The sequence below is a fragment of the Vombatus ursinus genome, unplaced genomic scaffold, assembly GCF_900497805.2.
Source record: "Vombatus ursinus unplaced genomic scaffold, bare-nosed wombat genome assembly UNPS02014812.1, whole genome shotgun sequence".
Lineage (NCBI taxonomy): Eukaryota > Metazoa > Chordata > Mammalia > Diprotodontia > Vombatidae > Vombatus > Vombatus ursinus.
Genome location: NW_020954590.1, coordinates 57,428,324 through 57,500,412, shown reverse-complemented (window position 1 = coordinate 57,500,412; position 72,089 = coordinate 57,428,324).

Below are 72,089 nucleotides of genomic sequence, written 5' to 3'. Positions count from 1 at the left end.
AGAACCCAATGCAGAGCCTGACACATAGTAGGTGCCATAGAAAAACATTGTTATTTGTCCTTTGTTCTTGAAGAGGACCATGACATCATGAAGGTGAGGCCATGGCTTGCAAGTGAATTGGATTTAAGTGAGGGAGGGCTACGCAAAGTGCCAGCCTTACTTTCTTCTCTAGAGTCATCTGGGTCCAGTGGCAAGATATAGATCAGAGTGACTGGAGGAAATGGCCTCCCCCAATAGAGGAATAGAGGAACAAGGAGACCTGCATCTTGCACAATCCACTGTTGCCAGGAGTTGTTCAGACAGTGAGGCAAATGGGGAGTATTTGCTCAGGAGTACCCTAAAGTGTCTGTGCTTTGGGGGTGGGGGGTTGTCTAATGGGTCACTTTGCCTTATGTTTCTGTACAAGTTAGTCTTTTGTGATTTATGGCTTTTTTGTGGTGGATAAAATAAAGGCTATGTAGTAGCTGATACCCATGCTATAGATTAGGTACTGAAGTGAGTGTGGCGACCCTTTGGCCGACTTTGGGGGCAACCTGCCTATAAGCTATACTTGTTTAGCATTCTTTAGGAGATTTTCCTGGATGAATTCCAGGTGCAGACAAAGAGCCAAAGAAACTAAAACACTTGGAGTCAGTTCTCCAAAATCATACCTAGTGTGCGCAACCCTATTTTGTTGTGGGTAGGGGAGTGCCTAAGCAATGAGTCACATATAAAAAGGTACAGAAGTAGCAGATGCAAAATTGTATACAGGGAACAACTAGTCTAGTTTGGTTGGGACAGAGGAGCATATGAAAGGAAATAATATGTAATTAGTTTGGGAGCCAGATCACAAAGGCTTTAAATGACAAGTAGAGAAGTTGGTATTTTAATCTTAACAGCAATAGGGAGCCACTTGAAACTTCTTGAGCAGGATAGTGACATGGTCAAACCTGTACTTTAGGAATGTCAATTAGGAGCTGTGTAGAAGAGGGATTAGAATGGGGATATGGTATCTTGTTCAATGGTTTAAAGGCAGGACTACTACGACGACTAATAACTAGCAATTATAAAGCACCTTAAGATTTTAAAAGTGCCTTACATAGATGATCTCATTTGATCCTCATAATAATCCTGTGAGGTAGGTGTCATTAGTATATCCCCATTTTACAGATGAGGAAATTGAGGCTGAAATAGGCTAAGTGATTTGACCAGGATCCCACAGCTAATGTGTTTGAGGCTGGATGTGAGCTTAGGTTTTCCTGATCCCGGATCCAACATATTACCCACTGTGCCACTAGCTGCTTTACTAGGCTCTGGATGCATGACCTATGCTTTATTTCATCCAGAAAATTTCGAACAAGGATTGAACTCAAGTATGAGCAGCTTATTTACCATCTATAACTGTAGCCTAAATTTAGCAAATCCTTGATGAAATTAAGATGGGATTTTGTTTCCTTCTCTCCTTTATTCTTGAAAGTCTCTGCAACACACTATACTTTATGTTATTATGGTTTTAAGGAGAAAAGCATTTCTTAATGCATTTCTGACAATTGTGTTAACTTCAACACAAGCATTTCACCCTGCCAAGGAACTCCTTTCTCTTGCTGATTCTCCTGCAATGCAGAGGCTGCTAGTGCAGGGAGTATCTTTTGAAAAGCTGGTATGCTGGCACTGCCCTTGTCTGATTTTGTGTTCACTTGTCTTCATTTATTTCCACTTATTGATTCTATAGCCCTTGACAACACAGCAAAGACATTAGAAGCATGAGGCAAACACAATTATATCAAGGTTCACAGAAATTGTACAAAAGCCCGAAGTCTAATGTTTTGAATCCTAGATAGCCCTCAACAAGATCCCCTCTAATTATTGACAACAAGCAAAGCCTAGAATGGGGATATATATAGTCTCAAAAGGCTGGCTAATGAAGAGCCCATGTAGAAGTGGTATTTCTCATAAATGGTGAGGCACTCCAATATTCCTCTCACTGACCACACAGTCTCCTTAGTCAATGGTACCCTTTAGAAATGTTTGTAATATATGTTAAATTTTCATGTTTACACCAACATTTCAGTAGTAAAAGATTGTTTTTCATGCTGTTGAAACTGCTTTGCACTGTCCCACACTTCTCATAGGTTCTATGTCCAAATTTAGCATAAGATTACAAATCCCAGACAAGAGTAACAAAGGTATGATGATCTCTGGAAGATCTGTAAAATTGAACCAAATTGAGTTATGATTTTTCAAAGCCCCTATTCTTTCTTTTCCATCTGGGCTTTCTTTTTCTTTTCTTCTTGCTTTATGTCTTCTGCCTCTGTCTCCTTTTGTCTGTTTCTCATGTGTTGATATTCTGACCCATGGCAGATTTCACTGAAATAATGAATATTTGACTTCCTGCTTTACTTTCTCTATCTTTTTTTTGTCTTAATTAAGTGTCATTTGTTGCTTCTGAATGTTTCGCTTTTGAGTAAATTATTTTAGAGTGCAAAAGAATTGTTAGACTGTCCAGAGTTTTCTATTTGCCACCGAGTCACCTGTATTTAATTTCAGAAGTTCCTTCCTCCTCAGGCCCATTACACATTCAATTTTGTCCACATTTCTTATTTCATTTTGTTTCATCTGTATTTCCTGTGTTTATTACCAAGTTTTCCAATGCATGGACTATCTGGCATTAATGGTTGTTTGGAGAAATATACATTAAATTCATCTGTTGTGCTGTCTTAGGAGCAAAGAATCGTATTGAATTGAATTCCAAAATCACATAGTCCTGAATAATTTCCTCTTATTCTCTCTTTTTTTCCCTATCTGTGACAAGGATTCCTGATAAGTAAAGAGGAGTAACCCAGACCTTGATGGGAACAGAAATTATTTACTCTAGTAAACCTGTCTCTATTGTTAATCACTGCTTTGCAGCATTAAGTGATATACATACTGTTCCACTTGCAACTGTCCCCAGGTATTCTCACAGATGCCCACCCTAAGCCCTGGGCATAAGAAATAAATGAACCCAATTCCCAGCTACACTTAGTACAGCCTTTCAATATTTGCACTAAGCAAAGGTCTAGGGGACCTAGACTTGAAAGGAAGTAGTTATTAAAGGGGGTGCAGTTCTCGGAAAATAGATTAACTTTTCTTTACCTCCTGAGAGCAAATCTCTGTGTAAATAGGGTGGTTGTTGACAGACTACCTCAGAGTTAAAATCCTCTGTGTATATGCCTACGGCCTGTTGCTGACCACACAGACACAGAGACATATGTGGAAGTGTAAGACAACAGTGTTTCTCTTTACCATTCCTTTGTGTAGGAGACAGAAAGAATTTGGGGTTTGAAATATTGGAAGGGCCTTAGACTCAGGGAGCTCTTGGTGGTCTGTTAAAAGGGCATCTTCTAAACTGCCTTGACTGGGTTCAGTTTAGCAATAATACCTTAAGGAGGGAGCCACAAAGAATTTCTAACTAAATCAGAGTGAGGTTTCTGACACAGAGTAGAAAGTCAAGATTTAAAAATAGGTAAATCTGAAAGTGCTACGTAGTCAGAGGTTATTCTGTGTTCCAAAGAACTTTGTGCTTGTGACGAGAAAACTTTTAAAGGTAAACTTTCATTTTAGCTAAGGTTACGACAATAGACCAAACTCTTATTTTTGAGATGAAAAGCCATGAAGTCAGATTACTGGGTTTGTGATGGCCTCTGCTTTTCTAAGCCAACAAGTCAAGTCAACAAGCTTTTATTTATTTATTTTTTTAGGCAATTGGGGTTAGGTGACTTGCCCAGGGTCACACAGTTCTGTCAAGTGTCTGAGGCCAGATTTGAATTCAGGTTCTTCTGACTTCGGGGCTGGTTCTCTATCCACTGTGCCACCTAGCTGCCCCAGCAGCAAGCTTTTATTAAGTGCCTACTACGTACCAGGCTCTGTGCTAAGCACTAGAGCAGGAGTGGGGAATCTGTGGCCTCTGGGCCACATGTGGCCCTCTAGGTCCTCAAGTGCAGTTCTTTGACTAAATCCAAACTTCACAGAACAGATTTATTATGTGAGCCATAACGTGGCCTGGAGGCCACTGGTTCCCCACCCCTGCACTACAGATACAAAGAAAAGCAAGAAACAATTCCTGCTCTCAAGTAGCTCACAATCTAATGGGGAGACAACATGTGAACACTATGTGCAAATAAGGTGTGTAAAGGATGAATAGGAGATAATCTTGGTGGGAAGGCACTAACGTTAAAGGGGATCTGGAAAGGCTTCCTGCTGAAGGTGGGATTTTAGCTAAAACATGAAGAAAGTCAGGGAAGCCAGGAAATGAAGATGAGGAAGGAGAGGATTCCAGGCATTCCGGGACAGTCAGTTAAAAAGCCTGGAGTCAAGAGGTGGAGTGTTTTGTCTGAGGAACAGCAGGAAGGCCAGGATCCCTGGATTACAGAGCACTTGCAACATGTGTGAGAAGGCTGGAAAGGGCCAGGTAATGAATGGCTTTGAATACCAAGTACAATTTTTTATTTAATCCCAGAGGTTATAGGAAACCACTGGAGTTTATTGAGTCGAGGGTAAATTGTGAAACCTGCTTTTTAGGGAGATCAATCTGACAGCTTAATGAAGACTGGATTAGGGTAGGGAGAAGTTTGTGGCAGGGAGCCAGACCAATAAGTTATGCAATAGTCCAGACGTGAGGTGATGAGGACTTGTACCAGGGTGGTGGGAGTATTAGAGGATAATGAGGATAAAATTGAGAGGACTTGGCAACAGACTGGGATATGAGGTGGGGGATGGTAGTGAGAGAAAGTGAGGAGTCCAGGATGACATTTGGATTGTGAGCCCAGATGACAGGGAGGATGTTGGTACTCTCCACAGTAATAGGGAAAGGGGAAGTTTATTTGAGAAAGATAATGGGTTCATTTTTGGACATGTAGAATTGGAAATCAGGAGAGAGATTTGAGCTGGATAAATAGATCTGAGAATTATCTGCATAGAGATGATAATTGAATCCATGGGAACTGGTGAGATCAACAAGCACAATAGTGTACGGAGAAAAGACAGCTTAAGATAGAACCTAGGGAGTCACTCATATTTATCAGGTGTGGTGGAATTTTTTGGGGCACCCAAGAGAGTTATCACTCGCTAATCTTGAGGTTGTGCTCAGAAAATAGCAATAAGGGGTGAGTTGTTATTTATTCTGGTGGGGCAAATTGCAAAATGGATCACAATCTACTTGAAGTCTGACACAAGCCTCCGTGTATACAAACTTTTAGGGCAGCATTCATGAGGTAAACCTTATTCAGAGTAACATTGTATGAAACAAAGAAAAGGAAGGTGACTGTTCAGTGACTATAAAATACAGATGGTTATACAAAAAGAATAATATATTTGTCGGAGAACAAGGTATATTTTTAGCTATAAAAGATAGGGAAGCTAAGTGGTAAAGTGGATGGAGTGCTAGGCCTGGAGTCAGGAAGACTTATCTTCCTGAGTTCAAATCTGGCCTCAGACACTTACTAGCTGTGTGACCCTGGGTAAATCACTTAACCCTGTTTGCCTCAGTTTCCTCATCTGAATAATGAACCGGAGAAGGAAATGGCAAACCACTCTAGTATCTTTGTCAAGAAAACCCCAAAATGAGGTCATGAAGAATTGTGATGGGGTGCTAATGGTGGACCCCTAAAAGGCCCTGAACTCTCCCACAAATTTCAGGAACCCAGCCCCTGAACCCAGATCCCTGGCATTCGCCTGAGGCACCCAGCTTGTCCCAGTCAATAATCCTTTTAACTGCCCTTTCATTGTGGCCCTCATTATCTGCACCTGGCCCACCCCAGGCTACTTGCCACTCCTAGATCAAATCCAGATCTTCCCACAGTCTTTCTGTATAAAAGTACCAATTTTATCTTCATCAAACGCATAGATTTTAAAAATCTGGTCCACTTGTATTGGCATCACAAATATGGCAGACTCACTAGGAATCTTGCCCACCCCAGCTGGTGTCTTAATAAACTTGCTACTTGGACTGAAAGAAGGCATGAGTTGTTGAATTCTTTTGAGGCAGACTGCTGCCCTGTACTCTTGCATTTCAGGGTTCCCAACACCCCTAGACCGCAACAGTTGGACACAACTGAAAACAACTGAATAACAAATAAAAGATAGATATGGGTTTGTCATCTGAGTCTCACAAATCTGGTCTTACAAATCAAAGAAATCCGCCCATTGGGCCAGACAGAGAGAAGAACTTTCCCAGGACTCTGGAATCCTCTGCCTTCAGCAGCTAAGTCTTTTGGTACTGATAAGAGACACTGAAGGTACTGCAGCTGTATCTATAAGCTTACTTACGAAAAAATAACTGAAGTCAGTTTGCCTTGAAACAGTGCTGTTTCTAAAGAGGAGAATTGGTGAGAGGCTTTGTGCTATACAAACATGAAAGAAATGCATGATGCAATACCAAGATGTTTTGGTAAGGGATATTAAGCGAAAGGAATTGAAAGGGTACTCACTGGAAACTATTTACCTCAGGATCCTTACTGAAGCCAATCCCTGGGATTCATCAGGAGGGTGAAGGGCTTTGTCCACTACTTTCACACAGGCATGGCCTGGATGATGAGCCAGTAAAGGAAACCGAGAAGGAACAGTCAGACAGGTAGGAGGAGAACCAGCAGAGAGATTTCAGGAAAACTTAGAGAAATGAGTATCAAAGGGGAGAGGGTGATTAAGAGTGTTAAAGACTACAGAGTACAAGGATGAGAATTGAGAAAAGATCATTAGATTTGTCAATTGAGAGATCATTATTAATTTTGGAGAGAGCTGTTTGAGTAGAATGATGAGGCTGGAAGCCTTAATGAGTTAAGAGGAAAGTGAGAAGAAAGGAAGTGGATGTCCGTCTCAAGGGATTGAGCTGTAAAATGGGAAAAAAATAGGAGTGAGGGAGGAGATGGTTGTGGAAGTGATATGATATGAGGAAGAAGGGATAAGCAATATCTCTTGGCAAATAGCCTTGATTAATTCAGGGAAATACAAGAAAAGATTCTCAGCTTAGAAGGGCAGGAGAGGGGGAGCCATGACTTGTTTGGGGAAGGATGAACTAAAAGAGCCATAACTGAAAATCCCTGAGATTTCTGCTAAAAGGAGGGCTGAGCATATTTTCGTGATGTATGAAAAGTCTGAGAGACATAATTTCTGGATAATTAATCACTTTATTAATTATGTCTAGTGAATAATTAATAAAAGGATGGTCATTAAGCTTTCTCTTGTAAACAAGAGATGAATTATGGAGGCCTCTCAACACTTATATGCTCTTGGAAGAGTGGGTGTTACTGACAGGTGGAAATCAACTCTGATTGGTTAACAATTATTGAGAGAATTAATATTATGATGAGAAGTGGATCTATTCTAATGAGCCGCTGGGGGACATGACTTTGATTACAGTGACTCTTACTCCTCTCCAGCCAGACTACCCCCAACCTTGGGCAATCTAGACAAAGGGATACCCCCACCCAAGCTCCTCTGAGTAGAACACAATGGGCCAGAATTAGATTCAATACTCTTTTTAAGGTTTTCTAATTGGGTGGGGTAAGAATTCCACCTAGATAAGATGGTCTAGTTGGGGTAAATTTTAGGGAAAGGTCAGAAATCTCTTTGAAAGACTGAACTTTGAATGAAGAAACAGGAAGGAAAAAACCTGGATCCCTCTGATTTTAACTGGTTATTAATATGAGAGATATAATCATTTTTCTTATTCTTATTCTTATTATTTTATTATTCTTCTTTAAAAAAGAAATTTATGGAATAAAATAAGTATTTCCATGACATAGTACAACAACAAAAAAAGATGATTGCACGTGAAACTGCAAAACTGCTATGTATAATTTCTTTCAAATATACAACAAAATTATCATGTAAATTTCTTTTTTTTTCCTTCCCTCAACTTCCCCACCCCATGGCTGCCATTAGACACAAATAGGTATATGTATATAAATACACACACACACACACACACACACACACACACACACACACACAGAGTAGTATTCTATCACAATAATATACTACAACTTGTTCATCCATTCCCCAATTAAGGGGCATCCTTAAAATTTCCACTTCTTTGCCAGAGAGAGCTACTATAAACATTTTAGAACATACAGTTCTTTTCCTTTTTCCCTAATGATCTTTGGAAATAGACCAAGAAATGACATTGCTGGGTCAAATGGTATAGGTAATTTAGTAACTCTTTGGGCATAATTCCAGATTGCTCTCTCAAATGGTTGGATCAATTCACAATTCCATCAACAATGAATTAGTATCCCTGTTTTTCCACATCCCCTCCAACATCTGCCACTTTTCTTTTCTATCATTTTAGCCAATCTGGTAGGTGTAAAATGATATCTCAAGGTAGTTTTAATTTGCATTTTTCTAATCAATAATGATTTAGAGAACTTTTTCATATGACTATTAATTGTTTTGATTTCTTCATTGGAAAACTGCCTTTTTATATCCTTTGACCATTTATCAATTGGGGAATGACTCATACTCATAAATTTGACAAAGTTTTTTTAATTTATTTTTGATATAAACCCTTTATCTGAGAAACTGTCTATTAAAATTTCTTCCTTCTGATCTTGGTTACATTTGTTTTTTTGTTTTTTTTTTTGTTTTGTACAAAACCTTTTTAATTTAATGTAATTGAAATTATCCATTTTATACCTAACTTTGCTCTCTCTTGTTTATTCAAAGATTATTCACTTATCCATAAGTCTGATAAGTAATATGTTCCATATTCTTCTAATTTTCTTATCAAAGCTCTCTTTATATCTATGTCATGTATCCATTTTGACCTTATCTTGGTAAATGGTGTAAGATATTGGTCTATGCCCAGTTTCTGCCATACTGCTTTGCAATTTTTCCAATAATTTTTATCAAATAATGAATTCTTATCCCCAAACTTTGTCTTTATATTTGCCAAATACAAGGTTATTATGTTTATTTGCTGCTGGAAATTGTATATCTGCTCTATTCCATTGACCTACCTTTCTATTAGCCAGTACCGGATAGTTTTGATAATTACTGCCTTATAATATAGTTTAAGATCTGATATTGCTAAACTCCTTCCTTGACATTTTTTCCCACTATTTCCTTTGATATTCTTGACTTTGTTTTTCCAGATGAATTTTATTGTTTTTTTCTAATTCAGTAAAAAAAAAATTGGGGTAATTTAAGTGGGATAGCATTGAGTATATAAATTAGTTTGGGTAAAATTGTCTTCATATGAGGAAGAGGTGGCACCTCAGCTGAGGACTCCAGTTGAAGCCAGAAGCTGGAAACAGAGAAAAATTAACTAACTTTGTGGCCAGTGGAATTTCGCCTAATAGTAACAAGCACCAACCATGGAACCAGTGAAGCACTATCCAGCAGTGATTACAGGACACTAGTATAAAGCAACACCTAGCAGAAACTGATGGCTCCGGCTACTGTGTTTCCCAGAGGCAGCCCATTACATACACCCAGCAGAGACTATACTCAATGGGTGACCAGTAGGCAGCAGGTCTTGTGGCAGCAATTTGATGACATGAAGGAATGACAAAAAAAAGTATTAAGTGCTTACCCTGTGCAAAATCCTGAGGAAACAAATAGAAAAGCAGGTCAATGCATGCACCTAAGGAGCTCACATTCTAATGAGGAAGACAAATAAAGGAGGTTTCAGCTTTGAGTCTCAGGGAATTGACCTGTGGACCTCCCTAATATGAATCCTAGGTACTATTCTGGTGTTGCTTTTTCTGATTTTTTTTTCCAGATTGTAGCTTTTTTCTCAGGGAAAGCCCGAGAACTTCTGTGTCTAGTTCCTTTGTTTCCTGGAAAAAAGACTTATTTATGCAACAAAAAGAAAGAAAGCACTTATACCAGAGCCTACAGAAAGTAAAAACAAAACAAAACAAAAAATGCAACAAAACTCACCCTATAATTTTTCCAACTTATGATCTACCCTATGTGACTTGGTATTACTAGGTGGTAGATTTTGACCCCTGGACTTAAAAAAGACCACATGACTCGCAGTTTCAGCACAGACAGATAGAGGTTCACAATAATAGCTAATTTGTTCTTTGCCTTTTTGATCCTCAGATCATCATACCCTTCTAGTTCTTGGTTCCTAGGTGGCATAGTGGAAAGTCAGGAAAACCTGAGTTCAAATTTCATCTGCAACACTTACTAGTCATTGGACTTTGGGCAAGTCACTTAACCCCTGTAAGCCTCAGTTTTCTCATCTGTAAAATGAGGATCATCATCATTATCATAATAATATCTACCTCTCAGGGTTGTTTCAGGAAAAATGACTGAGATATTTGTAAAGTGCTTTGTAAATCTTAAAGTGCTATATAAATGTTAGCTATAACTACTATTATTACTAAGTTCAAATTTTATGTTGGGACAAAGTAAGTCACTGGTAAGTCATTGAACAGTTAAAAAAAGCAAGTTTACTTAGCCCTAGTATAGCAAGGATAATCAACAAAATTAGTATATAGACATAGCCTCTCCTCCACCCCCCCAACCTCATCCAAGTGAAAACACATTTTCAGCAGGACAGGATGTGATGACTCTTGTAGTCTTCAGACATACCACCACATTGAAGGGTCCAGGACTCCTAACTAAGTGATGAAGAAGCCAGTACTGCCAGACCCTACCAGGAAGTCACAGAAAGGTAGGAGATGGGTCTTGGGGACAGTAGTATTGCTTTTTAGAAAAACTAAACCATATTGGGGATAGTGAGGAGGAGGAGGCATGAGCCCAACCCATGTTGAGGAGGGGAGAGGGTAGGGTGGAAAACATGGTATATATTAGTTCAATAATACCTGATATGCTGATCTTTCTCCCTACATTTGTGCCTGGTTGCTTATCTGCTAGTTCAGCATTCCATTCTGGTGCTGGCTGCTTCCCATTAGGGGCTGTGTGGCTACAGCATAATCTTGGTTATGGTGTACATGTACCAAATGATGCATAGGAATTTTTTAAAAAAAGAGTTACTCAGAAATGTGAATCTTATGGTACACTTAATATTTTCTTAATAGCTATATTTTGATACTAAAAGTGAGGAAACAGAATAATCTCAGCCTCCACTGAACACATCCACACACTTACATGACTTTAGACTACAGAAGCAAGGCACCTCCCTCCTGGTGGCAGGGTGCATAAATATCAGGTTGTGTTGTCTCTCCCTATCCCCCTCATCCTCATCAACCCCCTTTAAAGGTTGAATCCGCAAATCTAAAGTTATGATGTGAGAGCAAATGTCAAAGAAAAACTATTATTCCTCATGTCACAGTCATTTTGGGTTGAAGGTCTGGAATTCAAAGGTGACATCTTACATTTCCTATACAAAGATAAGGTTAAAGTTTGGGTTTTGCACCTCCAGAATGTGCAATTTCTGTTCTGTCAGACCTTAGTCAAAAGTCAGGCTTGTCAAAGATGATTCAATAGCTTTTTGCATTTCAACTGTTGTTTTTATCTTTGAAAATTTCTAACTGTTAAATAGTTGTGATATTTTAAAAAAAGCATTAATATGAAAGAAAAACAGGACTTATATTGAGCTGATCTTAAAGTGCTTTCCATTACTAATTTTCCTCATAAATTCCTTTCTTATTGGACAAAAGGAAAGGTGATTTAGGAAATGCCACTATAGCATGGGTAAGTTGGGAGGGATGGATCTCAGAAGACATCTGTGATAATTGGGCAAAGCTGCCATGACTTTGTTTTTCAAATATCTAGTGGCTTAACTTGATAGATCATGATCTTATTTTCCTGTTGCAGTCACCTCTGAACCTGAGGCAGAGGGAAGTCCCAAAGTAAGTATTCTGGGCTGGGCCTGATTCAGACTAATTTCCTGTTAGTATATGATTGATATTGGAACAAAGTGAAACATTCATTGATCATTCAACACTTAACAAAAGGAGATTTACCTAGTTACATATAGCAGAATATAAAACAAAGATAGGCATTAGGATACCTTGAGTTGACTTAGCTGAGTGAAGCTTTCCTGCTTGGGTTCCCATCATGGTACACCAACAAAGCCTTGGAAGGTCCTTGTGGCTGTTTTGCACTCTGTTGGTGCTGAAGTAACATCAGTAGTCTGACCCTCCAGTCCCCTGAATCAGTCAAGTCTTGAGGAATCTTTCAATACCTTTTAAGGAAAAACTAGCTTAGATTGCGTGGGTGGAGGGGTTACTAAATTTATCCTACTACAGTAAATGCAAGGGCCAGTGAGGAAGAATTATCTATGATTGTAACCTTATCTGAAAGTTCATGATACTTTCTAATTCTTCCATAAATGCACATAGAGGTAGAGAAGACACTTTTCTATGCCCTGAGGAGATATCTGCTAAAAGTCATTAAAAACAAGCAAGCACATCTTTATCACCATGACTGATGAAAGGTAGGTCCTGCTTTGATATAATGACTTAAACCCCAGGCTACTAATATTTAAACAGACTATGGTTGATGAATACAATGGAGAATTCCTGTGCTGTAAGAAACATGGAAATTCTTATGTTAATCGATGCAAAGTGAAGTAAGCAGAACCAGGAGAATAATTTACATATAATGACTTCAATGATATAAAAGGAAATTTACATTGTATCAATACATACTGTTGAAACTGAATGTCGTGAAATTATAACGACCAAGTTATGTCCCAAAAAAGACGTCTGTGAAGACACTCCCTCTGCTTTTTTCAAAGAGGTGGGAAAATCATGGGTGTGCAACACTTTATAATTTTCCCTTTTTTATTATGTTAATTTTGCTCAAGCATTGTTGTCCTCCCTTTCCCATCCCCCTTAACATTACTTATTATAAGGGGTGGCTCTATGGGAGATGGTAGGAAAAGGAATATAGTGGGAAGTATAGGTGATGTAAATATATATATGTATGTATATTTAATTTGTTTTAAAACTATATATATGTAATTTATTTAAAAATGTATATATGTAATTTATTTAAAAATGTATATATATGTAATTTATTTAAAAATGTAGATATATGTAATTTATTTTAAAATGTATATATATATATATATATATATATACACTTAGTTGTTTTGAGAAATGATCACTCCTAGAATATGTTTTCTGTGTCTTAGTACATGGCCAAATTCACTTGAAATTAAATGTCCCATTGTATAGACTTATGGGTGGAAGACAAGAAAGACAATAATAACAGCTAACATTTATATATTACTTATTATGTGCCAGTGAATAAACTGTAGTTTACCTGCCTGTATTCATCTTGCTGACTTATTTGAGCAGTAGCTAGGAAGAACTCTGAAAATTCCAGCAGCACTTCCCTTTCATTTTTGAATTCCTAGGAACAATCACTATGCATGCTGCTTCCACATGTACTTCTCAACACCTTGCAATCAAAATCTGACACCATCCCTTGCCTAAAACTGCTTTCCCCAACATGCCCAACAATCTCAACTAAAAATCAACGGCCTTTTTCTTTCCTCTTCATATTCTTTGACTTCTCCAATGTTTTTATGTTGTTGACTAGTCCCTTCTGTTGATATATTCTTCTCTACCTTTATATCTTACCTGTCAAAAAAAAATGTTCATTTTTCAGTCTTATTGGTTCATCATCTACCTCCTGTTAGATAATCAGAGGTCTTCTCCAAAGTTACTTGCTTCTTTCTATATACTTTCCTTAATTATCTTATTCTACCAATATAGATTCAATTATCTCTAAATAGGTGATTCTAAATTTACTTACAAGGCCTTAATGTCTCTCCTGAATTTTAATTCTGCACCAAAAATTGTCAGCTAAACATCTCTAGTAGGCTGTCCTATCAACAATTCAAATGAAGTATATCCCTAATAAAAAAATCAACTTTTCCCCAGAACTCACTTTTCCCAGATTTCCCAATTTATTCACTCAAGTGTATGACACACACCATCAGTAAGTGATGAACATGTGTGTGTGAGACATCCACAGATGAAACACACGTACACATATAGCACACACATGCAATGCATATATGTATTATATATGTATATAGACACAGATTTATACCTATATAGGTATATATGTGCATAAATGTATAGACACACACAAATGTTCTCTCCAGAGATTAACAAAGGAGATGAGAGAGAAGACGTGCTTTTTACAAAGCAGTTTTACCGTGAGCAAGTATAGCACATAGAGTGGAAAAGGTCCTCATTGAACAAAGAAGGATGCTTAAATTATCACAAAGAGAGGAATGTATCCTTGTTAGTACAGGCATTTACACTAGATCAAAGAAAACAATATCTTGTTTATTAGTTAGTCAGTAAATTACCACTTGTTTACAATGTATGGGGTGTTCAAGGAGGACCAGTACCTCTGGTGAGAGAGTTTGCTGAGCCCTTTCAGGGCTGCTCATCCAGCTTTGCTGTTCACCTGTCACCTAACTCACCTGTGGCTCCAAGAAGCTGTAGCATGTGCAGTGGTGACAATCTGGTTAAAACCATCTTGGCAGATGGGCTAAACAAGGTTGAGGTATCGACAAGCCTCAAACCTATTGGTGAGTTAGGGGAATGCTTACCTTAGCACGTAAAGACTTCTCCTGGCAGATTGTGCAGACAAGAACAATTTTGTTCTATGTCTGAACCTGATAAGCATAGAAGGTGCCAAGGTCATCCACTGAATTTGGGATCTTCACCAATTTTCTTGACTTTTATCTTGCCATTGGACTCCAGTGACTCTGGAAGAGAGAATGAGGCTGACAACTCTGCCAAATCTGTCTCACTTAAGTCAAATTTAATGTAAGTCAAGACATTACCTACATCCACTACTTCCTCCACCTTGGACTCCAACATTATGGATGTCATCAGTCTTCTTCGAAAACAAAGGACAAACAGCAACAACACTATGTGCCAGGCATTGTGCTAAGTGTTTTACAATTATTATCTCATTTGATCCTCACAGCAACCCTGGGAGGTAGATGCTACTATTATTCTGAGACAAAGACACTTAGGCAAACAGAAGTTACCCTGGCCCAGGGTAACACAGCTGGTAAGTGTCCAAGGCCAGATTTGGTCTCAGGTCTTCGTGACTTCAGAACTAGTGCTCTATCCCCTGTACCACTTACCTGCCTTACAGATCCTCGAGTCCAACCTGCTCATTTTCTAGATGAGGAAACTGAGGCCCCGAAATGGAAATGAAATGTTGCCTAAATCTCACAGTCAGTAAGTTGCAGAATCAGGATTAGAACCCAAATTATACAGTGCTGTGGAAGGAGACAAAGGACCTGGGTTCAAATCCGCCTCTGTATTTACTGTTTGTGTGACTTTGGGCAAATGATTTAATCTCTATAGCCCTCAGTTTCTTTTGTAATAAAAATTATCCATTTTGCATTTCGTAATGTTCTCTGTCTCTTGTTTGGTCATAAATTCTTCTGTTCTCCATAAATCTGATAGGTAAACTAGTCCTTGCTCTCCCAGTTTGCTTACAGTATCAGCCTTTATATCTAAATCCTGGACCCATTTTAACTTTATTTTGGCATATGGTGTAAGATTTTGGTCTATGCCTAGTTTCCGCCATACTCTTTTCCAGTTTTCTCAGCAGTTTTTGTCATATAGTGAGTTCTTATCACAGAAACTGGGGTCTTTGGGTTTATCAAACAGTAGATTACTATAGTCACTGACTACTGTGTCTTGCATACTAACCTATTCCTCTGATCCACCATTCTATTTCTTCTTCTTCTTCATCTTCTCCTTTTTTTTTTGTTTTTTGTTTTTTTTTGTTTTATGGTGAGGCGATCAGGGTTAAGTGACTCGCCCAGGGTTACACAGCTAGTAAGTGTCAAGTGTCTGAAGCTGGATTTGAACTTGTGTCCTCCTGACTTCAAGGGCAGAACTCTATCCACTGTGCTTCTTAATTGCCCCCACCACTTTATTTCTTAGCCAGTGCCTAGTAGTTTTGATTATTACTGCTTTATAATACATTTTTAAGATCTGGTATGGCTAGGTCACCTTTCCTAACATTTCTTTTCATTAGTTCCCTTGATATTCTGGACCTTTTGTTTTTTCAAATGAATCTTGTTATGATTTTTTCTAGCTCTATAAAATAATTTTTTGGTAATTTGATTGGTATGGCACTGAATAAGTAAATTAGCTTAAGTAGAATTGTCATTTTTATTATATTAGCTCAGCTTACCCCTGAGCAACTGATGTTTTCCCAATTATTTAGATGTGACTTTATTTGTATGAAAAGTGTTTTGTAATTGTGTTCATATAGTTTCTGGGTTTGTTTCAGCAGGCAGACTCCTAAATATTTTATAATGTCTACTGTAATGGAATGGAATGGAATTTCTCTTTCTATCTCTTGCTGTTGGGCTTTGTTGGTAATATATATAGAAATGCCAATAATTTATGTGGGTTTATTTTATAACCTGCAACTTTGCTAAAGTTGTTTATTATTTCAAGTAGTTTTTTACTTGATTCTCTAGGATTCTCTAAGTATATCATCATATCATCTGCAAAGAGTGATAGCTTTGTTTCTTCTTTTCCTATTCTAATGCCTTCAATTTCTTTTTCTTCTCTTATTGATAAATCTGACATTTCCAGTACCATATTGAACAACAGTAGTGATAATGGACATCCTTGTTTCAGCCCTGATCTTATTGGAAATGCTTCTAGCTTGTCCTCATTACATATGATGCTTGCTGAAGGTTTTAGGTACTTATTTTAAGGAAGACTCCATTTATTCCTATGCTCTCTACTGTTTTTATTAGGAATGGGTGTTGTGTTTTGTCAAATGCTTTTTCTGCATCTATTGAGATGATCACGTGGTTTCTGTTAGTTTTGTTGTTGATATGATCAATTTTGTTGATAATTTTCCTAATATTGAACCAACCCTGCATTTCTGGTATAAATCCTCCCTGGTCATAGTGTATTATTATCCTGATACGTTGCTGTAATCTATGTGCTAATATTTTATTTAAAAATTTCGCATCTATATTTGTTAGGGAAATTGGTCTACAATTTTTTTTCTCTGTTTTGACTCTTCCTGGTTTAGGTATCAGTACCATATTTGTATCATAAAAAGAATTTGGTAGGACTCCTTCTTTGACTACTTTCCCAAATAGTCTATATAGTATTGGAATTAATTGTTTTTTAAATGTTTGATTGAATTCGCTTGTAAAACCATCTGACCCTAGAGTTTTTTTTCTTAGGGAGTTCATAGATGGCTTGTTCAATTTCTTTCTCAGAGATGGGGTTATTTAAAGTATTTTACTTTCTCTTCTGTTAATCTGGGCAATTTATATTTTTGTAAATATGTATCCATTTCACTAAGATTGTCAAATTTATTGGCATACAGTTGTTCAAAATAGTTCCTAATTATTGTTTTAATTTCCTCTTCTTTGGTGGTGCATTCATTCTTTTCATTTTTGATACTGGTAATTTGGTTTTCTTCTTTCTTTTTTTAAATTAAATTAACCAAAAGTTTATTTATTTTATTGGTTTTTTCATAAAACCAGCTCTTAGTTTTATTTAATAGTTTTCTTAATTTCAATTTTCTTAATTTTTCCTTTGGTTTTCAGTGTTTCTAATTTGGTATTTAATTGAGGATTTTTAATTTATTCTTTTTCTAGTTATTTTAGTTGCATGCCCAATTCATTGATCTCCTCTTTACCTATTTTATTCACATAAGCATTTAGAGATATAAAACTTCCCCTAAGAACTGCTTTGGCTGCATCCCATAAGTTTTGGTATGTTGTCTCATTATTGTCATTCTCTTGAATGAAGTTATTAATTGTTTGTATCATTTGTTGTTTGACCCGTTCATTCTTTAAGTTTGGATTATTTAGTTTCCAATTAATTTTTAGTCTACCTTTCCGTGGCCCTTTATTACATATAATTTTTATAGCATCATGATCTGAAAAGGATGCATTTAATATTTCTGCCTTTCTGCATTGGATTGTGAGGTTTGTATGCCCTAGTACATGGTCAATTTTTGTGTAAGTGCCATATACCACTGAGAAAAAAATTTCTTTCTATCTCCATTCAGTTTTCTCCAGAGGTCTACCATATCTAACTTTTCTAAAATTCTATCTCTCTTTCTTCTTTATTTTGTGGTTAGATTTATCTAGTTCAGAGAGGGGGAGGTTGAGGTCTCTCACTATTGTAGTTTTGCTGTCTACTTCTTCCTGTAACTCCCTGAACTTCTCTTCTAAGAATTTGGATGCTATACCACTTTAGTGGTATAGTTTAGTAATGATATTACTTCATTGTTGATGGTGCTTTTTAGCAGGATGTAGTTTGCTTCCTTATCTCTTTTGATAAGATCTATTTTTGCTTTTGCTTTATCTGAGATCAGGATTGCTACCTCCTGCTTTTTTTTAACTTCAGCTGAAGGATAATGTACTCTGCTCTGCTCCAGCCTTTTACCTTTACCCTGTGTGTGTCCCTTTGTTGCAAATGTGTTTCCTGTAAATAGCATATTGTAGGATTATGGTTTTTAATCCATTCTGCTATCTGTTTCTGTTTTATGGGAGAGTTCATCCCATTCATATTCACAGTTGTATTTACTCTCTGTGTCTTTCTCTCCATCCTATTTCCCCCTGTTTATGCTTTTCTTTCTCCTTTCTCCCTTTCCCTCTTCAGTAGTGTTTTGCTTTTGACCATGGCCTTCCTCCATCTGCCCTCTTTTCTATTAGCCCTATCCCTTTTCTTCCCCTTTACACTTGCTACTTCTTCCCTCCCTTCTATTGCCTCTCTCTTTTCTTTCCCCTTTACCCTCCTACAGCCTATAGTGCAAGTTAGATTTCTTTACCTAACTGATCATGTTATTCTCTCCCTGAGCCAAATTGGATGAGAGTAAAGTTCAAGCAATGCTCATGCCCCTCCCTTCGTTCCCTCTAATGAAAGAGATTTTTGTGCCTTTTTCTGTAATGCAATTTACTCTTGTCTGCCTCCTCCTTTCCTTTTCTCCCAGTACAATCCCTTAATTACATCCACTTAATCCATTTACTTAGATCCATTTAACCCACTTAATTAGATTTTTTTTTATCATTACATCAAAGTCAACTTATACCCATCCTCTCTATTTATGTATACCCCTTTTAAATGGTATAATAACAATACAGTTACAAGTGTCATCTTTGCTTGTAGGGATATAAACAGTTTGCCCTTATTAATAACATGTTGTTGTTTTTTTTCTGTCTTGTTTACCTTTTTATGTCTCTCTTGTGTCTTGTATTTGAAGATCAAATTTTCTGTTGAGCTCTGGTCTTTTTATCAGGAAAGTTTAGAAGTCCCTTATTTCATTGAATGTCCATCTCCTCCCTTGAAAGATCATGCTCATTTTCACTAGGTAGTTGATCCTTCATTGTAATCCAAGTTCCTTTACCTTGTGGAATATCGTATTCCACGCCCTATGATCTTTTAATGTAGAAACTGCAAGGTCCTGTGTAATCCTGACTGTGGTTCCATGATATTTAAATTGTTTCTTTCTGGCTGCTTGCAGTATTTTCTCTTTGACCTGGTAATTTTGGAATTTGGCTACTATATTCTTTGGCGTTTTCAATTTGGGATCTCTTTCAGGAAGTGATCAGTGGATTCTTTCCATGGCTATTTTACCCTCTGGTTCTAGGACCTCAGGGCAGTTTTCCTTGATGATTTCCTGAAAGATACTGTCCAGGCTCTTTTTTTTATCATGGTTTTCAGGTAGACCAATAATTTTTAAATTATCTCTCCTGGATCTATTTTCTAGGTCAGTTTTTTACCAATAAAGTATTTTACATTTTCATCAAATTTTTCAGTCTTTTGTTTCTGTTTGATTTTTCCTCTCTCATAGTCATCAGCTTCCACTTGCCCAATTCTGATGTTTAACAAATTGTTTTCTTCTCCTAGATTTTGTACCTCCTTTTCCATTTGACCCATTTTACTTTTTAAGGAGTTCTCCCCAGGGAGTTTTTGTGCCTCCTTTTCCATTTGGTCAATTCTGCTTTTTTTAAAAAAATTAATTTATTTTGATTTATCAACAATCACTTCCATATGCTTTTGAGTTTAAAATTTTTCTACCCCTTCCTCCCCACCACCCTCCCCAAGACAGTACACAATCTGATATAGGCTATACATACACATTCCTATTAAATATATTTTCACAGTAGTGATGTTGTAAGTAAGAATTAGAACCAGTAGGAGGAACCACCAGAAAGAGGAAACAAAACTCAACAGAAGAAAAAAAATAGCAAATAGCATGCTTCGATTTGCATTCAAACTCCATAGTTCTTTCTTTGGATGTGGATAGCATTTTCCATCACAAGGCCTTTGGAGATGTCTTAGATCCTTGTATTAATGGGAAGGGTTAAATTGATCAATATTAGTCATCGCACTACGTGGCTGTTAATGTGTACAACTTTCTCTTGGTTCTGCTTATTTCACTCAGCATCAGACCATACAAGTCTTTCCAGGTTTTTTTGAAGTCAGCCTGCTCATCATTTCTTTTAGCACAATAGTATTCCATTACATTCATATACCACAACTTGTTCAGCCATTCCCCAACTGATGGGCATCCTCTAAATTTCCAGTTCTTTGCCACCACAAAAAGAACTGCTATAAATATCTTTGTACATGTGGGTCCTTTTCCCATTTTTATGATCTTTTTGGGATATAACCCTAGAAGTGCTATTGTTGGGTCACAGGGTATGCACATTTTTATAGCCCTTTGGGCATAATTCCAAATTACTCTCTAGAATGGTTGGATCATTTCACAACTCCACCAACAATGCAATAGTGTCCAATTTTCCCACATCTTCTTCAACATTCATCATTTTCTTGTTTTGTCATCTTGGCCAATCTAATAGGTGTGATGTGGTACTTCAGAGTTGTTTTGATTTGCATTCCTCTAGTCAATAATGATTTAGAGCATTGTTTTCATATGACTATAGATGACTTTAATTTCTTCATCTGAGAACTGCCTGTTCATATCCTTTGATCATTTATTATTTGGGGAATAACTTGTATTTTTATAAATTTGACTTAATTTTCTATATATTTTAGAAACGAGACCCTTATCAGAGAGACTGGTTGTAAAAATTCTTTCCCAATTTTCTACCTTCCTTCTAATCTTAGTTGCATTGGCTTTGTTTGTGCAAAAACTTTTCAATTTAATGTAATCAAAGTTATCCATTTTGCTTTTTGTAATGTTCCTTATCTCCTGCTTGGTCATGAATTCTTCTGTTTTCCATAAATCTGATAGGTAAATTATTCCTTGCTCTCTCAGTTTGCTTACAGTATCAGCTTTCATATCTAAATCATGAACCCATTTTAACTTTATTTTGGTATATGGTGTGAGATTATGATCAATGTCTAGTTTCTAGTTTTTCCAGCAGTTTTTTTCAAAGAGTGGGTTCTTATCCCAGAAGTTGGGGTCTTTGGGTTTATCAAATAATAGATTACTATGCCAATTCTGCTTTTTAAGGAGTTGTTTTCTTCTGTGTACTTTTTTTCCGGTTGGCCAATTGTATTTTTAGAGACTTGTTTTCTTCAGTGTACTTTTTTTTTTTCCATTTGGCCAATTGTATTTTTTAAGGACTTGTTTTCTACAGTTACTTTTTTTCCTTCCTTTTCCAAGCTATTGACTCCCTCTTGCATACCTCTCATTTCTTTTCCCAATTTTTCTTCTACCTCTCTTACTTGACTTTTAAAAATCCTTCTTGAGCTCTTCCAAGAAGGCTTTTTGGGCTTCAGACCAGTTCACATTCCCTTTTGAGGTTTCAGATGTGGGTATGTTAACAATGTTGTCCTCTTCTGAATTTCTGCCTTGATCTTCCCTTTGCCCATAATAAGAATCTATGGTCATTGTACATTTCTTTTTGCTCATGGCGTCGGCTTATATCCTGACCTTTAAAAAAAATTGAGCTCTCCTGCTGGGAAACAGGGGGCACTGACTGACCCAAGCTTCTTGTGCTGGGAGCCAGGGGCCTGGTCACTGGCTTTGTGTGCTGGGGCTTCAGGTGCTGGCAGTTTGGAGGCTGTAGGGTTCTGGCAGCTTACCTGGTGTTGGGCTGGAATCAGCCACACTGGAGCTCTAGGGGTATGGGTGGGGAGTCTGGCCCCTGGAGGATGCCTGCTCACTTGGGTCTTGCTGTCCTTTCTTTGGCTCCTGAGCCCCCAGGTCTTCACAGGTATTTTTTGCTGCTGCACGATGTTTCTGAGCCTGGAGCTTTACCTCTTAGAGGTAAGTCCAGCACTGTAGGAGGACTTAAGAGTCCAAGCATTTGGGGTTTGAGTATTGACTCAGTTACTCAGGAAGGTCATTTAATCTCTGTGTGCCTCAGTTTATTCATCTGTAAAAATGAGGGAGTTAGCCCTTTTCAAGCTCTGAAACCCTATTATCTATACTAAAGGTGCTGTTTGATGTAGGTGGATGTGTCAGTTACCTGTTTCTAGGGGGAGGATTAATAATGAGACCTGTTTATCAACTTGCTGGTGATAAAGATTACCACACAGCCTCAGGTGTTTGTTGAGAAACACATACTCTGCTTCCCAGAGTTTTACTGTGGCACTGGGAGAATGCCATGGCACGTGGTGGTTTTCTGAGCCAGTTTCTACCGGTTCCCCTGCCTGTACTGAGGCACTCGGGGGTCTTGGTGTTGGTGCTTGCCTGCTTCACCACCCTGGGATTCAGGATCTTCCCCTGGTATGCTGAGGTGTGGCTTTCCCCTAGCTTGCTGGGACATCTCCCAGTTCTGTACTGCTCCCCTTCCCCCAGAGTGAGAGGGACCCTTTCCTATTAATCCCCCAAGCTTCCTGGGCTACAAGACTGTTGCGCCCCATCTTTCTGCTGGTTCAGCTATTCCAGGGTTTTTCCTGGGGCAGTATTTCCTGGGCTTTCAGAGGTCAATAAGGGAAGGTGAGAGTGACTTACTTCTTACTCTGCCATCTTGGCTCCTGGAAGCGGAAGCCAACCTTCAGTTTCTTTATCTGTAAAATGAGGATATACATATCAAGTGCCATCTAAGGCCCATTCTAGCTATAAATTGGTGATCCTCTGACTTCAGGAATCATTGGTTTTTCTTCTTCCCACTACTGTTCTTTACTGTTTCATGTGATACAGTGGAGGGAAAAAACACTTGGTTAGCATTAATCTGGGTTTTCATCTAAGCTATGCTATTGATTAACTATATGACCATAGGCAACATCTCTTTGGGCCTTATTTTCCTGCTATTGTAATTGGTAGGCTTCCTTATAGCTATATGATTTTATGATTGTATGATTGTTTTTTCCTGGATTGATTCCAAAGGCAATCTCAAATATTTCTGTATAAATGATTTGTTTGAAGTATCGATACCTTCAGACTGCAGGAAAAATGCATTCTTACCCACCCGAGTCCATTTTATTGATAACCTTTTGTCAACTCTTTTCTCCAATAACACACAGATACTTGATCACCTACTCTTGAGAAAGATGATTCATTAAGGGTCCCTACTCAAAATCTAATCAGTATTTGTTGGTTCATTATGATTCTATAAGGGGTAATGATTGCTAGCAATTATTTCAAAATACTCATCTAGTAATATATATTTAGTTAGTCATCTAATAAAAGTATAAGAATAAGCAAAATATTAATCCATTTTTTGTACATCACATAGGAATATAGATTCTAATAGGAGGGCTCTATTATAGGCCTCAAACTTTAATGTAATGTTCATTACTTATTTACCAGCTATGGAGTTTACTTGTGTAACCACAAGAGTGCTGACACAGATTTCTTCATCCCGTTTTGCTCAAATTCCATGACCAAACCAAGCGCGGGTGGCATGGTTCCGAAAGTCCATTCCTCCACCCCTAATATGTTCTTGGAGTACATGTATATAGCTTGTATTATGTCCTCTTGCCCGACTATAGAGGAGGCCATCCATCTTGTGACCACCTAGTCAATGGAGATATTCCTTGCTTTACGCAGCCCATGACCCTGCTGACTTATAGTCTTCTGCTTAGATTAGCTTTTATATATGACATATGTGTGTCACATGTCAACCAATGGGATTCTGTATTTTGTATAGCTGCTTTAGAATGTTCAAGTAATAAATCTGGTATTAGGCCTTATCAAAATAAGGCATTGGAAGGAGGGGATATCTGAGATCGTGAGGAAGGTCTGGGGTCCACTTCATTAGAGGGGTCCAGGTCCCTTTAATAAAATGCTTTAGCTCAGAGTTCTGCCTCAGTTTCTCTTTTAGTTGTTTGGGGTGATTTTTGTCTCCTCACTCTTACTTAAATGGTTCTGTGGGTCACCTCCATTTTCTGTAAACTTAGCCAACCTATCTGGTCCTATGAGCAGTGAAATGACAGGTAATTCACCTAATGGTACAAATACAATCATATGAATGTAACCAGACATAAGGTTGGAAGTGGTGAAGATAACATAATACTAACAACTCCCTCTTCGATGTGTAGGTGGAACCACTCTTTCCTAATTGCTCCCTTCAGCATCCCTGAGGATGTGACTTTTCTTTAGTCAGTGTCTTCATTGTGCCCCTCAGGGTCACATGAGGCCAGTGATCCTGAGGAGAATCATGTAAAGAGTGATGTTTCCTGCCCACCTCTGAGGGGAACATCTATTAGTCTTTTCTCACTCAGCTTTTTCCATCAATTAAGGCTACTACTAACTCAGGGCTCAGATATCGCCTAGGTTAAAATAGTCTGTATCACCTGTTTTGTCACCCTGTTTCTTACCCAAAAAAATTTAACTGTCACCAGTATCAATAAGAATCTAATTTGACTCAAGCTCCCAGCCAGGAGAGTATCTGTGCATTAGATAGAAGGTCTTAATTTCTATCCCTTTACCTCTATGTATCACAGGCCATTCATTGCCCCTTTCAATCTGTCTTCCCCTTTCCGGGGTGGGGAACCTTCGGCGCTCTAGGTCCTCAAGTGCGGCCTTTTGACCAAGTCCAGATTTTATAGAACAAATCCTTTTATTAAGGAGATTTGTTTTGTGAGGTTTGGATTCAGTTAAAAGGCCGCACTTGAGGACCTAGAGAGCCACATATGGCCTCAAGGCTGCAGGTTCCCCATCCCTGCAGGTTTAGATAATGAGGCACACAACCAACAGTGGTTAGCCAGCTTTGGTACTAACTAAAATAGCAAGTAAGCTATTTTAAGAAACAGAAGAAAAAATACCTCTGGATTAAACATCCATTCTCTTGGGAAGAAAGGAAAGGTAGTAGGGGGGAAATGATTTTAACCAATTGCTTAGATTCTTGCTCAAGGGAAATTTCGTCACTGATTGGACATTACCCACACACCTGCCTCAGATGAACTGTCTGCCTTGGTAGACAAGGGAGTCAGAGCACACAGTGAAGCCTGGTTGCACTCAACACCAGCTGGAGCTGGCCTCTTTATTCTGTCTCTTAAGTGTCTGTCTCTTTCTTGCTAAATTGACTCCATTCAAATGCGAATTGAAAGCAAAAGTTAAATGACAGTGCTGGATGAGCCACTAAACACTCAATTCAAACTCAGGTATACTTTGCTTGTCTTTTCAGTCTGAAATCTCTGTGTCTACATAATTTCTTATAAGAGTCTCTAGTCGCCTCTCCTTCAGAGAAAGACTGATTTTTCTGGTGGGATTAAATCTCCCAGGAATTCACACAGCTAAGTGTTGAGAACCTTCCCTCTCCTCCCAAAGAGAAATTTGTTTCCCCAAGCTCGACTAAATTCAAGTAAGAGAGAAAGTGTAGAGATAAAAAGAGAAGACAGAAACAGTTCAGCAACTTTCTTCCTGATGAAAAAAAGAAAAAGACTGGTCAGTGAGGCTGCAATCTCCCTTTCTAGCCTTCTGATACATTAGTCCCCTTCACAACTCTTTAGTTCCACCTCATACACGGTATTGCAGTGGTTATCCCCGACACTTTGCAACAGATGATCTCCCATGAGTGGAGGTGGTCTCTCCTCTCTCCTTTCTCCTCCTTCTGCTTCTAAGTCTTCTTAGTTCTCTTCAAAACTCAGCTCTAGAACCACTTTCTACGTGAGGCCTTTCCTAATTTCCTTAGATGAAAATTCTGCCCTCCTCCCAAATAACCTTGTAGTTGTGTTGTATGTTTTTTTTAAATATACTTATTTTTACATACTTATATGTGTACATACTGCTTCCTTCAATAGAAAGGAAGCTCTTTGAAGCCAAGGATTGTTTGATTTTTATCTTTGTATTCCTAGTGCCTAGCACAGTGCCTGACACAGAGTACATGCCTTCTAAATGCTTATTGATATATTGGGAGCAAAGGAGCATAATCACGATTTGGTCAACACCATTTTTTTCATTTGGCAGGATGATCATTGTGTATTATGTACTCTTCTCCAGAAATGATTCCCCATTGGATACCTACCCAACATATGAAGAGGTACTTGAAGGTGCTTCTTTTGTTATCCCAAGCTGACAGAAACACCCAGGCATTAATCAATTCATCCTTTATTCTCAACAGAGTCTGGTTTCTCCCACTAGGATTAAACAAAATCAATAAGCCAAAACATGCTCACTATAGTTTCTCCCTGTACAGCATGTTGTAAATCAGCCAAACTGTCCTACTCTTATGAATACAGTCAATCATCAACATTCAGGCATTTGACTTTTGCAACTTTAAGCACTGATGTGATATTATTAGTAACCTCATTTCACTTTTATGTTGGCAACCTGGCGCATTCATGGCTCTATGCAGTAGAGAAAAACATGAAAGATGCCATGCAGCAAATTTGTGGAGTGGCTGGTATTCTATTAGGTGCTTCACTGGTCTTGTTCACCCTATTCTTATAAAGAACTTACTATGCATTTGTTGAGTATTTTCATTTTTTGCTTGTAAAACTCAAGTTTTGTGTTGCAATTACGTTCCCAAGTCCTTTGGGCTCTAAGGCCAACCATGCAAAGTCAGTGATGAGACTTAGTGAGAAAATGAAAATGTTAGATAAACTTCATGCAGGAATTTCTATAGCTGCCTTCTATAGCAAGTTTGGTGTTAACTAATCTACTGCATGTGAACCAATCACTTCGTTACTCTTTAATGATTTCAGCATTTCGTCTTTGGCTGTCTCTAGCTTGATTTCAGCTGGTTTTTGTTCACTCAGTGGCAGATTGTTAAGTAACATGTGTTTCTTATTCACCAAGTTCCTCATCCATGTGGCATCTGACATTTTCATTACTGCTTGTCACAAATCTCACAGCTTCTACAGTTTCAGTCCTCAGATATTAGTTCAGCATTTACTCATACCAGGACTTTTCTATCTAACATGTGGAGACTTTGCAAACTGGTGGAGAACAAAATTGGCCAGTTTGAAAAATTGTTTATTGTTAGTGGCTTGGTTCTACCAACCCTAAGCTAAGCAAAAGAGGGGCACCTCCCATGGGATTTTGTCAAGATGTGAGACCAGGAATAAATTGTGACTATATAATTAGAGTGGTTGTTTTTCCCCTGGGTGTGGCCTCCCCACTCCTTGTGCCTAGCATATCCTAATATTCTCTCTCCCTCCTACTATTCAGCCATATGAAACCAGAGTCTCTCTTGGCATCTTGCCATGATATTTACTGATGCCCACTCTACCTTCGTTCCTACCATCCCAGGTCTCCCTCTAGACCTCATCTCCACCGACCATGCCCCACTTGGTATACAAATTAATCCACTCTGCTTTGAAACTCTACCCTTTGAGTTGTCCTAATTAGTGAATGAGTGCAAACCTACCATAATTAGCAACACACAATGTTTTACATTCCATCTGGCATATATGTATGATAGAATGGTCAGGTAGGTGGCACCATGTATAGAGTGAGAGGCCTAGAGTTAAGAAGACTCAACTTCCTTAGTTCAAATCAGGCTTTAGATGCTTACTGTTATTTGTGTGACCCTGGGAAAGTCACTTAACCCCGTTTGACTCAGTTTCCTCATCTGTAAAATGAGCTGGAGAAGGAAATGGAAAATCACTCCAGTATCTTTGCTAAGAAAAACCCAAATTGGAGTCATGAAGAGGGGGACACAACTGAAAAGTGACTCAACAACAACAATAGAAAGTAAAGTTCTTGACAACAAAGATTGTCTCATTTTTGTATGTATGCCTACAGGACCCAGCTTGTTGGGTGTCACAGAGTAGATTTTTAATAAATACTTTTTCACTCATTCATTCATTTATTCTTTCTATCAAATCCTGCTCTCAAATGCTTTTCTCATCAATATGAAACCAAAGTGAACAACTACTTGTGAGCCTTACCTCTAACAGGAGTATTTGCATCTTAATAAAATCCCTAAAGTCACACTACATAGGCTGATAACTGCCTCCCCCCTGGTGGTGTGCTTATGTCCAGTTATCCTCTACAACTGCCCAGCATTATGTAACCACATTTCTGGTGGTTCAGGCAACTGAGAAAAACAGCAGCAGCAGCAGCAACAACAACAACAACCAGAACAACAACCACAACAACAACCACCTTTTCTTAGTTAAAAAAAAAATTAAGGGAAATTAGGATATACTTTGGAATATACTCTACAGGCATGTGGCTTTGTCCTTTCTCATCTGCATCACATAAGATGAAATGGGTGGTGAAATAAGAAGGGTTTGGTAGAGATATCAGCTCCATCTGTGTGCTATAGAAGAGCTTACTTTATGAAGTTTGCAGAGGTAGTCCCAGTAGATCATACTGGCTTTCTCATTCTCCTGTTGTTCACAGAAGAGAGAATTAACCTTAAACACATGATCAAATTTAGGTCCCTCATGTTTTAATTCCACAGAAAATCACTTATATGCCTAAGAATGAAGCTAGTGAATGCTGGGAATTTTAATTTTTTTTTTTAAATTTCTGTTCCCTGGTAGTAATATCTTCTTCCATCCAAGTTTCCTCATACATGCCCAACTTACTCAGTTTCTTCCCCATCCCATCACTGTGGTAGCCAACAAAGGTTTACCTCTGTTGAAGAAAAAACTTAATGCTAATACTGTACTTTACCATGCTTTGGGGTCTTCCAGAAACAATTTATTTAACTTATTATTAATCTATATTTAAGTTATTTCTAGATTGAAGACTCTACCACACCGTTAGAGTCCCCCATGTCTTCCAACATAACTTTCTGCCTCAAGATTTCAAATGGCATTTATTGGGGTCTTGAACAAGGAAAAAAAATCATAAAATACTATTTTTATTCCAGAACTGATCAACTAAGTTACGTCCCATTCCTAGATCACTCACTCACTCAGTGCTCCAGAGTTAAACAAAGGAATCTCCTCCATTCCATGGATATCTTAATCTTTCCTCGATGGAGAAGGATGAGTATTAGCCCACCAATCTCTTCAGGTGTGTGGAGAGATGTTACCATCCTTGATTCATTTCCCAACAAAAAGCCTTTGAACATCTCACCTATCACTCACCTTTACAAAAGGCTTTTCTCTGGAGTCTGGAAAGGAGGGAAATGTATTAATATTTCTACAGAAACAAATATCAAGTCAATACAGTAAATATTTATTCAAGTGGAGGTTTTCAGTATGTTTAGGACATACTTTGTCTACTGCCTACCTTTCCTTTATGTGTATGGTTTTGTTTTGTTTTTTAGGAAGACTAGCATCTCTGGTGTGAGGACTTGCTGAGAGCCCTTTTCAGGGCTGCTCAACCACCTTTGGTTTCCCCTTGATCACCCAACTCTCACCTGAGGCTCCAAGAAGCTGAAGTATGGGCAGCTGCCACACCCTGGTAAATTGTCTAGGCAGATGAGCTAAACCAGGCTGAGAGTAACCAACAGGTCTCAAACCTGTCAGTGAATTAGGGGGATGTCTATCCCAAGCATGTAAAGGCTTTCTCTGGTGGAATGGGTAGATGAGAACAATCCATTCCAACAGTGATGAAGGTGGCAATTACAATTTAACCTTTTTGTGCCTACTTTTCTCATCTATAAAATTAAGGGGAGGGGACTTAATATCTTCTAAGGCAGAGGTATAAAACCCCTACTAGAATATTAAATTATAATTAGGAAATATTTGAAAAAATAAAATACAACATAGATAACATTAATCTGTGATTTTCTAAGTGATCCTTTTCCATTTGAATTTGATGCCATTGCTCTAAGATACCTTCCAGTCTTAAATCTATGATTCTATGTTTTGTTACATTTTAAACTTAGTGCATGGTCATACATGTCCTCAATGATAACTTTTACACCACTTCACATATAAACCAGCCTTGGTAACATGCTGCAGCTGACATATACTCATCATGTGTCTGTCTATTGCACTTTGGATCATCTACAATTTTTTTTCTTCTGTGTTTTTTTTTGTTGTTGTTGTTTTCTATGGTTTGGAGTCTTAAAACATCACAGGAAGGGTACTAGTGATCAACAGGTAGGTTTTTGTGGCAGTAAAGAGGTTGAGATCATTTGAAAGCACTCCATAATTCCTCAAACATGATTGCTTGTGATCTCCTCATTGTCCTATTCAGTCGCTGGCCTATTTTATCGTACAAATGCAGTGCCTGTTCTATATACACATGCTGAGAGATGAACTCGATGAGTTACATGTCCAATTTGTGTAACGTTATCTTTAATATACTTTTCATCAACTTTGCTTTTATTGGTTTAGAGCCAGCTATTTTCTTGCTAATTACCTTTGATCTCTCTTTGAGGAGACTTGATAGTGTCCCAAGACTTAAAGTGATCTATGAAATCATCTTTAAACAGGAACAATTGGAGAATTTTATCACTGATAAGAATTCTGTGCAGGTTATCCTCCATTACACTGGAAAAAAGCATTGAATGAACATATATCTGTTGTATGCCTCTCTTGATGTTCATAATCAGTCTAACTCAATCTGTATTCATAGATTGTAATAATGTTATCCCTCCAAAAGAAAAATATATGTATACTGACATATACGCAAAAATGTAATAATTTTTTTACATTAATGCTTTCATTCAAAGTAATAATTCTAAGTAGAAGGTTCAATCATTTTTAGCTTGATGTTTTATCATGTATGACAAAGGGTTACATTTAAGTAGACTTTAGTGTGGAACTCAGCTAAGATTTGCTTAATAAGGTGTTTTACCCCATAGTAAGTGCATAATGCATTCTTCTTTGTTTATTTGTTCATTAGAGATGCTAATGTAAAAAAGATAGATTTACTCTCAATAGGTATTGAGATTTGATAGGATGAGACCCCTTGACTATGATATGGTTCTGTAAGCATATACATTATTCATAAGAAACAGAAAAAAGGTGAAAAGGGCCAGAGAAGTCATGTAGTTTAAGAAGATCTAATCACCTGGGGAAATCTAGAAACTAGATCAGGGAAGCTTGGTAGAAACAAATTGAATAAAGACCAAAGAATGTTGTCAACAGAGTACTGTAGAGCAGCTAGACAGAGATGAAATTGGGAATCAGATTGCTTGTCTAGCACAAAAGTGGAGCATAAAAATGTCTATGACCTCCATATCTAGATACCTGCTTGAGCTCTTTCTATCCCCAAAGCAGAGAAGCTAATACTTTCTTCATGTGCTTTAATGATAATTTCCTTATCCAAAGGTAGAAGAACCCAATATTTTATTCTGGATCATAAGCTCCCCAAGAATTGTTGGTCACTGGAATGGAAGTGATAGGAACTTTAGGGCAATATTTTCCAAACTTTATGTAGCAATGCCTGTCCATTTTTGCTTACTTTAAAAAAAAAATGTTGTGCATTCCCACATTATTAGCTCATTATTTTATTCAAATATCATGAGGATTTTATTACAATTTTAATAATGCTCAAATCACATATAATAAGATAACATTCTGTTAATAATACTGTGATGGCATCATAAATTTTGAGATAAAAGGGACTTTTGAGTACATCTTATCCAAGTTTCTTAATTTGCAGATAAGAAAACTGAGGCCTGTATAAGTGAAGTGACTTGTCTCAATTCACACAGGTAATAAGTGGCAAAACCAGGATTTGAACCCATGTCCTCTGACCACAAGTCTTAATACTCTTTCTACTGTACCTTATTTCCTCCCAAAGGTAAAACATAAGGTCGTAAGATGATAGATTTAGAGTTGGAAGGGGCCTTGAACATCATCTATTTCAATTTCTTCATTTTGCTTATTTTGCAAATGAAGAAACTGAGGCCCAGAAAAGCTAAATGGATTGTCTAGGATTATACAGCTAGAAAGTACCTGAGTTGGGATTTGAACCAAATTCTCTCCGACTTCTTGTCCTCACAGACCATGCTACCTCCTAGGTTGTAGGTGGCCCCTACAATCTTAAAATATTCTCTCAGGGGTGCACTCTGTGCTAGGAACCAGTGGAGGACAAAGATGTGTGGTTTTTGTTCCACCTTCAGAGACTTAGCCTTCAGGAACCCCTCTTCAGTCTTGTTCCTGTGCTAGCCATAGCAACTCCCTTCATTCAGCAGCATATTAGGAGCCAGGCACAAGAGAGGCCTGTGGAACAACAGTTTTCAAGCCCCTGAATACCAGGGTGCCTCCAGGGACTGGAGCCCCTGTCTACAGGAAGAAGCATAGGGTCTGGTCTTTACTGGGTGGTCAAGTTAGCACTCTTAAATGTCTAAAACTTTGGGCCAAATCTAATATGGCGACATTTCAGAGGAGTAAATTTAATGCGCTACATTTAAGTAAACAAACAAACTGATAAATACAATTTAGGTGAGGCAGGGCTAGGTAGCAGTTGCTCTAAAAAATGATCTTGGGGTTTAATGGGCAGCAATCTCAATAAGAATCAATAGTATTACATACATGGTACCACTAAAAGCTAATGTAATCTATTGTATTGAGAGAACCATGGTGTCCAGGACTAGGGAAGCGATGATCCTACTGCACTCTGCCATTATCAGACCATCTTTGGTGTACTCTGTGCAGTGCTGAGTGACATGTCACACCCTTCATGCTGCTCACATGGCCACCATCCATGTTTAAGTCCTCCTTACCTCTTTTCTTCAGCACTTCCCCTCTCTCCAATGCCTCCTCTACCCAGCTACCAAGAACATATTCCTAAAGCACAAGTTTGATGATATTCCTTTCCTGCTCCAAGAATCCTGGTATCTCCCCCTAACCCTATGATAAAATAGAAATCCCTTTGTTAGCGAATAGCATTTAAAGCCTTTCATGCCTGGCTCTAGTCCAACTTCCTGACTTACTGCGCATCAGTCTCTTCTACATGCTCTCTCATGTTCTAACCAAAATAGCCTGCTTACTATTCCCCATATATGACATTTCATTTTCCATCTTTGAACCAGCTGTTCTTTGCCTCATAGAATCCCTGAAGTAACCAAAGCTCAACTCAGGTTTCACCTTTCTCAGTTTCCTCACTTCCTAGTGCCTTCCTTACCCAAAATGACTTCATATCCACTTTGCATATATCTTATATTTAATTTTCTGTGTACATGTTTTCTCCCACTATAATTTAAGGCAAGACCTTGAAGGCAAGGACTATTTATTTTGTATTTGTATTTCCAAGGCATGGTGCAATGTTTGGTATATGGTAGGTGCTTAATAAGTGCTTGTTAGAAGGAAGAAAAAGAAAGAAAGAAAGAAAGAAAGAAAGAAAGAAAGAAAGAAAGAAAGAAAGAAAGAAAGAAAGAAAGAAAGAAAGAAGGAAAGAAAGAAAGAAAGGAAAAGAAAGAAGGAAGGAAGGAAGAAGGAAGGAAGAAAGGAAGGAAGGAAGAAAAAGAAGGGAAAGAAGAAAAAAAGGAAGGAGAAAAGGAAGGAAGAAAGGAAGAAGAAAAAGAGAGAAAGAATGAAGAAAGAAAATAAAGAAAAAAAAATTTTTTGATGAGACCTGGAAGAGGTTTCCCTTCTGTTTCTAGCACTAGTCCCTTGTACTAGTGGGTGCCCAAAGGATACCTGTAGTAGTAGTAGTATCTGCCTCACAAGCAAGATGTTGCAAGAATCAAGGGAGCTAATGTATATAAAGTGCTTTGCAAATTTTAAGGTACTACAGAAATTTCTGTTAATTTAATCTTTAAGAATCACACTTATGTGTCCTTTTGAAGAACTTTCTTCTCAACAAATAAATTTTAGTCTTCTCACCAAACATCCCATCAACCTTAAAATCTCGCTCATTTTTCTAGCACATATTTACATTAATTAAAATATTCTTTAATTATTTGGAGTTATTTTTCACAAAACTGAGGAGTCATTCACCTTTTTTATTCTTCTAATTTTATAGATGCAATAATGAAACCCCATCTCTCCACCCCCAGCTTTTTTGCAGAAACACATTAATGCCAAAATAGGATTAGGTTTAAAGAAGCTGAGGCTCAGGTATCTCGAGGTCATTGTTCAGGTCATTGTGCTGCATTTGCCCTCAAGTGACTTCTGCTATCCTTCTTTAGATCATATAATATTAGAGCTTAGAAGTCATCTAGAGCAGCCCCCTCACTTTACAGATAAGGTAACTGAGGTCCAGAGAGTGACCCAATGTTACATGGTTAGTTGGTGGTAAAATTCAAAAGAGAACCTCGATCTCAACTGGCATGCTATCCAGTGTTTCTTTCTCTATCCCATGCTGTCTTTGAGAGGGATCTTCATCTCATGAACCCATCCTTCTGAATCCTTTGAACAGCAAGTGTCATATGACAATTTGTCAACAATATCTTTCATTTCTTTATTTTCTGTCATAGCAACAGCCATTTGAGGTAGTTTAGTATTACTTTGCCCTTGTTTATAAAATATGATGAGGAACAGAGCAGCTTTATGCTGCCTTTCCAGCACACATTTCAATGAGTTGGGAATTTGATCTAAGGCCATTTGCTTTTTTGTTTCCATGATTCTATTTTGAATTCATGTTTGTTAATCAGAATCACAGAATATTAGAGCTGGGAGGGACCTGAGAGGTCAATAAGTCCAAGTTCAATCCCCAGCCTCCCTAAGACAGAGGAGGAAACTGAATAGTTAAGCGACTTGCCAAAGATAACTCATAAGTCACAAAGCTGATATCCAAACCCAGTTCTTTTGACTTTTAAGTCCAGTGTTCTCTCATTATATTAATTCATTTCTCAATAACATAACTAGGTGATTCAATGGATAAAATGTCGAACTTGGAGTCAAATCTATCATCAGATACTAGCTATATGACTCTTGGAAAATCATTTGATCTCTGACTCAGTTTCCTCTTTTGTAAAATGGGGATAATAACAGTATCTATCTCCTAAGGTTGTTGTGAAGATCGAATGAAGTATTTATAAAACATTTTGCAAACCTTAAAATGTTAATATAAATGCAGTTAGGTGGCACAGTGGATAGAGTGCAAGGCCGAGAGTCAGAAAGATGATCGCAGACACTTTTTGCAGTGTGACTCTGGGCAAGTCACTTAACCCTGTTTGTCTCAGTTTCCATATCTATAAAATGAGCTGGAGAAGGAAATAACAAACCACTCCAGTATCTTTGATATGAAAACACCAGATGGGGTCAGGAAGAGTTGGACATGACTGAAAAATGACTGAATAAGTTATTATAATAACAATATTTTTATTGGGTATTACATTGTCAAATTTTGCAACCCTCTAAACATGTTTTTTATAAATTTCCCATATGGCTTCTTGCCATTTAGAATTTGAAATTTTAGCTCAGTAAGCCTAGAGCATGTCTCATGATATGTTTGGTACTATTGTCATATTCAGTAAATATTTAATAATTAGCATACCTCTAATTATTCCCATTATAGTATCTAGATGCTTATTCTAATTTCCTTATAGGATTTTGTTACAAACTACTTTTTCCTAAGGGACATCGTAAGGATAATTCCAAAGGCTATTCTTAAGAACTGATTAGCTATCTTTTGTACCTCATGTATCCATGATGTCCAAATGAACTTTTTATGATAGTGCAAAAAATCTTTAAAGTGTTTACCATTGATGAAACTACCAGGGAAATAGCAAAATATCACTCTCATTTTCCTAATTGCTATGTGTTTGCATGTCTGATCTTTTATTTTGGTTCCAGCCCTATGCATAATTAGTGGACATATTTTGCTATAAAACCATTTTTCTGATTGTATTTTTCTTGCACCCCTGAAAAATCTCAGAGTATATGGCAATTCTGTACTTAAAACATTTTGAAGATTTCTTAGAGAGGTATATGTTACCATGTGTAATGTGGGACATTAAACTAGGGTTGCTAGGTACCTGCAACAGATGGTACTGAAAATGTAAGATGTGTTTGTTCATTCATTCAATCATTAAATAAATATGCATTTTTCTCCGAGTTAGAAAATATTTTATCAGAAAAAATGTTGTACAATTGAAAATACAGAATGGAAAAATCATCTACAGTTAAAGATACAATCTTTTATCTGACACTGAAAGGACTATTTTCTTGCTATAAAGAAATGAATCTGCTGTAAATTTAACTACAAATTAGTATGGTTCACAAGTAAAAATATTTCAGATATGTATATAATTAATTTACATTGGCTATTAATATTTAGTTTAACTAGAGCTTTAAATATACAATGGATAATGAAAAGGCTTGAGTAGTTCATTGTCTGGTTTCCTTGAAAATGTAGAAGATCTCTGAAACCACAAAGATTGTACTGGAAGAACTCTAAGCAGCTTAGTGATTTTCAAAATTAGTGTAGGCCCAACAGTTTAAAAGCTTTTATTTTTGTTTTTTGCTTTTTTGGCTATGCATAGAGTAGATAGATACATTGAATTTAAAAGCCTACTTATGAAAGAATAGATCTATCTGGAGACCTAGAAAAGTCAAGAAATTAAATATTCAACAGTTCTGTGCTCACTTTATTTTTTAATTTTTATTTTTTAGGGGAAGAGTCAACCAGGGTTAAGTGACTTACCTAAGGTCACACAGCTTGTGTGTCTGAGGCGGGATTTGAACTCAGCTCTGCCTGACTCCAGGCTTGGTCTGTGCCATCTAGCAGCCCTCTGTGCTCACTTTAGTAGAATGGCCATTAGGTTCAGAGACAGGCACTAGGCCCAGGTACATTATAGGTCTATTATAGAGTTTTTTTTTTTTAAATTTGGCTTCTTCATCCTTATTTTCATCATCATTTCCCTATTATTCCTTCTACTCTTCCATTCCTTTCCCTTTATTCTCTTTAAATGATTTTAGATACTGTCTAAAATCTTCTTTGGTAAAATATCTGCAAGAAAATGAAATGTTTTTGACTCTTCTGCCATACTTGATAAATCATTGTAAGTCAGTCTTTTCTTCCCTTTTCCCCAGTCCTGTTTGTAGAAATAGGTGGCTAGGTACTGAACAAACAGAGCTTCCTGGCTGACACTAGGCATCTAAGGCTGACAGTCCTTTGTGGGACAGGACAAAGAAATTAGTTTCTGGTGTCTACATTTCTCAGCTTCCATGACTATCTTCTTTCTTCTCTTATTCAGTATTTATGTGGACATGATGAGCATATGAGAAGAGTCAGGTTTTCATAATGATTGTCTATAACAGAATGCATTTTAATGGTCACATACTTGACAAAAAAGTTCAGAGAATACAAGATCTAATTGTGATCATTGTTTGTTTGGGACTTTATTTAGGAAGACCCCTGTGCCCCCTACATAGTTTTGAATATTACCCCTGGATTGAGTGAATAGGCACATTTTTAGAAAAGATTTTGATTATGCTTCATTGATAGATATATGCATATGGAGTGATTAGGAGATTTCAATGAAATATCACTAGGCTTTTCCATTTGTTCTGTAATGGAACCCTCCTAAATGGGAGCTCTTTGAGAGCAGAGATTTGTCTTGCTTTTTCTATGTGTATTCTCAGGGTGTGGTACAGTGATTTGCACATGTTAAATGCTTAATAAATTTTTTTATTAGTTTTTCCCTCCCTCTTCCTCTTCCTTCCTTCCATCTTTCCTTCCTTCCTTCCTCTTCCTTTCCATTCTTCATTGTCCTGGAATTATTCATTTATCTCTTCTCCAAAGACATCTAATATTTATTTCCTTGGAGAAGTTTATGCACTGAGACAATATGGTTCATTGTCATTTTTTTCTTTTATGCCGTAGTTTTATACAGGTGTCCCAAAAATCTTAGTGCCTGGACCTAGAGAAGAGACGAGGAAATGTACCCTTTGGCCTTATGTGCAGAGGTTAGGTCCTACGGGCATGGAACACTACATACACCACCAGACTTGATTGCTGGATTGGTTAGTTTTGTTTAACTGCTTTTTCTTTCCTTCTTTTTATTTTTTATCCTTTGTTATTACGGATGGCTTGCCAAGTAAGGGAAGAGAAAGAATAGATTCAGGAACTGAGGTGATATAAAAACAAAAGATAGCAATAATTTTTTAAAAAGTCTAAATTTTTTTTTACATTGACAGTGGAATGAAGAACAATGTATGACATTTGTTTTCATCCACAATCTCTTCTCCACATATCCCTCTTTTCAATACAACCGATTTCCATTACCAAAACAATTATTTGATATTATGTAGTCTCGTCCATGAATGTGAGTAGAAAAACACTACCTATCTGTGGGTGACCTTGGACAAGTTGCTTAACTTCCTTGGGGCTCAGTTTCCTCATCTGTAAAACGAGGGAATTGGAGTAGACGGCCTTCACAATCTTTTTCAGCTCCAGATCTATGATACTATAGTCCTATAAATCATGACATTCAGGCTAAAAATAGCAGTGTATATCATTATCTTTTCACTGTCATTGAGGGAGGAAGGGAATGAGTCACAAAAAGATATATTTCAGCCCTTTATTGAAAAGAGAGGGTTAACTTTTATATGGTTTTCTTTGAAGTTAATAAGAGCTGCCTGCATCCCTTAGGGAACAATTTAGGGACATTATAAGACTTACTGAGCTGAGGCAATAATGCCAAGTTTGAAGGGTAGCATTCTTTTACCGCTTGTGCAGTGCACAAAGATTCAAAGAGGGTTTGTAGAACCTTGTTTTGTGTTTCTAAACAGCCCTGACTCATTCCGATTTGGTTTCCTGGTTCATTATATAATCATCATTCCATATGGTGCTGTTATCTTCCAGCTCATATTTTCATCATCCCAAACTAGCTTGTTGCCCATTTAATGGTGCAGAAATTAAAATTCATTGATATCAGTTTCAGATGTTCAAACACTATTGTGAGTTTACCCAGGAAAAATGAATAGAAGCACATTTTTATATTCAGAGTAAAATGGTTCTGAAGCTTACAAAGAATTCTTGATCTCTATAGCCTTCAAATTATGCCAATTTCCTGCCCAATTATAGGATGCCAAAGATTATAAACTAGGGAATCTTTTCAACTTAGCTTACTATCCAATTGAGAGGGAGTGAGCACATTTTGGTTTCAGTGACATATGTAAAGTCATCTAAACTGCAGTCATCTCCTAGCTTGTCAAAATGATTCATTTTAAAAGTAGCCCAAACACATTTCCCCAGGTATGATTAAATCCTCAGCAAGTCAATTTGAACATCAAAGCATATGGACGTGAGGATGGACATGGAGAAATCATCCTTCCTCTCATCTACATGCTTTAAACATCTGGGTTCTGCTGGGAGATTTCACTTCCAGGTTTATTTTAATGAATAAGAAAACTGATCTCAGAACCCAAAATAGAAATGGCAGTGTCCAACACATGAGTTTAATTATTTTTATAAATGAAAGATAAACCAAAGCCTTATCATGCCAAGCTATTGAAAGCCTCTTAGAATTCTCAACCTCTGAATAAAGTCAGTGAATCTCAAGATAAACAGCAGGGATGGGGACCTAGTGCAAAGTGATCACAGCTCATTGTCTCTGAAACAATTACAGAGCAACACTGCTGTTAGCATCCTTTCCAGGTACCTGAAGAATATCTGATATTTTTGGCAGGTTGGTGAGAGATGCTGATGGCTTCACAGTTGGTGTTTCCCCCCCAGAAAAAAGATGTTAGGATGGTTGCTGTGAATTGACTGCTCTCTGAAATCAGTGCCTGGATACATTTATGTAATATTCTCATATTTCAGTTGGCATTGTTTATATGTTAGTAGTTTTCTGAGGTTCCTCTCAATTGAGGAAAATAGATTTTTACTGCTCCAGGGCATTTATCGAAATTGACTTCATGTGTTTTGGACCATTGGCTGCCAAAGAAAACCCAAGACTGGTCATGGAGGGTCTTCCTAATTAAAGAAGTGGTACCGCTTACTGAAAAACTGCCGTTTTTTTTTCTCTTTTTTACTTCTGACCTCACATGAGTTACTGGATAATACATGACTTAGAAATAATCACTTGGAGGAAATAACAGTTTGCAGCGGTGTGCAAAGCAAAAGATGACCCATCATTCCAGGTTCAATAAAAAGGTGTATATGTGTGTGTGTATGTGTGTGTGTGGGTGTGTGTGCATGTGTTTGTGAATGTGTGTGAGTATATGTGTATACACATGTATGTGTATGGTGTGGTAGGAACTGGAGTATGGTGGAAAGAAAGTTGAAATTGGGATCAGAAGACACAGGTATGAATCTTGGCTTTGCTACTCACTAGTTGTATGGCCTTGGACAAGTCAAATGAGATAATATATGTAAAGGCAAACCCTGAAGCACTATATAAATGCCACACTATATTAATTCACTTTACCACTCAGAGTATCAGTTTCCTAACTGCAAAATAGAGATGAGATATGTTCCTAACTTTTTTGGGGAGTGGGGTAGGGGTTAGGGGGGAGCCATGGGATTTCGTTGACATAGGGAACTCCAGATGAAAAAACTTCCTCTGCCAATACCTATCAGCTTATAGTTTTAGAGAATTGCCTCTAATATTTGCCCTAATTGGATTAAATCAACCAATCAATACCTATTTTTAAAGTACCCCCTACAGACCAGGCACTAGACTGGGTGAGGACAGAAAACCGATAAACAAAACAGTTTCTGTCCTCACGGAGCTTTCAATCTGATAGGATAAACAGCATATGCACACAGGTAGTTATATACAAAACCCAGAAAGGTAACTTTATGGGATAAGTAACTAAGAAGTAGGAAGAAGAGGGAAGGCTTCATTGAAAGTTGACTCTTGAGCTGAGTTCTGAAAGAAAACAAGGATTCCAAGAGGTGGAGGTGTGATAATAAAAGTTATATTACTTTGCAAACTGTTAAGTTTTTATAACAAAACTCTTCATGGAAAGACCAGGAGTCTCTTTTGAGAGTCTTGGTGTAGTCATTCCACACAGTGTTAAACATTCAGGTAAAAACCTAGAATTCATTCAACTATCCAAATGATTCTACCTATCAGCAGGTTTGATAATATCTATGTTTTTAAAACCTAAGTTTTTTTTTTCTTTTAATGTAGATACATGTCTGCTGGCATTTGGAGGTGGGAAGGAAGGGTAGATGTGCATACTGACAATTGTGTTAGGTTCTAAGGGACTTGTCAGAGCAAATGATATGAAAAGCTGAGGACAAATTCTCAGTGCCAAACAAGCCCTGTTGAAAAGTTGTGATTTTCTTTCCCTGAAACCTGAATTGTTCAGTAACTCATTTCTGTATTACCAGGCTATAATGACCCACAAGGCTAGGCGCTGCAGTACCTTCAAAAGGAAAGCACCAGGGCCAAAGGGTATCTTTTCTCCTTGTTGATCAGATCCTACACCACCTGAAGTGCATGATTCTATCTAGAGTATGGGAGAAGGAATTCAGTGAAGTAATTTTTAATTTCTGTCTCTAGCACCAACTTGTTGGGCGACCTGATATTAGTCATAAGCCCTCTGTGCCTTCTTTATCCATTTGAAAACTGTAAATCACATATCATTCTCTGTATAGGTAAACTACTGGTTTAATTAAATTTGGAGTAAAGATTGAATGCTTGACCAGACACCACCAGACAAGTGAGAGATTCAATATATCCACAAAATATGCCAATGGGTCAAGTGGCAATGTACAATGATATCTCCATTTTTGCCTCATTCTTTTTACCATACAATTTGAAAATACTTGTGAGAAGAAAGGGCAGAGTACCTCTTATTATGAAATTGAGAAGCTTATTATTATGTGTGAAAGGAATTTTCTCCCAAAGGGTCAGTGCAAGTGGTTTCTTAAAGGGATTAAGGAGAGAAGAGATAAATACAACTTTAGAATGTTGTTAGTGTTTAGATAAAATAGTTATGCTTTTGTGAGTGTATGTGGGGGGGTGTAAGAGAGAGAGAGAGAGAGAGAGAGAGAGGGAGAGAGAGAGAGAGAGGGAGAGAGAGAGACAGAGAAACAAACAGAAAGAGAGAGATAGAGAGAGACAGAGAGACAAAGAGAGAGAGAGGGAGGGAGGAAGGGAGGGAAAGGGAGAGAAAGAGGGGTAGGGTGGGGTGGGAACTGAATTTTGATTTTACATGGATGTTTGGGAGCTGATCTTATGAGGCTCCTTGATGATATTCTCTTTGTGCTTTGGGCAAGGGGATTTCATTTCATACATCATTTATAAACACACTGCTGTGATACCAACAAAGTCACTCTCTATCTCAAACTAAGCATAAAGGCAAGGAAAGAGGCCAAAGCATTTTCTTTCCTCATACAAGCTGCCTACTGTGGCCTTGTAGCATACTGGATGCTTTTGGGATACCAAAGGGGCTTCTTAGGACTGAGCGGAGAAGAATGGGTTGTTGGTCTATTTTTTCTTAAAGTAAGTTTCACTCAACTGATGCATTTTTCAGCACTAACCCAAGCTGCCCTCAATAAAGTTTCTTCTAGGATTTCTGAAGTGAAAGGCAAACAGAACCTTTTGTGCTTTCTAAAGTAAGAATGTGTGGAGAGTGAGTCATGTGTATGGGGCCAGTAAAAGCTGCTTGGACTGATGCTGCAAATATTTATTTATATTCATCCTGGAGGCCTTTGGGAGTCTTTGTCTTCAAAGGCTCTCTAACTGAAGCCCCATTGAGGAGGAAAGTATTTCATGAATCTAATGCACTGGTCAGTCTTTCAGAAAATTCCAAAATCTGTATGATATCTCACTTTTTTCCCCTCTAAAATGGGCAAAGGACATTTCTTTATTTATCTTATATTGTTTAGGACAACTTATTTGCATCTAATTCTTTTCTCCTGTGGCATTTTCAAAATGCTTTGTCTCCGTGTTTCACATCCACCTATTTCTCTTGCCCTGAGATGCTCTGAAAATGCTTTTGAACACTTACATTCTTACTGGTCCCTGTACTCAACTGTTTTTCTTCAAATCTGGACATTAAATGCCTCTGTATTCCTGTTCTGCCACAGCCATAGTTCATGATTAATCAGGTATACTATTTACAGTATTAACATGCAGAATTCCTCCTACAGATATTTACCTGCTAGGACAAGTTGAGGAATGACAAATAAGCAGAATTATTTGATGACATTGTTCTAAAGCTGTGAATCTTGACAGAACTGAAGACCAGAGATAAATAATGAAGCCATATAATTTTGAGTCTGAATGGACCTTAGAGATCATTTAGTCCAACCTCTCACCCAGTGCAGAAATCCTTTCTACTACATCCCTGAGAGATTCTATCTGTTTTCTACCTGAATTATTTCAGTTATGGAGAACTTATTGCTCCATAAGGCAGCCCATTCTATTTGTGAATATTTTTAATTGTTAGGAAGTCCTTTCTATTACTGAACCAAAATCTGTTCCTCTTCCTTGTCCTAGTTCTCACCTTTGGAGTTATGTAGAGTAAATATAATCCCTTCTTCAAATGACAACTCTTCAAATATTAAAAGTCAGAAAGACTTCTCTTATTTCTCCTCAAAGACTTAGTTTTTATAGGCTAAATATTCCTGGTTTCTTCCTTCATTCCTCATATGATTGCTCTGCTCTGTGCACATTGACATTTGTCAACAGGTTTCTAAAAGTATGATTCTCAGAAACATATACAAAACTCTAGAAGCAGCTAGGTGGTACAATGATGGATAGTACCTGGACCTGGAGTCAGGGAAACCTGGATGCAAATCCAGTCTCAAAGACTTCCTAGCTGTGTGACTCTGTGAAAGTCTGGAATTTATATTTACCCTGTCTGAATTTACTTTTTTCTGGACTTGGGGCAGCAACATATACTCAGCTAAGTAAAACTATGTAATATAAAAGAAGAGATCTTTCCATGTCTTGATTTTATCATCCCAAGTATTAGTTATATTATTTATTAGATATTTGAGATATATTAATATATTATCTAATAGTATCTAATAATACAATATTATCTAATATTAATATATTATTCATAAATATATGCATTATTTATAGAATAGATATTTATATATTATATATTAGCTATTTATATGTGAAAACTTTATAAAAATATTCTCTGAGGCTTCATTCAAGTAATTCAAGTCATTGATGAAAATGTTGAGGAGGTGGGTCTCAGTTTCTTCACTTGTAAAATGATAGAATTGGACTAGTTGTACGTAAAGGTCTTTTCACCCTGAGTCTCATGCTCCTATAGAGTCAGGTAGGTATTTTCCTCTAGATTTACCTCAGCCTACTGTTTGGTATAGTCCAGGTGTGGGGAACCTGTGGCCTCGAGGTCACATGTGGTCCTTGGTTGTGGCCTTTTGACTGAGTCTACGTTTTACAGAATAAATCCTTTTATTAAGGGGATTTGTTCTATGAAGTTGGGTTCAGTCAAAGGGCTGCACTTGAGGACCTAGAGGGCCACATGTGGTGTTGAAGCTGCAGGTTATTCAACTGGATATTATCAGTGAACCCACATTAGAGAATTAGTGTATTTTGATTTTAGCAAAACATTTGTAAGTTTTCTGCATTTCCTTGCACTTCCAGGCTTGTAACCACATTAAAAAAGGAAATGAGGTAAGATTAACATGATTTATTCTTCTATTCCCCTTAATTCAATTCAATGAAGCACCTGCTATATGCAAGACAATGTTCTAAGTGTTCAGAATTCAAAGACAAAAATGAAACAGTCCCTGCTCTTAATAAAAACATATGTCCAATTTTGGGGTGGGATAGAGATGGAATCAGGTAGGAGGGGAAACATCGTTTAACATAGACACAGATACTAAATACAAGATAATTTGAGAAAGGGTAGTTTTGGGTAGGAAGAGGTAAGTGAGTTGAACTTTGAAGGAAGAAATATATTCTAAAGAGTTAAGGTGAAAGACTATTGCCAGGCAAGGGGCAGTCTAACTGAAGACACACAGGAGATAGAGATGGAATGCTGATTTGGGGGTACAGTTATGAGTTCTGTTGAACTGGAATGTAGAGTGCCCCGAGGGTAGTAATATGAAACATTCCTAGAAATGTAGGTTAGGGCTAGACTGTGGAGGGCTTTAAATATCAGCCCAAGAGGTCTGTATTTTATATGCAGTACTTACATCATTGAAGATTGTTGCATGGAGAAGTAACATGGTCAGACCTGGACAGTAGGAAGAATATTTTAGCAGTTTTATGAAGGATGGATTGTAGAAATGAGCAGGTAGAGGCACAGAACCAAATGGTTAGAATATTCCAGGTGAGTGAGAATGAGGGCTTGGACAAAATCAGTGACAATGTGAGTCTCAGAGAGAAGGGAATGGATGGGAAAGATGTTATTAAAGTAAAACTCATGAAGCTTGCCGTCTTATTGGATATGATCACAGGTCTCCTGTTTCTAGGTAGCATGGTGGATAGAGTGCCAGACCTGAAGTCAAAAAGAGTCATCTTCCTGAGTTCAAAGCTGACCTCACACATTTACCTGGGCGAGTCACTTAACCCTGTTTAACTCGGTTTCCTCATCTGTAAAATGAGCTGGATAAGGAAATGGCAAACCACTCCAGTATCTTTGCCAAGAAAACCTCAAATGGGTCACGAAAAACTGGGTACAACTAAAATGACTGAACAACAGCAACCACTCCTCTTTTCTTCTCCTCTCTTCAGATATTTCTGCCTTTGACCATGGTTCTCCAGAGATTACTGATAGCAATTCCATGACTCTTTCAGAATCCTAGCATACATTTTGTTTTTCTAGGCTGGAAGGTTTGAACCCATTTAAACTAGTTAAGTATTCTCTTATTGTCTCTTCTCTTAGCTCGTTTCAGTTCCATTTATTATTTTCTTCTATCCTTTCCAGATTAAATATGATTCTCTTTGATGAAATAGATAGAATAGAAATAGCAACTGACTAGTTCTGTTTTATCTCTATTACTTGTTAACCTTATGGCAGACTCTTAAGGAATCTAAGCATTTGTATAGCTAATGTAAGCAGGCCAGATTTTAAGAATCTGAGCAGTGGCTAGATTTTAAGAATCTGAGCACCTCCATGGAGATAAGATGGACCTTATATACAGAAGGATTGTAGGAGGGATCTAGGAGTGGCCAAGTAGTTTGGGGTGACTGGAGGAGGGGTCTAAGGAGTATCTGGATGGGAATGGCCAGTATGCTGGGGTGAACAGAACCCCTGGAACCTGGACCATATGGCCAAGGGAGAATAAAGTCTAGACAGGATTAAGAGAGGGAAGTGGCCTGGGCCATCTGGAGGTAATAGACAGTGGAGGGCTAAGTAACAGAATTGGGACATTGGGCATAGGGGATAATGAAAGGCCAGTTGATAGGATTATAGCCTCAGGCAAAAGCCAGAGATTGGCCATGTAGGAAAGTCGAGGTTTTTTCCTTTTTGGGGGATTCAGATCCCATCCTCATCATAACATCATTCCAATGATAAACATAGTTAAAAATCTTTTTTCATTTTCTTCATCATTTTCCCACAGATCAGGAGGTGCTTTACCATTTCTGACAGGTCATTTGCCCATTTTTTTTTGCATTCTTTTGGGGTTATATATACCTCTCTTATCTTTAGTAAACATCTTTTTTAAATATCCAGGCTCATCAGAGAGAGTTACTTGTGTAGACACATGGATTTCTTGAGAAGCTCCTCCTTATTGGTTTTACTCATTATTATATAGGAGGACCAGGAGGATCAGAACTTATATCTAGTCTCTGCTATTGCATACCTGTGTGACATTGGATAAATTACTTCCCCTTTTGGGGTATTGGCTGGTGGTTGAACCTGAGTTCAAACCTGGCCTCAGACACTCATTAGCTGTGTGACCCTGAGCTAGTCACTTAACCCCCATTTATTTCAGTTTCTTCAACTGCAAAATGGTGATCAGAATAGCACTGACCTCCCAGAGTTGTTGTGAGAATCAAATGAGATATTTGTTAAAAAACAAAAAAACCAACAAAAAAACCCAAACACTTAGCACAGTGCCTGTCATGTAGCAGACACTATGAAAGTACTTATTTCTTTCCCCTTTTCTTTCACCCTTCCCAGTCTATAAAGTGAGGTAATTAGATGAGATACCTTATAAAATCCTTTCCAGCTCTAAGTCTTATGATACCTATGATTTCTGTGAGCTCAGCTCATAGAACCTCATACTCAGGACTTTAATTAAGTGTTTCATTCTGCCAGCCAGGTTTGTTACTTTAGACCTTGGGCCTCTATACTAGTCTTCACATAACTTGGGATCAACACTTTCATAACAAGAATCTAGGGGTCTGACAATAACAGTTTTGAAGACCAGTTAACTCGTTAAACCATTTATTCCCAAAGGGAGTTTTCACTGAGCTTTGTTTCCCAGTATACATTTACATGACAGGATCATAGCTTTAGAGCTGAAAGGGCAATTTGAGTACAACTGTACCTTTCTAAAGATGTGGAAACTAAGGTTTAGAGAGATAGGGTGCCTTACTTAAGGGTCACAAAGGGAAGAGGCAAAGCCAGGATTTGAACCTACGTTCTTTGATTCCAAATGTGGTGTTATTTCTTTTGAAGAATAATAAATTTTATTTTATTTTCAGTTTCAAATTATCTCTGTCCACCTATTGCGAAGGCAAGAAATACAAAACTATAAAATACAAAAATGAAATCATGCAAAACAAAATTCCACATTAGCCATGTTCTGGGGTGGGGGAGGAAGGAGGGAAAAGAAAAAGAAAGGAAGGAAAAATATGTTTCAATTTTTACTCTGAGTCTGTTCTCTATTAATTTTCTATCTGGAGGTGAACAGCATTTTTTCATTATGAGTCCTTTGAAATTGTGGTGGGTCATTGTGTGGGTCATTGTGTTGATCAGAATTATTAAGTCTTTCAGAGTTGAATATATTTAAAATATTGCAGTTACTGTATAAAGTTTTCTCCTGGTTCTACTAACTTCACTTTGCACCAATTCATGTGAGTTTTCCCAGGTTTTTCTGAAACTATCCCCTTTCATTATTTCCTAGAGCACAATAGCATTCCATCCCATTCATATGCCAAAATTTGTTCATCCATTCCCTAACTGATGGGCATCCCCTCAGTTTTCAAGTCTTTGCAATGATACTACGAGCTGCTATATATATTTTTGTACACATGGGCCCTTTTTCCTTCTTTGATTTCTTTGAAGTATAAATCTAGTAGCGGTATTGGTGGGTCAGAGGGTATGTACAGTTTAATATCCTTTTAAGAATAGTTCCAAATTGTTTTTCAGAATGGTTGGACCAGTTCATAACTCTAAAAGCAGTGATTAATGTACTTATTTCCCACATCCATACTCTTTAGCGTTTTTTAGTTTCCTTTTCTGTCATCTTCATCAACCTGGTGGGTACGAGGTGGTACCTCAGAATTGTTTAATTTGCATTTATCTAATTGTTAATTTTTAGAGAATTTTAAATGATTATTAATTATTTTAATGCCTGTTCATATCCCTTGAACATTTTTAAATTGAGAAATGACTCTTATTATCAAAAATTTGGTTCAGTTCCCTTTATATGTGAGAAATGAAACCTTTATCAGAGAAATTCTCTGCAAAGATCTCCCCCCACAATTTCCTACTTTTCATCTAATTTTAGCTGCATTGCTTTAATTTGTGTAAAACCTTTTTAATTTAATGTAATCAAAATTATCCAATATACCATTTATCCATTTCATAGCTTTAATTTTTTCCCCCAATTTTTCTTCCACTACTTTTTTTTTTTCACTTAAAAAATCTCTTTAGTTCTTGCCTTAATTTTTCAAAGAGTCATCATTGGGCTTGTGTCTAATCTTTATTTTTCTCTGAGTCTTTGCTTGTAGGTGTTCTCAAGTCATGATCTTCTTTTGTGTTTGTGTCCTAAACTTTCCTGTCACCATATTAGCTTTTTGTGTTGTTTTTTGTTGTTCTTATTTGCTTGTTTATTTTTTATGTTTCCAGCCTACTTCTTGACTTTGGACTTTTTGAACTCTACTCACCTCTGGGTGTGTGTGTGTCTGTGTGTGTGTATGTGTGTGATGTCTGGCCTGAGCTTCATTTGTCTACTTCTGCTTTCACTTCTCAGTCTGGGGTCCTGTAAGTTTCTAATGCTTCCAAAGTGGTGTGATCCAGGGAGAAGTCTATTTACTGCCTTCTTTGCCTGAGGTCTACAAATTCCTGACCCAGTTTGATTCTGTTAGCTTGTGTGTGATTAAGTTTCCATAGACTGCTACTGTACTCAGTCACAGTTAGCTTGCTTAGATGTGCTGCAGTTTCAGATCAATTAAATTTCTGCCTCATTCTTGGTTTTGGTCTCCTTCTCTGATTTGCTCTACTGCAGGCTAATTTGTAGGGCTAAAGGTTAGAACTGAGTAACAACTCTGCTCTTGGGCTCAAAGTCACATAGCTATGTTTGTGGAACTTGTTCCTTGTTCCTTACACAGGTAGGTGCCCACTCCCTTGCAACCTGAACCACTTCTCTCTTCCCTAGGCCTGTGACCTGGAACTGAGTAACGATCAATAGAGTTGCCAGATAGTATCTGTTCCTAGTGCTAACACTGGGGTTCCCTGGGATCTCTTTCTGCTCAGGTGTTCATTGCCCTTGTTCTCCCTGGGCACTAGGCTGCTCCCCACCCATGGGACCACCACAGCTTGATACTGCTTCCACCTTCTGCCATGCAGCTGCTCCTGACCTCTTAGTCAGCCCCTACCCCAGGGTTGGAAGACCTCTCTGTCTGAATTTCTAAGTTGCCTTGGACTTAAAAAAATGATGCCCTGTGACTTTTTCTTGGCTTTCCAATCAGCATTCTATCTGGTGTGCTTTATAGGTCATCATGAAGGAGGTTTTGGGGGAGCTAAGGCAAAATTGTGACCTCTCACTCCATCACACTGACTCTGCCTCTTTGGTGTTATTTCCACAGCACTGTCTTACTCTTTCTAAAACAGAGAATTTTAACATGAGGTCCATACACTTGGGCTTGTGGATAGATTTCTGGGGATCTATGGACGCACATAGGGAAAAAGTTAGATACCGTTTTCAAATAACTGCTACCCAAAATTTATCATTTCCTTCCATTATGAATTAACCCTGAGAAGGGTTTCAGAAGTTTCACCAGACTGCCAAAGAGTGCCGTGAAACAAACAAAAAAGGTTAAGACTTCCTGTTCTAGAACTATATCAACCATGCTAGCCCCCCAAGTAAGACACAAAAGAATTCCATTTGAAATTTTATTTTATTTTGAAATTAACCCCACTTTATTAAATAACATTTTACACCAATCATTTGAAATTTTAAAAAAGACTCAGAAAAATATAACTAACGCTGATTCTAAATTTAACCTCCATAAATCAAGAAGTGAGGCAGCTCTATTCTCAAAGAAAGAAATAAACTGACAACTTTTGAATAGTAATGGAAATTTCAGGAATAGCTCTATATAAATTGATAGACATCTCAATTTCATAAATATATTTCTGTAACTCAGGCCATTAGCTTACATGTTTACATTGTATGCATTTCATTGGAAGCTGTCTGTATTTGAAAAACCTTATAGTTTAAAGGTAAACATGTGCGTGCTAATACTTTGAGGGAACAATTGATTGGTTTAAGCTTGGAAAAAAAAAACATGACCAAGCTGTATATTGTCACCTCATTTATTTAACTTATATGCAGAGTATATCATGTGAAATGCCAGGCTGGATGAATCAAAAGCTGGGATTAAGGTTTCCGGGAGAAATATGAACACTATCAGATATGCAGATGATACCACACTGATGGCAGAAAATGAAGAGGAGTTAAGCCTTTTGATGAGGGTGAAAGAGGAGTGTAGAAAAGCTGAGTTGAAGCTTAACATCAAAAAAGCTAAGATCATGGCAACTGCTTCCATAACCTCCTGGCAAGTAAAGGGAGAAGAAATAGAAGCAGTGTCAGAATTTATATTCTTGGGCTCAAAGATCACTGCAGAAGGTGACTGAAATCATGAAATTAAAAGAAGCTTGCTTCTTGCTATGGTAAATTTGTACAGCATACTAAAAAGCAGAGACATCACCTTGCTAGCAAAGGTCTGTACGGTCAAAACTATGGTTTTTCCAGTAACAATGTATGGGTGTGAGAGTTGCACTATGAGGAAAGCTGGATGCTGTGGAATCAATGCTTTTGAATTGTGGCACTAGAGAAGACTTGAGAGTCCTTTGGATAGCAAGGAGATCAAATCAGTCAATACTTAAAGAAGTTAATTCAGGCTATTCAGTGGAAGGTCAAATACTGAAGCTGAAGCTTAAATACTTTGGCCAAATGGGAAGATGAGGCCCATTAAAAAAGACCATGGTGTTGCGAAAGATTGAAGGCAAAAGGAAAAGGGGATGGCAGAGGATGAGATGGATAGACAGTGTTATGGAAACAATGAACATTATCTTTGACAGACTTCAAGAGATAGTGGAGGACAGAAGGTCCTGGTGTGCTATGGTCTATGGGGTCATGAACAGTCGGACATAGCTAAACAACTGAACAACAACAACAAGTGATGTAAACTTTTGGAAGACTTGTCTTCATTTAAAGATCAGGAGTAAAAAGTTGTAACTTTCTATGATACTATGCAGTTCTAGAGTTTAGACTGACATTTCCATATCAAAGAGTCCTGTAGGATTTTGGAATTATTTTCATTTCTAAATGAAAGGAAAATACAAATAATTGTCGCATATTGCTCTTGATGTACAAGAAAAAAAATATAAACTGAGCTCCTGTGGTGAGCCAACCTCAGAAAAAAGAGAGAAGCAAAGCACTTACTTCAGATTTACTATAGGCTTACTGTTGCTGACAACAACAGTCCATCAAGGGAGAAAATTATGCTAAGAAAATAAATCTTATCTGTCTTCCTCCAAACTAAAGGTGGTTGAAGCTTCTGCTTGCCAAAATATTACAACCTCTGAGATAGGCATGCCCAGGGAAATGAGAATGGCTGACTGGCAGAAAGTATTGTCAAAAATACATCTGTAGTTGACCCTATACCCCAGAATCATCATGGCTTAAGCCCATTAGTAGTTTCTGTGCCTAAAACTTAAGGCAGTTTGTAACATAGCCTATATTTCCAGAGGAGTTCCTCAGGAATACATACATCTGTAATATGGGTGAACATGGACACATGTGGGAAGTCATTCAAAAGCACCAGTTCCCTAAAGATCTCAGCCATTGTTTTATTGCAATTTATTACTCTTTTTGTTGTTATGCAGGATTTCCCAAAAGTCTTGAAACTTTTTATATAATATTTTATTTTTTCCCCAATTACATGTTAAAACAATTTTTTAAACTTTTTTTAAAGTTTTGAAATCCAAATTCTATCCTTTCTTTCCTCCCTCCCCTCCCCCTCCCTGACACAGTAAGTAATCCAATATAGTTTATACATATGCAATCACGTAAAGCATTTCCATATTAGTCATTTTGTACAAGAAGACATTTTGTACAAAGAAAGTGAAAAATAATATGCTTCAGTCTGTATCTAGACAATATCAGTTCTTTCTCTGGAGGCAGAAAATATGCTTCATCATTTGTCCTTTGAGATTGTCTTGGATCATTGCATTGCTGAAAATAGCTGTCATTCACAGTTCTTCATCATGTAATAAATATTGCTATTACTCTGTACAATGTTCTCCTGCTTCTGCTCATTTCACTTTGCATCAGTTCATGTGAGTCTTTCCAGGTTTTCCTGAAATTATCCTGCTTATCATTTCTTATAGCACAATAATATTCAATCACAATCATATGCCACAGCTTGTTTAGCTGTTCTTCAGTTGATGGGCATCCTCTCAATTTCCAATTCTCAGCCACCACCAAAATCAGCTTGAAATTGGATAAGATTTTTGAGATAACCTGTTTATATTTTCACACAAGACAATATCCTACCAAACCTCCCAACAACCTCCTCCTACAAAATAAATTCCTCAAAAACAGTTAAAAAAAACTCTAGTAACATTCATCTTCCTTTTTTTCTTTCTCCCTCTCCTCAGTTAATTCTAAACCTCCAGCATAAGCGGGTATGGAACTTGTGAAAGCCTACCTTTGCCCTCTTAATGAGCAGTCACACCCCACCCACATTCTATGCATGCCTATGACCTGTAGCCCAGCCAAGGACACTGATCCAGAGGTTTCAGTTTTATTAGCCACCTACACCCAAGTAGGAGTAAGATGAGCTGTTAGAGCACTGGTATATCATTAATTGGTAATTAATATAAAAATACTTAAGCAGATCTCTGCACTCATCAGTGAGAATGTTCACTTCAACAATTCATATTGCAATTCATCCATGTCTATCCACCCTTAGTGACATATCCTCCCATAAAGTCATAGAGGATGCACTTCATGTGCTGGGAGCCTCCCTCAATTTCTCCTGAAACCACAAGAACCCCAATAGAACACACAGTCTGTTCATTTGGTATCCCTTGTTCTGTTCATTTGAAGTCTTTCTTCTTTTTTTGATCATGCATTTTTTTAAATGACATTCGTTATCCTGGTTCTTCTTTGAAGTTTCTTATGAGTTATGTGTTCTAACCTCCTTATACCCACCATGTGCCTTTCCATTGCCTTCTTAGAAGTGATAATTTTAATTCTTCAGAAATGGTAATGTTTTGTGACATGTAATCATGAAACATTACAGGTAGAATATTGGTATTAAAAAGATGGGCTTTTGTTTCAAGAACTATAGGGTCATTAAAGGAGTTCTGGGATTTCTCAAAGGCAATACAGACTACTCTTTCTCTTAATAACCTTTTCTCAATCTTCATGATTCTTGACCTCTCTGTAGTTTTTGACAGTGTCAATCACTCTCTTCTCCTTGATACTCTCTTCTCTCTAGGTGTTCATGGTACTGCTCTTGTCTGATAGCCCCTTATTTTTGTTGCTGGATCTTCATTCAAGTCATACCTGCTAACTCTGGGTGTTCCCTAAGGCTCTGTTCTCTGTTCTCTGTCTGGTCTCATTAGATCCTCTGGATTGAATTATCATCTCTATGCAGATTCTCAAATGTATTTATTCAGCTTTAATCTTTCTTCTGACTTCCAATCTCACGTCTCTAATTGCTCATTGAATATCTTGAACTGAATGTCCCATAGACATATTAGTTAGTCGATAAACTCCTACTATGTGCCAGTTCCTCCTGTGCTAAGTTCTGGGGGATAGAAATATGAAAGATACAGTCCTTGCCCTTCAGGAGCTTAGAATCTAATAAGGGAAGACAATAAACAAAAGGAAACTGAGAAGAAGATATTTAGCTTGAGGACATGATAAGAGTCCAAACCAAAGGATTGCAGCCAGGTAGAAAATGAAGAGATGGCTGGCTTGGGAGCCCATTTAAAATGGAGGCTTTGAGAAGAGTTTTTTCTCTTTCCTCTATCCCTCCAATCAAAGAGGTAGGAGATACTATGAGTACTGATGAGGTGTGGGTATGACGAAATCTTGGAGGATACTAAGTTTCCTGATGATGAGGTTCCTGGGAGCATGACAGAGTTGAATTCAAAGGAGTGTAGCCAAGTGAGAAATGAAGAGATGGATGGCTTGAGAAGTCACTTTAAACAGAGGTTCAACATGTCTCAAACTTATCAGATCCACCCCAAACTTTTTCCTCTTCCAGATTTCCCTATCCCTGGTGTTAAGGGAACCACCATCCTTCCAGTTGCCCAGTCTCCCAGCCTAGGTATCATTCTCAGCTCCTCACTATATTGCACTCCTCATAGACAATCTGTGGCCAAATTCCATGTTTTCTAATTTTATAGCATCTCTTATATAAATCACCTTCTATCCTCTGACACTGCCACCACCCTGGTCCAGGCCCTCACCACCTCATAGATGGACAGTTGCGATAGCCTCTGGTTTTTCTGTCTCAAATCTTTCTCTATTCAAGTCCATCCCAGCTACCAAAGCGATCTTTCTAAAGTGCATTTTTGACCATGTCACTCAATCAAGTCCAGTGGCTCCTTGCTAACTCATAAGATCAAATATGAAATTTTCTGTTCGGATTTTATGTCTCTGCATAATCTAGCCCCTTCCTACCTTTCTACTCTTTTTACCCTTTATTTTTGTTGGTTGTTTTTCAGTTATGTCCAACTCTTTGAGACCCCTTTTGGGGTCTTCTTGGCAAAGATACTGAAGTGGTTTGCTATTTCCTTCTCCTGGTTGTTTTATGAATGAGGAAACTGAGGTAAACAGGGTTAAGTGACTTGCCCAAGGTCACATCACCAGTAAGTGTCTGAGGCCAGACTTGAACTCAAGTCTTCCTGACTCCAGGCCTAGCTCTCTATCCACTGAGCCACCTCTATCCACTTTACTTCTCTTTATATACTCTGATGGCCTCTTCACTGTTCCTTGCACAATACAATCTATCTTCTGACACCATACATTTTCATTGGTTGTCCCCCCTCTCCCACCGTGCCTGGAATTCTCTCCTTCCCAGATTCCCTGGCTTCTTTCAAGTGTTAGCTAAAATCTCTCCTTTTTCAAGAAGCCTCTTCTGCCCTGCCTTAATGCTAGTACCTTCCCTCTGATGATTACCTCCAATTTCTCACATGTGTCCATGTACATATATATATATATGTGTGTGTGTGTGTGTATGTGTATATACACGCACACACATATACACATAGTTGCTTGCATACAGTCTCCTCTATTAGACTGTGAGTTCTCTTGAGGAAATGGATTGTTTTTGCTTTGCTTTCTCTCTCCATTGCTTAGCACAGAACCTGGCATATAGCAGGCACTTATAAATGTTTATTGACTGACCGTTTATTCCTGTATCTAGCTCATTGTCAATTTGTAGTATCTGTTCATGATATGTACATGTGTGTGTGTGTGTGTGTGTGTGAGAGAGAGAGAGAGAGAGAGAGAGAGAGAGAGAGACAGAGAGAGAGAAAGACAGAGAGAGAGAGACAGACAGACAGACAGAGAGACAGCGGGACAGAGAGAGAAAGAGAGAGAGGAGACTGATGGATAATCTTTCTAGGTTGTAGGTTGTCTAAGTGCATGTTGCAATCGGGGCAATAGTTATTCTTCATTTAATGGCTAATAAACAATAACCACAGTGCAATGTTATATTCTCTACATCTTTTTCTCAATTGTGTGGTGCTAATAATGTTGTCTATTGTGATTTGTTATTTGTGAAAGCTGGCTTGTTCCTTGCCAGTGACCTTAAATATGACCTTAAATGCTCTAAATATGTATGTTTAGATTCTTTGCTTAATAAATCATGTAGGGATGTGAAAACAGGCATAAAGAACAGTAGTCATTCATGTTCTTTCGGTCACTTTTTTCTATTAATAAGATTAGATATACTTTCTAGGACCTTGTCCACGTCTCCTCCTTCATATTCTTTGTCAATTGACATACACAGGCTCATAAGTTGCCTCAAACACTTAGTAGCTGGGCAAGTAATTTAAGTACTTACTGAGTAAGTAATTTAAAGTCTCTGTACCTCAATTTCTTTGTCTGTAAAATGAGATATTTGGATTTGATGTTCTCTGAAGGTCTCTCCTAACCCTAAAATATGTGATCTTATATTCCTTGATGCTGAAAAGTATTTGTTGTAAAAATTCTGCAGATCTTTTAAATGTTTCTTCTATTTGTTGTCGTTCTAGTTTAGTCCTTAAATGCCCTTGGCATCTTTCTAATTAGTTGGGTGTCTTGCCAAATTTTCTTTAAACTGGTTTTATTCTCCCTTGCTTCTTTCTGTTTCATAAGGCAATGCTGCTCACAGTCTTCTAACATTTTCCTCCAAAAGATTTTACAAATTAATTTATATTTTGACCTACATGGCCTTTGGCAGCCATATCGTTTTGCTTGGCAAGTAAGACACCTACTTGCTAACTGAGATGCTTTTTAGGCTCTCTTGTTCAGTTTTATGTCAGCTGGTTTATATGAGTTAAACTTCTATTTGAAATTAGTGTAATAAGTGTTATTATCCTTTCTTCCATCCATATTCAATTAGTTGGCATCATAAACTTATTTAAGTAGGTCAGGTTCAAATTGTTTTAACTATCTGCTATATCTTTTTTCTCATTTTTATTCTTTCTTTGAGCTTTGTTCTAAATCAGTGGTCTATCTGTATACAGACAACTGATTCTGGAATGAATCTCATGTCAGTCATAAGCTATTAAAATACAATCAATTTAATTTTTTTGTGATGTTATTTAGTGCTCTGTCCAGCAATTTCAAATTCTTTTCTTGGAGAAAATATTCACGTGGCTTCCATGTAGTCTACAGGTCTTTGGCCTCTTTCATTCCAAATTCTTAATCTTTATTTTCCAACATTTTAAACCATCATTACATAAATTAAAGTCATTGACTATCAAAGTATATGGTGATTTGAATTGGAGGTCGTTCTCAAGCTTTTGTAGAATTTGTATCAATCTTCATTTTCTGCAGTAGTTGGGAGCATAAGTTCTGATTATTTTCTTAGCACTCTTTTTACAAATACATATTCTGAGCAGATAACCAAATAGTCTGTGAAATTATATTTCTTCTTGCCTTTGGATGCATGGATAAATGAGTTAATGACTTCTTTGTTTGCTTCTCCAAGGAGAATTGTCAATCTTCCTTTCATTTGGATGTAAGTTCCCTTTATTTTTTGTTTCATTTTGGAAATACCTATTTAGAAATACTATTTTAGGATACCAAGATTGATATAATCCAGTTCTTCCAGTAATAGATTCACTCATTAAAAACTGTGTGATTATTAATACCCTGTGTCCCCTTTCAGACTCCTCTTTTTCTATTGCCACAGAGCATAAAGGTGGCTGTGTAGTAACTGGTGGCTGTTTTGAATTTCTCTTTGTTTCATGGATTACCATGGTCAAAACATTTATTGCTGAGTAGCTAGCCTGCTGGTGATGAGCTTCCTTGTAATTGTGTTGACTAATCCTCAGAAAGCAGTCAGTCTGTTACTATGACTATACTCAGAACCTTTACAACTTGGTGGAACCTATTTGATTTTGTGCTTCTATGGCCTTGCTTTCAAAAGCTATAGTCATCTCTGTGCCATAAGGCATTGAATCAGGTCTCTGTGGTGGTAATGTTGTATGGACTTTAATGCTTTATTTAAGTTTAGTTGAGGTTGTTTTCCAACATTAATCTTCCTGGATTGGATATCTCAAGGTCTTTATCAGACCAAGAAAACCTTGGAGAAGCTTTTGAATATCATTTGAAAAATGATCTGGTTGAATTGAATAATATCTTAGGTCTCTTCTAGGTCTGAGACCCTGATGCTCAAAGAATCATATTTCTGCTGTGCAAGAACTCTCTGATACTTCCTAAGTCTGTGTATGTGTGTGTGGGTGTGTGTATCCTTTTGACCCAGACCTATTTGGGGGAAATCATATTAGATTCCTAAAGAACATTCAGGGTATTTGGAAAACACTCCTCACTCATTCCTTAATATCCACTCTGTCCCCATGAGCAAGGTTAACATGATGTATTTGAAAACAGCCATAATCTATTGAGCACAGTGCAGCATTTCTCCTTAGTTACCAGTTACTAGTTACTAGTTACATCATATCCAGTTGTGACTCTCCTGCAGTAGGATACAGCATATTTGAAGATTTTCCAAAGTCTTCCTGCTTCTTCATTTGGAATAAACTATTCAATCTATCTTTGTACCTTGGTGTCTATCTAGGGAGCAACATCCAATGTTAAGTTATGTAAATGTTTACAGGCACTATTCAGGGACATGACTGTGGCTGTTTAGACTTTGTATTCTTCTCCATTTCAGAGTAAACTCTCAGCTCATCCAGGGGAAGAAAACAATTTGCCTCAAACATCAATTCTACGAGAACTTCATACACTACTTTAATCTAGAGGCTTAGGTAACAACAAAACAAGGATCGAATGTATATAAAATCAGCAAAGCCTTGAAAGTAGAATTGGTTCACTCAATCCTCTTTGCTTATTGTCCCCTGAATTTTTATGGTGGGTTTAGTTAAACATCCTTAGCCACTCAGGTGTTCTAGCTTTTAGGCAAAGCATTATGAACATATCTTCTCACAATCCATTATTTGTATGCAAGGCAGGGAGAAATGATAGAAGAAAGGATGCAATTAGAAGATATGCCATTCAGCTTTCAGATTACAGAGAAAGATGCAGAAGAAGTCTTTCTCTGTCTTTTTTCCCATTTAATCTCATAATCAAATATTAACTGTAACTGTTTTATTTTTATGGGTGTTCTTGTTCTTCTTTCTCTAGCTACTCACCACTGCTGCAGTGTCTTGTTTTATGTTGATAAGGAAGTTAATTTACAGATGTTTCATCAAACTTGACTCAGAGAGACCTGACTCCTGGTGGTTAGGTGATGCTGATATAGGACAGAAAGGTCATTTTGACGTATTTAATTGGTTTCATTGATTGAATTTCACTACTCAGAGAGTCCAAATCTATTATTTGTTCTAGGATATAAATAACAAGGTTTAAATCAGGTGGACTCCCAGAGATTCCCAGATTAGTTACTTTGAAATCTAGATAGATGTAGAAATATAAGATCTGTTACTTGTATGTTTTTAAAGTATTAAAATCCTTGAAAGCAACAGCAAGGACTTCAGTGTTGACTCTAAAACTTGTGCAAGAAAATTATATTTGAATATCTTACACCCTGCAAAAAAAAAAAGACTCCAACACATAAATCAGTCTCACTCGCTCTAATTCTCCTTTTTGGCTTTTTGGTCTCAGAGTTTCTAAGAATCATGCAAGCCCACTGACACATCACAGAGGAATTTTGATTCTGACAATTTCACAGCTTTTCCTATTTCCAACACAGGCCCATTTTGTTGAATTGTCCCTCCCTAGTTGGGAAGACAATGTGGTATCTGTTACTGTCTTTAATTTCTCAAGAAGTAAAAGAGATGCCCTTAAGATATTTTATAGAGGACAGTATCTGACTATTGATTCCTGAGTTTCTCTTCTATAAATTACAAAAGTCAGAGGCTGGACCACTGGCCTAAGCATCCTGTCCTTATGTAACACTCATGGCCATCCCAGCGTGAGTTGCCTACTCAAAGAGCCAGATGAATGATGGGCTCATATGAGATTTTGCAGCTGTCAATTGCAATTCAGACAAGGCTAGCAAAAGTTTCCTTTCTGGTAAATTAAGTTGTTAGGTACTTTAGCTCCATAGGAGCTGATATTTTTTTTCTTTATCATCTCACATTTAATTATGGTGAAAACCTAATCTGAAGGAGGCTGCATACCTAATTTTCACATCTCCCTGAAAGCATTTTTTTTTCCATGTAGGTGTAGTAGATTCTCTGTTCCCTTGCCTTTTTCTACCCAGAGGCAGTTAGTGTTTCATTTATTGGGGGCATCGATGTTATATTTTTATGGCATTGCAAGGGCAACATACTGCCTGTGTGAGACAGTTTGGGGTCGGGCACTCCAACAACCGAGTACATTTCAGGATTGGTACCCACGATTGTAAAGCGCTGAAGGGAGTTGTAATGGAGAACAAACAGGCATAAAGAGAAAAAGGGAAGACATGTATACTCTGGAAAGACTTGGGAACTTCGCGTATTTTCCATGATTTACTTGAGTACAGCAGGCCCAGATCTGGTAAAATAGGACAATGTATTCTGGAGAGCACCAATTGTAAGGGAGATAAAAATAAAAATCTTGTACAAGGCTAGCTTTATTTTCTCCCTGCCTCCAGAGCAGGAAGCATCTTCTCTGAAGTGACTGCTTTCTCTTGAGGAGACAACAATACATATTTAAGGTCTGAACTGAATCACAGAATCTTGGAATTGGATTTGGATCAGGCCTTAGAGGTCATATCAGTGAACCCTCTCATTTTACAGTTGAGGAAACTGAGGCCCTGATGGTTAAGTGACTTTCAGAGGAGTAAATGACAGAGCAGAGAGAGAGCATCTCCGATTTAAAATCCAACATGCTTTCCACTGTGCCATGAGAAACATGGATAACTTGGAGGGGGGAAGTGGCAAATGCAAACTAACTCTGAAAGCCCAGAGTAACTAAAATGTTTTCCCTTTGACAGCCAAATGGGACATTGCTTTTAACAGTTACATATTTGGGAGAAATACAAAGTTGAAATGTAGCTGGCCAAAAATGGAGTGGGATAATCCTCTGAGACAATATAGTCATAAAAACAAAATGCTTAGTCTTTGGCGGTGGAGGACAAATGATAGGAAAATTCTCATGGAACCTGAGATTTTAGGTTGTAGAAGAGGGGAGCTATTTCTCTCACCACACTGACTGGCTTCCTTCACACTGGTTGCCTACAATAGGAGCTTCTGTTGACTCAGTTAACCAAGAAACTTTTAATAAGAACCTTCTGTGTCCCAGTCACTGTGCTAGGCTCCAGAGACACAAAGACAAAAAGTTAATCAATATCTGCCCTCAAGGAGCTTACATTCTAATGCAAAAGAAAGCTTACGTATACATATATGTGTAGTTTACTGATTCTTCATTTCTTCTAATTCTGGTCTTATCAGCCCCCAGACACTTAGGAGCTTTGTTATCGTAGGCAAATCATTTAACCTCTGTTTGCCTTACTTTCCTCATCTGTGAAATGGGGATAATAATAGTACCTACCTCTCAGGGTTTTTATTAAGGATCAAATGAGATTAATAATTGTAAAGCACTTAGCACAGTGCCTGGCACAGAGTAAGCACTATGTAAATGTTAGCCATTATTGTTGTGAATAATAAAACTAAGGACTAGGGATTTGGTTGATTCTATCACTATAGAAATATGAGGTTGGTGTTCTCAAGAATAATTATTTTGCTTAACTGCAGGTGTCTGGCTGAGTAAGCACGGTGATGGGTGGCAAATCTTTTCTTCATCAGTGTTTGCTGAATATCCATTTCTTTTTTTTGTTTGTTTGTTTGTTTTTGGTGAGTCAATGGGGTTAAGTGACTTGCCCGAGGTCACACAGCTAGTGAGTGTAATGTGTTTGAGGCCAGATTGAACATCCATTTCTTATTTCATTCTCTAGCCTACTACCAATAAAAAAGTTCTAAAAGGTTTCCATGTCTAACATTTTGTAGAATACCATCCTATTTCTGGCTATGTCTGCATTCTCCCAATCCCCAGAGCAGTGTTGTCAAACTCATACAGAAAGGTCCTTCTGGTGGCACACTGACATAGAAAAGCACAAATTAACATTAACTAGGTTGTATTGCAATTTTACTTATTTTGTTAAGCGCTTCTCAATTACATCTTAAGCTGGTTTGGCCCACACTCAGGAGTGTAGTCAGGGGTTCTGTAGCCCGGGTGTGACTGGAGGACACTGACATTTCTGCTCCAGTGGTTTCATCAAAGTGGGTTTCTATCCCAAGAGTACAGATCACAACCTGTCCATGCATGCCCATTCTATACAAGTTTTATCTCTTTCATTTCATGAGTTTGGCACAGGGTGAAGGGTCCATACAATCAACATGCTGGGAGCCTTTCCCATTTTCCCATGAAATCTCAAGGGCACTTATGCAGGATGACTATCCACAGGTTGTCCCTAATTCTTGCCATATACCCAGAGCATCTTTTCTTTTCTTTTCTTTTCTTTTTTTACTTTTACATTTATTTTTAAAAATACTTTTTATTGATGTCTTTCATCACCCCACACAATCACTTCTGGGAAGAAAAAACACAAAGGCAAACCTTTTCCCTATATATAGTTTAAATCCTCTTTAATAACTGAGAAAATTATTAAACAAAAATATTTGCTATAGCAACTACCTCTGATGATGTAAATAACTTTATGCTCTAGTAGTGCCTCACATCTCTGCTAAGAGAAGTTAGATTTATTTTATTCTCTTTTCTCTGGGATCCATCATTGTTTTTCCAGTTACTCAGAATTCAGTTTCCAATTAGTGATCTTTTCATGTGCATTTCTATAGTCATTGTATATATTCTTTTGTTTCTATTTAATAAACTCTGCATCAGTTAATATAGATCATAGGATTAGAGATTTAGAGATGGAAGGGACCTCTGATGCCAACTAGTTCAACCTTGTCATTTTATAGGTCAGGAAACTGAGGCCCAGGGAGGTTACTGACTTGTCCATTGTCACACAGGTAGTAAAAATCAGAGGCAGGTATTTGAACCCAGGTCTTCTAACTACAAATACAGTACTCTCTCCACTGCACTGTACTGCTGGCCATCTCCATAGGTTTCTCTGAATTTCTCAAATTTATAGGCTCAGAAGTATAATGGATTGGATGTTAAATTTAGAATCTGGAAGACAAATTACTTAAACTCTCAGTCTCAATTTCCTCATCAGTAAAATAAGGATAATAATAGCACCTCTCACAGAGTCAGTGTGAGAATCTAATGAAATATGCAAAATAGTTTATAAAACTTAAAACAAAGTTTGCTATTAATATTTTGTCATTTTATTGGACAATTATATTCCATGATATTAACTTATCATAGTTTTTTTCCCCCTAATCATTCCCCAATTGATGGATACTCACTTTATTTCCAGGTCTTTGCTGCCACAAAGAATATGTGTGTATTTTGGTATATATTGAATATTTGTTTCTATCTTTGACTTCTTTGGGGGTTGTATGCTCAGTAGGAAGGAGTGTTCATTAGTCAAAGAATATGAATAATTTAGTCATCTCTTACGTAATTCTTAATTGACATCCTGAATGGTTTGATCAGGTACTAACAACATGTAGAGTGTATTCATGTGTCATTATTTCCATCATCCCTCCAACAGTGATTGCTGCCCCCCTCGCCGCCACCAATTTGGTGACATTTTTTTTCCAGTTTATAAGTTGTGGTTGTGAGATGAAACGTTAGAGTTGCTTTAAATTGTATTTTTCTTACTAGGAGTGATTTCTAGCCTATTTTCATATGATCATTTTTAGGCTTCAATTCTTTAAAAACAGTTTGTTCATATCTTTTTACAATTTAACGTCTAAAGTGGAATCACTCTTGCTCTTTTATACATTTATATAAATTTCCTATATCTTTAGTATCAGAATTTTATCATTGATATTTGATGCAATTTTTCCTACTATATAGTTTCCATTAAAATTATTTCCATTGCTTTTATTTGTGCTAAATTTTCTTAATTTTATATAATCAGATTTACCTGATTTGTCTTTTGTGATGTCTTTTATCCCTTATTTGGTTTAAAATTCTCCCCCAGCCTTAACTATGCATGGTACAGTGGGGGTGGGGGGAAAATTTCACTTTGGAGTCAGAGGATCTGAATTCAAACTTTGGCTTTTAAAAAATTTACCACCTGTGTGATCTTGGGAAAGTCATTTAACCTCTGCAGGGTTCAGCTTCCTCATCTGTAAAATGAGGGGGTTGGGTTGGATCAGACAGTACCTAAGGTCCTGTTCAAATCTATGTCTATGATTCTAGCATCATTCTCTTCTGACTTTTTTATAGTCAGTTTGGACATACATTTTGAATTTGTGGTGTAAGATTTTGCAGTAACCCTAATTCTGCTAAATTTAACTATTTTCTAGGAAGTTTTGGTTAAAAAAAGGTATAACTTCCCTTCTCTCCCCTTATTTTTTTTGTTTTAACAAAACTGAGCTACTGTTTTCAGTTTCTTCTGGTTCTTAATTATCTAGTATGTTCTACTGCACTATGTTTCTCTTTTCTAATCAGTTTAAATAATTTTTGCTGACAACTTATTTATAATACAGCTACATCCTCCATGTAAACAATGAATCCTGTGAAGTGGTCATATAATTCAAATTTATAATGTGTGTTACAATTGAACTGAATCAATTAACACATTTTACCTAATCATAACTTTGAATAGTTAGAATTTGAATATATCCAACCACTTCCTGGGATTGGCACTAATTGAGACCTATCTCTTATAGGTCAGAAATTAATAGTTACAGCACATGGATTTTAAGGTAGCACGGGAAAAAAAAAAGTTGGAATGGTTAATGGTTGTTTTCCATTCCCTTTCCTTCACTCCTCACCCTCTAACCCTTTCATAGTTAATTATAGACTCCTCCTATCAATTCCCCTTTAATTTCTTTTGGTATATAAGAAAGAAAGGAAAGAAGATGTGAAGTATAGAAAGGAAAGTCCAGAGGCTAGCTTTGGAGCACTTGACACTTACTGAGTGAATGAGAAATGGAAGCAAAGGGAAAAAATTTAGTATTTATTGTTGCTCCTCTCCTGTCTCTATTCCTGGTTCACTGGATTTCTCCACTATGTCCCTCCCACTGGCTTTCTCACCCTGAAAGGTTCTCCTGCTCCTGTGGCCCCTTCCTCTGATTGAACAGTTCATTCCAGAACTTTCATTATACAGAAGGTCAGCCATGTTCACTACTTCACTCCTTACCTGACTCTAACACCTGACTTTTAGGACTGCTATACTATCTCCGTCTCTGCTTATCTCCCTTCTCTCCCCTGCCCCATTTTCAGCTCCCTCTTAAGTATTGTATTCCTTCATTAGAATATGAGCATCTCGAGGGCAGGAACTCTCTCTCTCTCTCTCTTTCCTTCCTTCTTTCCTTCCTTTTTTCTTTTCTTCTTTCCTTCCTTCCTTTCTTCCTTCCTTCCTTTTTTCTTTTCTTCTTTCCTTCCTTCCTTTCCATTAACCACCTGTCACCCCTTTTCCTTGTTAATTATTGCATGATAATAGTTGGACCCAACATACATATATTGAATTCAGTTAAATTCTATAAACATTTATTAAACACTTACTATGTGCAAAGCACTGTGCAAACAGATAAGGAAAAAACCAGAACAGTACAGTCAGTTCTCCTATAGGGCTTTTTTTTTTTTGGAATACACTAATTTGTTCCAACACAATTGATATATCCAGGAGTAATTTGAGCCTAATGCAAACTTCGTGTTTGCTTATGCATGATTTCTTCCATGAGAAACATTAGTTGAACACAGTGTATTGCATTGTATCCAGTTGAACTGAACTGAACAAGAAAACACAAAATGCCACATACCGCAAACCTTTACCAGCTGCCTCAGTTCACCGTGTGTGTCATCCTGCCAGGTTGTGTTTTTCTAATCTTTTGCATTTGTGAACTTTTCCATATAAAAAAACACTTATACAACATCCCAAGCATGTCTAAACATCCTGGTTCCAAAAGACCAAGCAGTGTGTATAAAAGGAAAGCTTTCAGAATCAAAGAGAAGCTTGAAATAATAAAGCATTTTGAAAGAAATGAGAAAATATGTGATATCTCCTGAGGAACAGACATAAAGCAGTTCACACTATGGACCATCAGAGATCACACTGCAAAAATAGAAGCAGCATCTACAGCTGAAGTGTTGTTCTTGTTGTGCAGTCATTTTCAGTAGTGTCCGACTCTTCGTGACCCCTTTTGGGGTTTTCTTGGCAAAGATACTGGAGTGGTTTGCCATTTCCTTCTCTAGCTGATTTTATAGAGGAGAAACTGAGGCAAACAGGGTTAAGTGACTTTCCCAGGGTTACACACCTAGTAAGTGTCTGAGACTGGATTTGAACTAAGATCTTCCTGACTCCAGGCCCAGTACTTTATTCATTGTGCTACCTAGTTACCCTAGAAGTGTTGTACTCTGACCCAGTTTTCTCCATAAGGCCTGTGGATATTATTGCCTGATTTTGCATTGTGCAGTAATTTTTAGTAATGCTTAGGTGTGTCAGACCACAACTGACTGTACTTTTCCCACCTTAAGCCTCTTCTCATTTTAATCCATCCCCTACACAGCCTCCAAAGCGATTTTGCCAAAGGTCAGGCTGGTCTTTTCATGCCACCTGACTCTCTTCTCCTGCCCTCCCCTCTTCCCTCAATAAACTCCAGTGGCTGCTTCTAGAATAAAATGAAAACTCCTTGGGTTGACATTTAAATCTCTTCGCATTCTGGCCTCCTTTTACCTCCTACCTTTTACTCGTCTCCAGGTCCCCTGCAATCTGGGCCTACTGGCTTGTTTGCTGTTCTGCACCCAGTGTCTCCAGTCCTTTGCACTGGCTTCCCCCTATACCTGCAATGTGATCTGTCCTTACCTGGTTTCTGTCAAAATTCAAGTCACACACCATCTTTTACACAAAGCCTTCCCTGTTACCCCCACCTGCCTGTGCCCTCTTTCCCAAACTACTCAGTTTTCATTTGGTATGTGTCATGTATACACTTATATGTGTACATATTCTTCCTGGGTGGAATATAAACTTCTTGAAGGAAGGGGGTGTTTCATTTTTGTCTTTGTGTTCCCCAGCACTTAGCATAGGGCCCAGCACATAGGAAGCCCTAAATAAATGTATGTGGATTGATGGATTCCTTCAAAGATCTTAAATTCCACTGGGGTGTGCATATAACATGTGCCTACATAAGTAAACACATAATCCCTCAATATGCAAAGCAAATATAATTCAGGGTAGGGAAAGCATGATTCAGGATGAATCATTAACCATTTTAAAATGTGAGATCTCTCAGTTGCCTTTAATTTTTTAAAAAATAATCTATCCTTAGGGGCACAGAAATAACATTCAGTTTTGTATCTACCTGCAGGTAGCTGGTGCCACAGTGGATAAAGCACTGGGCCTGGGAGCAGAAAGACTGGAGTTCAGATTTGATCTCAGACACTTACTAGCTATGTGACCCTGGGTAAGTCACTTAACGTCTGCCTGCTTCGGTTTCCTCATTTGCAAAATAGGAATGATAATAGCCCCTACCTCCCAGAGTTGTGAGAATCAAATGAGATAATATTTGTAAAGCCCTTAGCACAGTGCCTGACATGTAGTTCTTGCCTAATAAATGCTTCCTCCTTATAGAAAAGAGATTTCAGTATCCAATGGATTGCTTTGAAAACAAACATAGGTAGATGTTATATTTAATTCTGAAGGCTTTATAGAATTCTAAGTTTTGGTTTCTTGACTCATTGCTCTAAAGTTGAAGTTTTCATGAAATTTAGTAGAGAATCAACCCTGACAGCAATTGAAAGGGAACTCTGGGTTTTGCGTGAGTGTATTTTTAATTAGAGATAAAGGACAAATTTCACATTAATGTAGGCTGACACCAGTCCTTTTGTGAAATTCCTGTTTTGACTCAAAAAATGTCCCAGGCCTTCTTAATCATGTGAGTGTATATTTAAATAGAGACTAGGAATTAAGAAACCCCATCTGTTTATAAAACTGGCAGGAACATGTGGAATAGATCTTCACCGACTTCTCTGCTATTATCACTTCCCTAATGATATTTTCATAAATATATATATATATTATATATATATGTATATCCTCAAACTATAAACCAAGGATTCTTAATCTGGGGTCCATGTGCTTGGCTTTTAAAAAACATTGTGATAAATATATTTCAATATATTTGGTTTCTTTTGTAATCACTTTTATTTTGTGCATTTAAAAACATTATCTTGAGAAGAGATTCATAGGCTTCAGCAGATGGCCAAAGGACCATCATGATCCAAAAAAGATTAAGAACTCCATTATTTAAACTCTTTCTTGCACCAAAATTCAGGGAAAATAGGGAATATAAATGGGGTACAGCAAATTGAGACATTTGTCCCAGGCCTCACCCCCCCAAAATGCCTGACTGTTATATATGGGCAGACACATAATTTAGTCATATAGTATATTACAAGGGGGTCCATGCCCAGAACTCTTTCCTGAGCAGGAGTTCTTTATCTTTTTTGTGTGTCATGCACCTGTTTTGACAGCCTGATTTAGCCTATGGACCTTTTCGCAGAAAGATTTTTTTAAATACATAGAGGGAATACAAAGGAAACCAATTACAATGAAATACAGTTATCAGAATTGCAGTTTAGTTTTTAAAAAAAAAAATAAAAAAAGAACAAATTCACAGACCCCCCAAGTGAAGACCTCTTTTAGAAAATAATCTTTTCTTCCAAAATGTAAAGAAGTGCTTAAAGAAATGTTTGAGTCCACTATGTATGTATACTATCTAACCTCAGAAGGGCTCTAATGATTGCTTGGTAATCTTTTTATTTTCTTTTATCTGTGCTCCTATTTCCTATGGATTATAAGCTTGGGGACAGGGATAGTTCAGGCCCACTGTAGCAGAGCAAGGACTGAGGTGGAGGTAGTGTTGAAAGTTTATCCTGCCCTCTTATCTCAGATAAGGAGGTTACATAAGACAGATCTTTGCTGATGCTCAACATTTTCCTCCTTGTGTGTGCTCCCTGTCTAGGAGCTATTTGCTGGGTTTAAACTATTACTTCAGATGCATTTCCAACTTCTGGACTATTCTGTTGGTCTTGTTACTTTTGGTGAAATGTGGCTTGATCCAGCATGTGCTCTGGTTTTCTCTTGGGACACAACTTGGCCAGAGCCTTCTTCCACAGGAAGAGTAATTTGTTTATCAGATCATCAATTGTTCTTAACCACTTAGCTCATAACATCATAGGATTTAGAACTAGATGGCTCATAGGTTCAAAGATTTAGGATTAGATGGGACCTCAGACATCTAGTTGAACCCTCTCATTTTACGAATGAAGAAACAAAGTCTTTCCTGAAGATGTCAAGTGACTAGCTTGAGGTTTCATGAGTAGTAAAAAGTAGAGGTAGGTCTGGAAACCAAATCTTCGTTATTTCAAATCCAGTGCTTTCCCCACTTTACCATGCTTCCTACTTGAAATCTTCTTTCTTGTCTGTCTTAGGGGGTGTCCTTACTGCTTCCCAAGAGCTGGAGAAGTTAAATGTCTTGTCCTAGATCATACAGGCAGTAATTAGCAGAATTGGCCCTCAAACTTTGTCCTCTGACTCCAAATCTAATGTTCTATTGCTCCTATCCCATACAGCCTTTGTTACCTGGAACTTTCTTTTAAGGTAGCTACATTTTTGGCATATCTTCTCTTTGCTCTGAGGCCACCTAGCTGTGGGCCTGGGTAGAGATGCTTTGTTTATTTGCATAGAAGTGCCTAGGACATTGACTTCCATATAGTTGTGACAGTAGCTCTTGAATTAACTCTTGTGTTCTACATTTGCAATTCCCAAAATTTTCTTTTCCCGCCTTCCCCTCCATTCTCCTAATAATAATCAACTAACAACTTTGCTTTCTATTTTACTGAGGAGATTGTGGCCTTAGTATCTCAGTAACTTCAATGTCCTTCAAATCTCAACATTTCTTTGTATTCCTATCAATCATTTTTGCACTGGCTTTCTAAAAGTGAGGAGTGTGGCAGTCATGTGCACCCCCTCATGTCTAGAGGGCTTTAACTTTATTACATTATTTTTTAGTGTAAAATTAAATGTTATGAATAAAGCACTTTCAATTGGCTTGTGAGAGAGGAGAAAAGAATCTTTCCAATATGTTCATTGTTTGTCCAGATTATTAAAACTGAACTACTGAAATTGGAAATTTCAGTCAAGGTCAGTGAACCACACAGCTCCAAGATGGAAATATGGACTACTTTCTTTCTTAAAATCAAGTTTGGGCTATACAATATCATTAAACTGGTAGAAGAAAATAGACTCCTGAAGGTAGCATGTTACTTTAAAAATAAATGTTTTTCAATTTCTGGATGATGATTTTTTTTTAAACAAGACATCTGGAAAGGATTACAGGTTTATAGATTTGGAGCTGGAAGGCATAGTTTATTATTTAGTCATGTTCACTCTTCATGACCTCATTTGGAGTTTCCTTGGCAAGGATACAGGAGTGGTTTGCCATTTCCTTCTCCAGTTTATTTTTCAGATGAGGAAACTGAGGCAAACAGGGTTAAGTCCAGGGTCACACAGCTAGTAAGTGTCTGAGGCTGGATTTGAACTCGTGATGACGAGTCTTTCTGATTCCAAGCCTAGTGCTCTTATCTATTGCGTCACCAACCTTCTTAGAAGGCAAGTTAGAAACCTTGAATTCAACTCTCTCATTTTCCAGATGAGGAAACTGAAGGCCAGAGAGACGAAGTGATCTGCCCCATGCCCTACTGGTTGCAAATGGTTGAAGCAGAATTTGAACCCAGATCCTGCAACTTTCAATCCAGAACTTGTTCTACTCTAGCAAGAGGGAAATTAAAGATCTGGGTTAATTTTTTTTTTTAATTTGTAGAAAATAATAGACGTCATTTATGGCAATTAGTTCACGTCTAGAGAGTTTTATTTTAGCAATAGGTCCAAATTTCTGAATAAGAAAAGCCTATCTGATTACCTGTGTCTTCATGAGAGTGCATTAATTGTAGCAATTCAACAAACAATTATTAAGTGCTTCTGGCCTGGCTTTTTGCTAGTCACTGTGCATAGAGATCATTTAGTTAAACAGTAATGATGGTGATTTTCAGTTCTCTTCAGTTTTGTTCACTCATTTCATTAGGTCTATGGCTCAATAAAACTGAGAAAGCAACTCTATCCTAGTACTTAGAATTGGCTTTATATGACCCTGGGCCTATGTATGCCCAGATTTCTAGGGGAACATGACACATACAGAAGTCTTAAAGTCAAACACTAATCCTTTTTCCATATCTGACCTCTGATGAAACAGATGCACTGCTGAGAATTATACTGCCATGCTGATAATTCCTATGAATATATTTTCTATAGCATACATATTGCAAAAAAAGAAAAAAAGAAAAAGAAAGATGATGAAATTCAGCTCCGTTTTAAGCCAAAGTTACCATGTGATAATTTTTCAGTGACCTATATAATTTGTCAATGGTATTGCATTCACTATCAGAAAGGGACTCATAACCAAGTCAGCAATTATCCTGAAATCATCTGAGAATAATCTCAGTAATAGCAATAGTGGTGGGAACAGCTGACATTTCTTTAGTGCTTTGAGGTTTGCAAAGTATTTCATATATATTATTTCTATGCATGACTTTTAGGGATGGGAAGAACCAGACCATTCTTTCTGATACCAGATGTTTCTGCCCCAAGCTGGTTCTACAACCAAAGTACAGATTTTTTAAATTTAGTCATTTTTAGGCAGCATTTTTTTATGAGCAATATATTTCAGTGCAACTTCCATTTTTTAAGATTCTCAAATAATTATTAATGAAAAAATGTGACTATTATAGAAAAAATTATATATTTCTTACACCACTCTGACCCTGAAATGCTGTTTATAATATTGGGAAAATAAGACTTTATGTTTCATCAATCTGTTGAAGATATGTGTCAGCAAGAAAACATTCTCTGA